This window comes from Ascaphus truei, chromosome 3 (genome assembly GCF_040206685.1).
Source record: "Ascaphus truei isolate aAscTru1 chromosome 3, aAscTru1.hap1, whole genome shotgun sequence".
Taxonomy (NCBI): Eukaryota; Metazoa; Chordata; class Amphibia; order Anura; family Ascaphidae; genus Ascaphus; species Ascaphus truei.
This window is the reverse complement of record NC_134485.1, coordinates 360983096-361055184: the sequence shown is the minus strand read 5'-3', so window position 1 is coordinate 361055184 and position 72089 is coordinate 360983096.

Genomic DNA, 72089 nt, shown 5'->3' with positions numbered 1-72089 from the left:
AGTTATAAGCAATTAAAATTATTTTTGTATTTTTATCCCTCCTGGTTTCTGCATTATATGTATGCTGGGACTAATTAATTCCCTTCTGCCCATGTTATTTAGGCTGTGTGCAAACTAGTGGGAGCCTTTTTGTAATCATTCTTGATCATTTGATAAACGAGATGAAATAAAACACAGGTTTTCTGACACACACACAAGTAAAAACAAGGTGAAGCACAGCAAATAAAGCAGATGCAGGGAAATAGTACTATAACAACGTGACCTGTTGACCTTGGTTAGTACTTCTAATCTTATAAAGGCTAAAGACAGTGGGTCAGTGTTTTGCCATAAGCCACCTTCAGTGCTGGAATACATTACAGCTAATTCAAATAAATGTAAGGTGTCTTCTCATGCCATATAGTGTCTCATGGCAGAAGACTACTTATTAGATATGGTTCTCTATCTCAGGTACTGTATGAGTGCGCGACCAATGAGAAGTAGCGCACAAAAGTATACTGTGATAGTATATAATAGGATATAAAGTAGGATATACTGCACCGACACACTTTATTCGAGCAAATACCCGGTATGTACCTGGCAGATACCTGGAATGCGCCGCTCCTCACCTCTGACAAGCCCCGTTGCATTTGCCTTCCCAGCCTGGGTTCATGCCTGGCTGATGGGCGGCTGATCTGTTAAATGATAATGATTAGGATTTAATAGGCTGCAATGCTTCGCGTGTCTACCAGATGGCATAAATTCATGAATTGTAATGCAGTATATATATATGTACTGTGCAGTATTGCAGCCAACGGGAATAAAATGCTTCAATCCCTGCCGGAAAATACCTCAATGCACTCGGGCAGAAAACAGTCACAAACCTCAATACACCCGGGTATAACCGAATTCGTGGGACTAGCCGAGCTCGAATAAAGTGTGTCGCCAGTGTATAGCTATAGAATGCTCCCTTACAGGATTAGCTAAAACAATAACAGTTAGACTGTGTCTTTTGCAGCATGTACGGCGGTGTCTCATGTATGCTCCTCTACTCAAATACAGAGCTCCTCCCTTCTCCTGCCTGGTGCGCGTGCGTGATAATGCCAGATGCGTAATTATTTTCCCAGCGCGTTCCGTTGCAAGACAACTTCATTAGGGGACTCTTGTCATAAGGTCAGTACATTCTTGTATTGCTGTGCGTTCCCATGGTGAACCTGAACAGGATATGTTGTACAAAGTTCAAAGGGGAACATACTTACCTTATGACATACTACATACATGACCTACTCATACCTCTTACCTGGCAAACAAAAACTTGCCCTTATAATAAATGTATGTTACTGCTACATAAACTATACATTTCTCTGACTCAGATCACATCATTTGAAAAAGAGGAATATTGTTTGTAAATCTTATTTTGCATGATTTTCCTGTTTGGACCCTGTGATTGTATGCAGTAATAAATATTTACCCCAGAAAATGTATTTGCATTAGGGCTTTCTCTTTACCAACTCCTATATTTATTACACTCATTATCTATGCATTCATTTATTTCTTAGGGGATCAGCATTTTAAAAATCTCACAACTGAATCAATAGTTTACTAACTAGTGTAGACTGAAATAGAAGGTGAAGTTAAAATAGATATTTAATGGGGCAACAAAGGGAATTTAGGCAGTCATTTTCTAGTGACGGTAATGACATTTTATAATGCTTAACCCTCCCCCAAAATATAAATAAAATAAATGCTAATGCACTTTTAAGAATCTTGTTAATCTGTGACAACGCGTCAATGCTTGTGTGGGTCTTTTAAGATTGTAGAATCATTTTAAGGCATTCAGTCATGTGAAATGTGTAATTTCATAACAAAACGAGACCAGACAAGTTGAAAGGCAGCCATCAAAGAAGAACCAACACGCGGATATTCATCTGCTAATGCCGGGCTGCTCAACTCCAGCCCTCAAGAACCCCCAACAGGTCAGGTTTTTAGGATATCCCTGCTTCAGCACATGGACAGTTGAAGACTGAGCCACTGATTGAGCCACCTTTGCTGAAGTTGGGATATCCTGGAAACCTAACCTGCTAGGAGGACTGGAGCTGAGAACCCCTGTGCTAATGGATTCTAGGACTATGCAACTGGTAGTCTGTAGTTGTCTTTCCCATGTCTCACTCCTCTCATAACAGTATTTTAACAGGATTTTAAACCAAATCCATGTTGAACATAAAAAGGAATTCCTCTTTAGAAACTATTCATATGTCCTGTTGAGACATACTGGGGGCGATTCACTAAGCAGTGATAACTGCTTTTAAGTATGATACATGGCTTTTAAGACTGATACTGATTGCTGCACGATTCACTAAGCAGTGATAACAGTGCTTTATCGGCCGTTAAAGGCATTTTTCAGCAAAAAATAAATAAAAAATAAAAATACATCCGATCAGGCAAAAAACGGCAAACTCACCGTTTTTTGCCAGTCAGCGCGATTCACTAAGCAGTGGTAAGTGGATCGCAGTTTAAAAGCATGCCAGATTTTTGCACCCGCTAAAGTTACTGGTATGAAGAAATTATGCTAACCTTATACCGTTCCATTGATTTGTAATGACACAGTCTCTGTCCACTAATCATTTTTCTAATCGTGTAATTCTACAGTATGTTTCAGCTCGAAAACAAGGAAAAGGAAAAACCTTATGGTACTTGTGAGTGGTGGCTCAGCACAACTCAGCTAGGAGCAGCAGCCTGGCCGTGCCCTGCAACACTTGCCTATAAATTCCTAGTTTAGAGCCATTGACCATGACAGCTTGTATATTTGGGGTCATTGTGCTATTTGGGTATTATGAGAAGTTGGGGGGTCAAACTCCAGATAACCTAGTTTAAGGGTGTTTAATCAAGCGTCACTTTTAGGTAACATGCTAATTAACTTTTCTTTCTAACATAGTCGACTAATCTTTTCCCACCATTTTCACATGCACTTCTCTTCACTGTTGGACACTGTGCTGGGAATGTGTTTCATCCATACAAGTTAATGTATAAAAAAAGGATGTGATTGGGAGGCTCAATGCCATTCTAAAGGCAGTTCAAGTAATGAACTTTTTAAGATACCCAAATAAGTTTGCATACATTTTGTAGCTGTATTTATTATAATAAACTCCATTCATAGTAATTATAGAAAATAAGCACAGGGTGAAACATACTATTTTCTGTGTGGTATTATTATGGCTAGTACTGACAATACTTTAATACTATTGAGGCTAGTGCTGATAATGCTTTAATAACAAAACTGTTTCTGACACTATTACTTTGGTAAATTATGTAACTGGACACACTGAAGGAGTTTAATGACATACCCCATCTTTTGATTGTGCTAGACAAATAGGGTTATGATCGTTTTTTCTAATAGGATATGCATAGTAAGAGTTTAGGAGTGAGCAGATGCAAAGCCTTATGGACAATAATATTCCATTTTTTGTTCAAGATATTCAGCAATTTCTAAAGTTTAAAGGTTTCCAGCAAAAACAAACAAAACATTTGCTGTCTGAAAACTTTAATTTATGTTTTTATAAGGATTTAAAAAAATATCAAAGATGTTTAAATAACTTAGACGAACGAGACTCCTGCCAAAAAGCAGAAATCTCGGCTTTTGGCTTGAGTCTCCCAGTACGATTAGCCAATGTTTATTTACAAGTGCTAAGAAATATTGAGAAAAAGCAGGTGTAGGTCAAACATTACATTTTTTTTTATAAAAAAAGCACACAGTTTGAAAGAAACGATATGTTTTAGTATAAAATAAATTAAATCCAAGTTCTGCGGAAATTTTTGCTACTCTTCATGTATTGCTGACAGCAAACCAAATTTTCTCTACTCCAGAGACTTTATTCAAAACATATTTTTCAGAAACTAGATATTCCAAATTTCAATGATTCTTTAGAAATTAGATGCTACAGTATGAACTAGTTGAGCCTATTTCCTAGTAAACTTTTAAAAACAGGGAAATTATGTGATTACAATGCAAAACACATAGAAACTAGGAATGTATATCTGACTCTGTTTTTTTGCCCAGCATGTTTGGTCAGTGTCCTTCTTTCTATTTCTGCGCCCCAAGTCTCCTCATCGATACCCTGTCTTCTACTCCTATTCATATCAGTGTGTCCTTTTCTTCTAGTTGTTACTCAGTTGCATTACTATGTGTTCCCGTGTGTCATATTAATGTTCTTCCAACCTATTCAACTACATTTTCCAATATACACCAATTATTTTGGAGGTCCATTGAAAGTTATTCAAAATATATGATTTTGCCAAGGATAATGTCTATAGGACCGAAATGTTTGTAGGAATAGATTGTAAGAAAGCCTCATGTTTATTGAAGTGTGGCTAATTCATTAACAACTGTAATGGATTTGGCACCACCACTCATATGAAGTGTCTGCTCTCATAATGTTTTTTGTTCATGTTTGTGGGAAGAGCCATTTATGGGTATATTTGTGTACAAGGGCTGAGATGTAAGAAGGGGGTTGAGAGGGGGGGGGGGTCTGTATTGTTGAGAGCTCTGTTAGTCTGAGCTAGGGTTTTAAATTTAATTCTAGAGGATATGCAAAGGCAGTGCAGGGATTTGCATAATGGAGCAGCAGAAGTGGAGCAGTGAGTGAGGTAGGTGAGTCTGGCGGCAGCAGCAGTTTTTATGGATTGAAGTTGGGACTTGTGGACGAGGGTAATGCCAACTAGGAGAAGGTTGCGGTAGTCATGGCCGGACAAGATAAGTGAGAGAATTAGGATTTTAGTTGCATCATGAGTGAGAAAAAGGGAATATCTTAGCAATATTTCACAGGTGGAGATGGCAGCACTTAGTGAGGGCTTGAATGTGAGGAATAAAGGAGAGAGCAGAGTCAAAGATAACCCCTAGGCAGCGAATGTATTGTGTTGTTGAGAATATTATTGACAGTGAGGGAGGGTTTGGGCGTAGGGGTGACATTGGGAGGGGGAAAGATTATTCATTCTGTTTTGGATATGTTAAGCTTCCTTAAATGAAGGAACCCACTTCTACAGGAGTTTCTCACAGATAAGGGAATTGTGCGGTTTATGACTATGTGGTTGTATCACATAAAACAGATCTTATGAGAGGTGTACTTTCATATCCCATTGAGGGACCCACTACAAGATTTTAGCTGTTAATGTTAAGGTTTTCTTTTTTACTCCTGTTTATTTGAAATATGTCTGATCCTATGTATTAAATGTCATTTTTTTAATCCTTTATTCTGTACTTCAATATATGCCTTTTGTATAAAAGATTGTAAGTAATGTCTTCAAAATCTATTCCCTTTGAGGAGATTGCTCTAATTTTCATACATATTTTTCTTAATTGGGTTTTTGTTGAATTGGTATAAATTCAAGTCACAAAGTGGGATCAGGAACCCTTAAATGAAATCTGGTGGTGGCTGCATATATGGGGTGTAGTGTGTTTTTTTGGGGGGTGAGTGCTCTGTTGGGAGGTGAGTGGCACAATTGGGAGACCAGTTGTTGACACATACACACACACACACACACACACACACACACACACACACACACACACACACACACACACACACACACACACACACACACACACACACACACACACACACACGTTATTTATACTACCTCTGATAGTTGATAAGCAGAATAAAATAAGGTGATATTATTGCTTATTTACGGATTAAAGACTATACATGAGAATCCTTTATTTTGACTAGCAGATGTTTTCCCGGGGGCAGAGAATTACAATGTACTGTATCATTTATACATTTCTTGGAATATATTCCACTTCTCTGGAACTGACCTATTATCTTCTCATTGCCTTCCAAGATTTTTTCCCATATTAAACGGAGGAAATCCTTCTGATTAGTTTTCTCTCTCTTCCCACCCCTTCTGACCCTAAATACTAAGCAAGAGGAGTTCTATATCAGGATAGCCTTCTAGGGACTGACAAGGAAGGGAACAACGTTCTGTACTAGCTTTTCAAGAAGAGTATTTTTATTCCCACGATTGGGATAGAACGACACGTGATACACTTTCTGTGTTTTCACAAAGCAAATAAAATGCAGACTTATGCTAATTAAAAAAATAAAGTCCATAAAGATGACAGCAGGGCAGCATTAACTATATTAAAAACTGCTTTTCAGCTGATCTCCAATTAAGTACTATTAATAATAATAAATATTATTTTGCTTAGTCTTCACAGCTGAAGGTGAAAGACAGGGACCACAGTTGAGTAAAATAAATATAAATGGAAAGGAGTTGGACCTAAGGCCAGTTACAGAGGAAAAAATCCTACTGGAACTTTCAAAACTGAAAGTGAATAAAGCAATGGGGCCAGATGAGATACATCCAAGTATATTGAAAAAGTGTACTGGTGTGTGGGCCGCACCATTAACAGATCTATTTACACCAGTCACTATTAACAGGTGTAGTTCCAGATAACTTGTGTAAAGCAAGCTCAGTCACACTTCACAAAAGTTGAAGAAATTAAGACAGATAACTACAGGCCAGTAAGCCTGATGTCAGTAAGGAGGAAATTAATTGACACATTGATGAAATATAGAATTTTTTACTATTTAAAGTCAAACAAACCAAATTGATTTTTTCGACCACTGAGGTAATAGTTTATATTTTAGTAAGGCCGTTGACACTGACCTGATAAACAAGTTTAAAGAAACTGTACATAATACCGTGCTCCTCCCTATAGAAGTTTGCTGCTGGTAAAAAGATAGGCCTTACATATAGAAAAACAAAAATAACTCCTTTAAAAAAATAACGCCTATCTTTTTACCAGCAGCAAATTTCTATAGGGAGGAGCGCGGTATTATGTACAGTTTCTCGCAAATATTAGGCAATCCTTTTCCTTGCTGTATACTCCCTAAGGACATTTTAAATATAGTATCTCTGAAAAGTCATAGGGGTAGGTTTATTGACTCATCTGCTTTACATAGCAGTTACAGAGCACCTACCAATTTTTCTATTAGTGCAGGTATAATACACCCAAGTGTCAGTATGGACATTACCCTCTATTGAAGAGTAGGTGAATGTATAAGGCTGATTGAAATATGTGTAAGTTTTATTATACTGTATTCACACCAGGGAATTTGTGCACCCACCATTTACCTCTACCGTAAAGTAACTATGATTCTGGCTATGGACAGATTTTAATTGCACTACTCACATAAGCTTATGCTTTATTTATCCCCTGTTTGTAAGACTTCTTGGTGAAGCCAGTTTCGTGAATGTTTGTGGTTCAATACTATATCAACACCGCTGATCGATGAGGAGTCTGTTCCTTCATCCGGGCATTCAGCAGATGCATTTCCACCAATCACAGCTTTCACACATTTTTTCACCAGTCCATGGGACAATATTACATATATTCAGTGTAGGTGCCTGCATACGGTTATGGCTTGTCGTGGCATGCAGGCTTATAAATGCTTTGGCCAAAGGGTTTAAACAAAATAACACTTTTCATGAGATTATAATTTGTTTTAGCCAAATTGGTAGGAGTGTAGGAATCGTTCTTTTTGTTAAAGTTTAAAGAAGACTGATAAACAAGTTGCAATGCTTGGGTTTGGACTCTAAGGTATTAGAACGGATAAGACATTGGTTGAAGGATAGGCGACATAGAGTTGTGGTAAAGGAATACATTCAGACGAGGGGAAGGTAGCCAGTGGAGTACCTCAGAGTTCTGTCCTGGGACTGGAGTTCTTTATTAGTGACATTACATATGGTTTGGAGGGGAAAGGATACATGTGTTATACTAAATCTAAAAAGATTGTAAGTAATGTCTTCAAGCTCTAATTGAAACTATTCCCTTTGAGGAGATTGCTCTGCGGCAGCCCAGCGGCACAGGGGGACGCCATCTTGGGTCTAGCCATGTCCCAGAGTCCTCCAGGCAGGGGAGATAGGTATTTGGTGCAAAGAGACAGCACGCTCAGTCGTGAGAGGGACAGAGAGGGAAAAGGTAATGTCTGGGTGCCAGTGGCTCCCGGACTAGGCCAGACATTCCCCACAGGTCCCAGTTAGGCCCCAGCCACAGTAGTGATGGTGATCATAGGGAAAGCCCCAGACAGGGATGCTTCCTTTAGTGCGACAATAGAGTGTTGCTGCGCCAGTGGATGGAGCCACGCGGTGATCTGCGGCCTGCGGTCTGGTACCAGACCAGACCAGACCGGGCGTCATCAGTAAGGAGAGAGGGATGTGGCAGACCCTGTGTCGTGGGATCACGTTGTTGTTCTGCTGATCCAGGATCTACCATATACCCTGGTCTGGCCAGAGACCAGGAAGGTACCACATGCACCAACGACTCTACACTGGAGTAGCGCTACTCCACACACACTCTTTGGGTGGGCCTTATCTGTGGACACCAGTGTGGTTAGGTGCACAGACACCCTCAGTACTTTGGGGGAACCCAACTGGTGGTTGGTCACTGCATTGTGAGGAGGTTGTGTTGTAGTTGTTATTATTATAAGCATGCTAGTAAACAGTTATATTATACCTGTATGTGTACTGTATGTGTTACTATCACTGTATTGGTTCCTGTGAGGGGTTATCCTGCCTACGTTGGGATCCCTCATCAGGTGGAGGCGCTGTACCGAGAAGGGCGAGAGCTCACCCCAGGCTCCCAGCGACGGAGGCTTAGGCCTTCTGTGAACCACTGGTAAAGTCAGCACAAGTAGTTCCCATTGTCATAGGGAAAGGGGGCTACATATATATAACAGCAGAGGTGCTGCGTTAGTAATTTTTAGTAGGCTTATAGAAACACTGTGTAGTTATGTGGTGGACCTGATTATTATGGTCACATGAGGTTTGTAGCCCTGTGTACTGTATGTATCCCTGTTTAGAGTTATAGATATAGAGCCTCATGCAGTAAAGTCCAATTGAAAAAATCACCACGATTTTTAATTCGCCATTTTTGACAGCGTTGGTATCACGGTATGCAGAAAGCCCCGAATACCAGTGATTGCAACATTTGCAAACATGGCTGGTAGCTTGCGACGAGATGATCGTCCTTCTGAAAAGGGCTCACCCGGTGAGTTGATTCTGCTGCAGAGAGAGAGAGATGCCTCTCTCTGCGCAAATCTCAGATGAAATAAAACATTTTTAATTTACATTTTATTATTAGTGTAGATGAGCAGGGGTCTCTACACGTAATAAAATTGAAATTAAAATATGTAGTAAGCACCAATACACAACCCACTCCGTGCCCCCACATAAAACCATTATTTATTTATTGAAAACACGATTGATAACATAGGCTGGCGGGGGACCCTGGGTTTCAATACGGGCGTCCGGGGGTCCTCGGGTTGTTCCCATGGGTCCAGGGCCATCTTAACAACATTAGGGGCCCCCGGGCAAAGCAGTGCATGGGGCCCTGCCTACACTGTCGCTCCCAGCCTCCCACACGCTTGTGACGCGAGCCGGGTGCCGGGCGGGCGGAGAGCGAGCGGGGCCGGGGTTCCACTTCCGGGCAGGCAAGAGCGAGCGGAGCCGGGGTGCCGGGCGGGGGGAGAGTGAGCCTGTGTGCCGGACGCCGCAGCGGGGGGAGAGTGAGCCCTCCTAGCTAGACTTAGAATGGAGATTTTTAGCACTGGTGGGCACGCATGGGCAGGTGCGTGGAGCCCCCTATGCTGTGGGGCCCCCGGGCAACTGCCCAGCGTGCCCATACATTAAGACGGCCCTGCGTGGGTCCCCGCTTGCCTGCGGTAGCATTCGTGTATAAAAAATATATATGTTTTTATGTGGGGGCAAAGGGGGTGGGTGGGTTGTGTATTGGTGTTTATTACATATTTTAATGGTTATTGGTGACCTAGGAGGTGGGTTGTAGGGCTGTTGTGTGTATTTTTGTTTATTGTGGGTAGTGGGGGTGGGTGAAAGGGGTAGTAGCCCCAAGGATGGGTGTTTAGGCCTAACGCCCCCCCCACAAGGCCTAAACACACACCAAGGACCAAATAACACCTTCAACCACCCCTGCTACCCACAATAAGCATGGCACTGCTGGTTAACCTCTTCATTGCCTTAGCGGTTAGCTACTAAGGTAATGATGTTGCCTGTTAATGCATTTTTCATGCATCGAATTGATGCTGGGGGTGTCCGGTGCTGGTATTAATGAGTTTCAGCTCTCGAGTTTCCCGGAATCAATTCTATGCAGGGAAAATGCATTTTGTTTTCTCAGTGCCGTCTTGCCTTTTATCGACAGCTTCTTGCCAACTTTTGCTGGCGAGGCGATTTGGAGAGGAATTCTCAAATCTAGAGCAGCGATCAGCCTCGATAAGCTGATCGGGCTACTAGAATTGAGCGAGTTTGAAAAATTGCTGATAAGTGGTGATAAGTTGCTTATCACAGCGCGTTTGGCGATTTCATTTTTTTCCGGCAATTTTTTTCCCCGAAAAGCTCTCTTATCGCCGACTTTTGAAGCTTACTGCATAGCAGTAGGCTTTTTTGGCAATAAGGTGGCTTATCGCTGCTTACTGCATAGGCCCCATAGAGTTATAAAGTTTGTTATAATTCATTACCAGTTTGTTGTGTCTAATTAGTCCTGCCTCGCACTCTGTGTACCACCCACTATAAGAGTTAAACACCAAGTTATAGGACTCAGGCCCCCACCTCAGTGAAAGGCTCTATAGTCTGAGGAAAAGTAAAGAGGGGTGACACATGCTTTGGATAGACATACAGCTATCCACAAAATAACAGGAAGCTAAGGATTAAATAGGGTCTGAGGTTTTACAGCAGATAAGAAACTGGGCAGACATTTGTGGCCAAGTAAGCAAAGAAGCGCATGCTACCATAGTGCGATCACATTTTATTGAGATACATCTCTAAGATCATGGTGCATAAAGAGCTCTCAAATGGTTAAAAGTGTATTAGGATTAAAACAATTAACATATCCAATGACATAAATGAATAGGTTTTGCCCTGTCGCTAGATGAACAGCATTGTGTAACGGTGTCTGTAGGCTTGTACCGGGAGGCATCTCACTGTTATTCCTCTGGTGTGATCCTGGAGCCTTCTCCTCTGGTGTAAAAGGGGCATGTCAGCGTCAACAGCGTAATGCATAAAGTCCATTATGATGCATTTCATTGGTTACCAACTTCATCAGGGGTTACTCGTCATCAGTGAAAATAAATAAATATTGTAAAATTAATAATGTGGTGTGACACGTGACACAAGTGACTCATTAAATAGTCTGATGTTCACATGGAAACAACAAACAAGTGTTAGAGTTTCCAGTTTCCATTATTTGTCTCCTTTCACAAACTAACAGAGCCAAGAGGGATCATATTCATACATCGTTAGATCGAAATATATACCAATTAAAAGGATAATACATAAAACAGTAATATTGCATGTACACAATATACACATAATGAAAAATAAAAAAATATTTTAAAGAATGAATGTATAGATATAAGATAATGAAGAGAATAGAGAAAAACAGAGGGACTGGAATAGAATACATAAGTAAAACGTGTAAATCTTAAAGATTTCTCTCAATTAAATTTGATTGCAGTATGGGAGCATGCGCTTCTATTCTTTGCTTACAGATTTGTATCATGGATGGTGTATCATCCAATGACCCAGTGAACACATTCAGTGATTTAGTGGGTCACTATGGACATCTGACCCCCTCAGGATTTAAGTCACTAATCGCTTTCGTAACTATATTGCATATTTTATATTTTTCATTGACTTTGGACAGATTATTTTATGTGGCCATAACATAGACTTTTTGATTTTTGGTGTATGTTGAACCTGTGGAGTGATAATTCCGCAGCTGACTCTTGTTGTTCAACCCTACTTTGATATTGTTGTTTGTAATTATTGGTCACGTATCTGTGTCACATAACATTATTACTTTTACTATATTTATTTATTTTTACCCTAATCATAAAGGTTCACACTATCTGAACCTTTTTCACATATCACATATTCCTTATGAAACGCAGATTGTTTTTTTTATGTTGGGCCAAGTGGTTCTTAATTTCTGTCAAATGTTATGTTTCTATGTATGTATGTTTCTTCAACTTAACACCACTGAGGACTCAGCAGCCTGGTTCCTTGGAGACTGAAATTAGAGAGGCCAATGAAAGCTTCTGCTGCTTACCCCTCTAATTAATTTGCAGTAACATCATGCTTATAGAGAGGAAAGCTAGTAAAGCATAGGGCCTCCACCTTGATGCTCTGTTCCCAAACACTTGTACACTCAACATAAAAACACTAGCCACCGTCCTGTGCCTACTACATCCTGTGTCCTGGCAGCACCTTCCCTACATTCTGCTTGCAGCTTAAACCCTGAAGCCCCATCTATATCTTGAGCATAGCTTACCGCATCCGGCACTATTTCCATCAGTAACACTACTGAGGCTGAGCCTGTTTTAAGAAGGAAACATGGGATGAGGTGCCTTATATCACATATTGAGGCATATGTAAGGGCTGTAGAGCACACAAAAAGAATCCAAAAGAAAGGATGACAAAAAGGAAACACCCATCATTATAGAAAAACATTCACAAACAATTAAGATCACATACAAAAAATAATGGTATGGGCACAACGACGCACTACGTATATCAGGAAAAAACAAACAGCGGAGGAAAATAATTTGAATAAATTTGCAAAGTCTCTCAAAGGAGCATAGCCAAATTCATTGCCAGCTACGGATTCTCCACATGTAAAACATCATAACATAAACTGAAATGCAATGCAGTTGTGGTGGATAAATATATGCTATAAATTTGTGTATATACAACCATTATCTACCAAAAGTCCAGCAAAAAGAAAAATAGAAAAAGCCACAGCCAGATACACATATGGTAATATTTGATGTTACCATTCTTCATGAATATCATCCATTTCTTAAAGAATCCTCTCCCATATCAGTAAATCATTTGGCAAACTGCATAACAATTCCCCTGTTTGGTCCGCTCAAATGAGAAGTACCCAACTGGAAACGCCCAATGTGCATTTTTCTAACTATGTCAGCTTCATCGTGGCTTCCAAAAGTCCAAAAGTATTTGAAGTAGTACATTTGTGATGTCATATTCCGGCAATGAAAAATATAAAATACAAAATATGAGTATATAAGCCAGAAAAATCATATAAAGTACATTCAATATACGTACAATAGTAGTCTCATGAGGTATAAAACTGTACATAAGAAATTCAAGAATCATAAAAAAACAGAGAATTGGACCTCTTCATTAAGGCCATAAGGAGTAAATGAATTGGCATTGAAGATGACCAGCTATCTCTCAGATGCAGTTGTCTCTCAATATCGCTATTTGTAGAAAATGTTAAGCCATCCCAGTAATAATTTTCCCTTGTGATAAATCATATTGTGCATTTTTTATGTTAGTTTACGTCTCAGTTCGTTAGATGTCAAGCCAATATAAATAAGTTGGCAGGGACACACCAACGCATAAATCACTCCTTTGATACTTCATTTTATAAAATCCTGAATTGCAAACATCCTATTACCAGAACTTTCCTGAAATAAGTTTTTTGTTTGCATAAAGACACATTTCTTATATGACCCACATGAGTAGGAACCCTGTGTCTTTGATTTCTCAATGTAAACTTTAGTGCTCAATGTAAAATGACTTCTCACTAGGCTGTCTCACATTTCCACTGCGCCTAACAATCATATTAACTTTTGGTCATACTGTACATCTTTGTTGGTCCGTATCACTAGACATTACTGTATATTATATGACAAACCTGACAGTTTGCTTTTTTTCAGTATTGACAGATATTTGTCCCATTGGATTACCTTTAAGTAGAGCCGGTGGATGGGAACTTGTAAATTTCAATAGATCGTTTGTGGCTGATCCCTTACGGAACAAATTAGTTTTAATCCGGCCTGTAGCAGACACACCAATGCAAAGGTCTAGGAATTTAACAGATTTGATGGATTTGTCCAAAAAAGACTCATATTAAATTAATTCAAGTTCAGACTCTCTATAAACTTCAAGTATTCATCCCTGGACCCGCTCCACAGAAAGAACACGTCATCTATGAAGCAAATGCAGAGAGGAATATAAATGATCACATCTTGGAGCATACTTTCTAATCCATCTCCAAAAATTATTTGACAGCGTTAAAACCTAAATGATGGTAAATATTAGAATACAATATTTAACATCATGTTACTAAATATGTATTGTTTTTCACTGATGCCATTAAGTTTCAACAAGACATCAGATGTTTCCCACATGCATGATGTAAGACATTCTACAGCAGGTTTTAAAAAAGGATACACAAAGGTGCAATACGTAGTGCGCTGTTGTGCCCATACCCTTATTTATATTGTTTTTATAATAATCGTAGTTAGTGAGTGTTTTTCTATTACTTTGAATGTTTCTTTTTGTGATTTAAGTGCCAATGTGTTTATATGTGGATGTTATGGATATATTTAATACATTTATATCTATATTTTTTTACATCCATAGTGTGCTTCTCATTCTATGGGGTTCCCCATGAGGGCATCACATACAGGTTGAACTATGGCACAGAGGAATCCAGGTGCATCTTATGCAAGAGCTCATAAGAGCTACCCCAAGAGGCGTATGAGAATTAGTAAAATAGTCTCATTCTCTCTTTTGATATAGGATTGGCCCCCATTAATGACAAGGAAGTCAAAGTTGCAAATCATTGAAACACTGTATGCCTCTTTGGCTCCCAAAGCCCCTCAGAGGGCCATTACCTCCACCCAACTGCTTACAGATGCCACTAAACATACCTCTGTGTCACCATACAACATACGATGGAGGCTCCCTAGAAATGCAGAAGATGGGCCATTTTAAGGCTAAGGAGGTAACTTCCTCAGGGAAAGGGTGAGAATTTTGAAATCCTCAGCTAAGAGGTGCCTTGTGATGGGGTGCTGAGTGAGGGGGATCCTCTTACACCTATACCTCATTATCACGGAAGACCAAGGAATTATATCTGGATTGCAAGCACCAGATAGGAGAAAAGAGTTCAATAAACAGGATTAGACCTGTGGGGGAAATGGGGAAGGGATTGTAACCCCTGCTCTACCTAGAATTATAGGTTTATATTAGTGGTACAGGGCTACATCCAGGATAGTTTATAACTATACAGACGAAATGAGAAAATAAATTCTCTTTAAGGTGAGCACTCAGGTACCTTGGTTCAGGAATATTTCACATGAATAGTAAATAAAACTTAGTATTTTATTAGAACACATTTAAATAGGATGTGTATAGATAAACATTAGACGGTGATGGGTGATTACACTGATGGTTAAAATGTTGCCAAAATCTAGGTGGTGTCAATTGAGTATAGACACCTTACTTGAAAGCTTAGCGCTGAGCCTCTGACTGCTATCCAGAATAGATAGAATTAAGTGTCTCTAAAGAAACATATGTAACATTTCTAAGTCTATATTAGACTAATTGCCTGCTGGAGTAGTATACATATATACATACTCTTCTCTGAATATTAAATCCAAAGGAATATTCTTATGGGAATTTCTTTAACCCTCACAGTGGCTAAAGAATTGCAATTCACAGATAAAGAGATCACATATAAACAAGCAATTTTAATCAGCCTGTCACATATATAGTGAGGTTTAAATACAAGTACGCATATCCCCATTATCAAGGGGTTACACCTGTGTAAACCAAACCCAACTGTACTATCACAAAGGGTCAATTTACACAGGCACCCTTCCAGGTTAAAACAAGAATCCTTATGTATCAGACAGGCCTTTGAATATATATTTCACTTCTCCATAAGCTTAGGAGAGATTATAAGAAGCTACTAACCCTGTGAACAACAAAAAAAATAAAAAAATATATAGTCTAATTAAAAGACTATTGTTTTGGTCCCCCATCTAACCAAACGGAAGCACTAAGCTTTCAAGTAAGGTGTCTATACTGAATTGACACCACCTAGACTTTGGCAACATTTTAAACATCAGCCTAATCACCTATCACCGTCTAGTGTTAAATTTGTTCTAATAAAATACTTTTATTTACTATTCATTCGACATATTACTGAACCAAGCTGAGAGCAGGAGCTAACAAGAGCAACACAATGCACAAAACATGCCTAAATTCATCAAATAGAGGGCTACAGGGGGAATCCTAGCTCACTAGGTGCTAGGCGCTGCCTACGTAGCTGTTTTAGCCAGAATGTATTCCATGATCCATTCGCCTTAGAGTATCCCATTTCAACCCATGGGGGCCGACCAATCAGCAAGAAGATTGGTCAGCAAAGACAATCTGAGAGGTGAGGGCTCATCTGTCAATCAGAGGTGACAACACTTTAGTACTGCCACAGAGGACACATTAAGGGGAGTGGGAAATTTATACTGACCAATGGAAATTGAGCCAGTGGGGCTAGGACAAAGGTCTCAGTTCCCAGTTTCAACCTGATATCATCACAGAGATTTGCACCTCAGAGTCTGGGATTAGCAATGTCTCCTCTTTTGAAGAATATCTTCCCTGACCTCCCCAACATACCCAGGGTTCCTAAGCACATCACCTATCCAAATTAGGTTACAGGCTCAGGCTTTATTTTGTACTTGCTGGCTATATAAAATAATAGCCCACCAGACAATAGAACCTTACAAAGAGCACAACAGCAAAATACACAGAGGGAAATAAACTGTCTTTACAGGGAAACAAAATATTCAGGCTGTCAGCCATTTTGGCTAAAAAGAGATGGTCACATGAGCCTACAACATAGGCAGTGATATTGAGGGGTGGGAGCAACCAGCAGGCTTTAACTTTTATATATAAACCAAAACTGGGGCGCTCCATATATCTAATATGAATCTAAATGACACAAATACTGTCAGTGATAAGTAAAATGTGGCGGACCAAAAAATGATAATATGCTGGCCCAAATAAGTGATGCTGCTCAACAGAAGAAAGATCTTCCCTTGATCCTCAATTGACACGTGGTAACAAGAAATCGTGGAGCGCAAAAAAGAAGAAATTAGAACAATCAATGTTGTGCTGATACCAATCTAATGTTCTGATCTTCACAGCACATCAATTTCTTGAGGTAACTTGCTTAATGGTCCCTCTTCTCATTCATTGGGTTAATACATACTCTTGTAATACCACAGTGGGATGACAAACAGCCAACAATTGGTATACCTGCAGTTTATTAAACAAAGTATGAATAATCATAGACTTACATTTTAAAACACACACTCCAGCTATCCGCAGCCTCCTTATATGCCACGCTGAAGTTGGTTCCCACACCCACGTCCGGTGAGTGGGACTGTGAAAAGGGCACTCTGGAAAACTACGGTGGCAGGTAGCAGACAAACATTCTCTCCATCCCACATTGAAATAATGCATTTTGCACATGGACGGTGCTTCGTCTGGTTCTTTACCTTTAATATGTTTGCCAGGCTGGAGGACACGCCCTCTGCATGTTTCCGCAGCATGCCAAGGAAGAAACTTTACTCTCTTGTGCTCTATACAGTGTACTCTCTCACCCTTATTGCCTGCTCAATATAATCTGGAGGTGGTACTGTCAACCAACAAGGACATGACTCTGGTGGAGGAACTCTGTTCAGAAATGACTCCCAGCCCCAACTGGGATTTGAGTTGGAGAATCCTCTTTGGTGCACTGAGCACGAGAGTACTTTGCTCACTTTAATGACTCCGCTGCTGATTTCTCCTTGTGTGTTTCATACAATATTTATTTTAGTTGCACCAGACTGCATCCACCGTGTGTGGCCAGTTCCTGCAGGTCCCCCCATTTTTTTATTTTCATGCGCCCAGTACCTTGGGGTAATGAGCCCAGGAACCTCTTCAACAACCTGCTCCTGGCATTGACAAATCTATTAGACCTGGAAGCAGTGTTTGTATTGGGAGGTCACAATGAACATCAAGCCATTGTTCTGGGCACTGGTGCTTTGCCATATCCAGGCAGAGTAAACCTACACCGAGTCGACTGTGATGCTTCCTTTCCTCTGCTACAGACTAGTTCCAAGACAAAGGAGAAGAGTGCAATGGTAAACTTTATATTACAGTAGCAGGACAAAATAGAATACCTACTAAAAATAAATTCTTTCCTAAACTAGTTGGATGTTTTGCCTGTGGGCGATGTAAAATTTGCAAATATGTTTTAAAGTCTACAGTATTTACTAATATAGATAACACAAGATCTTATAACATCTCTTTGTTCATTAACTGTAGGACAGAATTTGTAATTTATATGTTGATCTGTGGGTGTCAAAAGAAGTATATAGGTCTCACGACACGCATGTTTAAGTTAAGAATACTTGAACATATGCGACTTATTCTTCTAAAAGATCAGACACACCCTGTGTCTAAACATTTCAGTGTATGCCAGGATGGGTCTCTCAACAATTTTAAATGTATGGCTATTGAGCAGGTTCCTGTACACTACAGAGGCGGTGATAGAGTTAATACACTCTACCGCAGAGAGGCCCACTGGATTTTTACACTCGACACACTAATCGACACGTTAAATACAGAATGGGATCTGAAATATTTCCTTTGAATTAATTAACCCATTCATATCATATACTGAATTAATTTGTACTCTAGTGGTCTTCAGCTTCTACAATCTCTTGTTTTAAGGTAATTTTGTCATTAAGAGCCTTTTGAGTCCTTGTCATATACTGTTAAGATAAAATATCTGATAAATTGATCACTGTATATTGATGTCAGATGTTGTCTCATGTACATATAAGATTTGGATGCCCCTGGTTGTCATTTCTTATCATCTTTCCCTTATCATTTTTTCTTTAATTTTGTTGTGTCCCTTTTTAATATCTGCCAACATTTTATTAGAGTTTAGTCTTTAATGTATTTTTGCTGCATGTGTTTCATTTCTTTATTTAAGATATAAATGTAGCATTAATCATTTCATATTATATATTATGTTTTGTACATATTATTTGATATATCATTTAGACTATTGTTTCTATGATGCTGTGTATTAGGTGACTTAGTGTTAAGCCTTTTTCAATTAACGTAATCACTACTTGTGATTATTCATTCCAGCTGCTAGTTAAGTGTACAGGAGGGGCTATATATATGAGATTAAATCACAGTCCCCACTATCCCCCTTGAGAAAGGGCTCTTAGAGCCTGAAACGCATAGGAGGTGTTTGTTTTTGTATTTTGTTTGTCCCTATTCTCTTTTTTATGTAGTTTTATTAAACTTTTTTAAGCCTTCCATTTGGTGAGCTGACGGTGCCTTTTTTGGACTTAGCGGTCTATTTTCCAATCCATTCCTACCTCATCATGAGAAAGGCTGTATTTACCATTCCCACAATAGAGATTCTCTGCTGACCCAGGGAAAGAGACCACCTACTTTTCACTGGTGAGGCTGGTTGGCCAGTTTCTTAAAACCCCATTTAAAAATAACATGAATAGAGCCATGAAATTCATTTTAAAATTTTGAAAAGCTAGTGTAAAAGCAGAAGTCATGATAAAAAGGTGTCACAAACAGCACACTGATGGATGAATTCACCCAAATCTGTTTCCCGGATTTTCTCGCATTTTCCCGCCAAAATCCAGTTTGCTGTGTAAAATCCGCAAATGAAATTGGTACTGTATAATCCGCCCGGATTCATCCAAAACTGCCATTGTTTACAATTCATTAACGGATTTGTAGAATCCAATATTCAGGATTCAGAAACTCTTTGGCAGATTCTTAAAAATCTGTCAATGGATTGTTGAATCCGCAGAGTGTATTGGCAATAATAACAATACGCAATACGCAATACGCAATACGCATATCATCTTTTTTGAGATTGATCTTCTGAAATCTGCAGACCAAAGGAACCAGCTCAACCATACAGTACACAATACAAAAATAGCACAATGCTTAGATTACATAAAATGATTATTAGGAGAACATACAATACAATAAATGCACAGTTTCTTCAAATAAAAAAAGTAAAAGCAAGATTCATATACGCTACAACATAACATGTATCTAATCTTTTCCAGAGAGGTAATTGGAGCATGGAAGATGAGAATTCACGTCTTGTTGACATCAGACCCTCCTCTGTTAAACTCCCATTTTATATTCACAAATGGAAGGTTTTTATCCAAAAATCCTTCTGCCTTGCAAACAGGATAAGTCCACCTTTCTGAGTATGTCCTTAGCCACATCTCATCAATCTCTAATGAAACTTTTGCATCTTAAGGAAAACACTTTAAAAAGCTGCCTGGATATTTAAAATTTCCCATATCTTTATTCCTATAATACTTGGAACAACGTAATTGATATCAATATGTTCATGTGAATTTGCGGCACATAACAAGATTATTTTACAATACCGGTTTACTCCTAATCCTGTCCTTTGCAACGTCATAATCATGAAGTGTTTGGCTTTATTTAATCTGTGTAATTGGAACTATTACAAAGATGAATCTGTAATTCTCGTGAATTGCTGTCATACACATGATATCCTCATATTTAGTAAATCCACAGAACTCTGGAATACTTTCTTAGCCACACCCCCTGGTACTTGCATATCACCCCTTCAGGAATCTCTTTCAAGATTCATTAGAAGGTTTCCGTTTATTTCTGTTGTCAGAGAAGAATTGTGATGCCAGATTTCACAAAACCCAAATTTGGACCTGAGATATGCTCAGTCCTTAAAACACATACAACTAGGTCTGATCACTGGTTTGACTTGCCATAAAAACAATTAATGTATTTATTTTTTTCAACTTTCAATTTTTATTGGAAAGTACAATTACAACCAATATTCCACAGCCCGTTGTTACATTTCCATTTTTGTCAAACCACATATAGTGACAACAATTAGACGTGACTACTTGACACAGGACAAACAAGACCAGACAGACTTGACAGGGAGACAGGGATAGAGGGTAGGAGGGGGGAGGGGGTGGGGGGGAGGTGGTATGTTTCCAGGCTCTGGAGAGGGTGTGAAGATTTGTCGTGTTCGAGATTTCTCGGCCTTCGCTACGAATTTTAACTTTGGCGGGCTCTACAAAGATTCTATTACCCTTCGTACCATTATTCTCCTCTTGTTTATGGCTACCGGGAGATCTGATAGCTGTCCGTCACTATGTCGTTTTGTCTTATCTGCCCATAAAGGAGAACGTACTTGATTTAATTAATGCAAGATTGAGGCGGCATCCACTCCTGGGGTTTCTTCCTGGGTCAACCATGGATCCCAAACTTTTAGAAAATTTGTGCCGGAGTCATTAACTAAACTCGTTAATTGTTCCATCCGGCAAACATGCCAAATTCTGTTTCTGATCTTAGGGATAATTGGTAACTCCTGCTGTTTCCATAACGCTGCAATCTCGCATCTCGTGGCAGTAGCAAAGTGCGCGATTAATTTATGCGACGCATTTGACAGACCCTGGATCCGCCTGCCCATTAGGAACAGCCACGGGTCCAGGGGGATCTCCAAATCGAGAATCCGCTGAATCCAATCTCTGATTTTTTCCCAAATAGGGGCCACTTTAGTGCAAGACCACAGCATATGTCGGAGATCTGCTGCCTCCCCGCACTTTTTAGGGCAGAGAGGAGAATAGCCTTTTACAAATTTCGCTAAGCGCGTCGGAGTGTAATACCACCTCATTAGGACTTTATATGCGTTCTCCTTTAATGTGGTGCAGATTGAGCTTTTTGCCGCCGCCTGAATAATTCTGTCCCATTCGTCGTCCTCTAAAGTCTCTCCTAGGTCAGATTCCCACTGTCTCATGTAACTCAGTCTATTGTCATTGGGCGACTTCTGGCAGATCACTTCCCTGTACATTCTAGACGTGAGTCCCCTTGTGTCCGTATCTCTGGAACACAGCTGCTCAAAATTTGTTCGTGCCGGTCGTATTGGTGTTTTGTTGTAGAAATCCCTGATCTGGAGGTACCTAAAAAATTCGCTGTTTGGGATATTCTTAGAGGATTTAATTTGTTCAAATGATTGTATGGTCCTTTTGCCCTCCAGATCTTTTAGGTGGGAGAATCCCTTCTGAGTCCAAATTAAGAAATTTTTTCTATTCAGGCCCGGAGCGAAATCTGGGTTGCCCACTATTGGTGTCATTACTGACGCTTTGGTTGTCAGGTTACATTTAAACTTCGTGGCCTCCCAGACTTTTAACAAATTGACCATGGTCTGTAGCGGGTTGTTCTCTGGGTAGCCAGATTAAATTTCGGATTTCAATTGGTGCACAACATCTCTTTTCCAACTCGACCCATCTCCGAAGGCTTGGGTCTGTGTGCCATTGGAAAATCTGCCCTAATTGGGCTGCTTTGTAGTAGGCCTGCAAGCAAGGCACCGCTAACCCTCCACGTAGTGTGGGACGTTTTAAAATCCCTTTATTAATTCGTGGGTTTTTCCCATTCCAAATAAATTTCTTAATTTTTGACTGGAGGGAGAGGATGTCCGCCTGTACCAATGGGATAGGGAGACTCTGGAAAAGATATAGCATCTTTGGGAGGAGGTTCATTTTCACGCTATGTATCCTCCCAATCCATGAGATATTCCCCTTCATCCAGGTTCGGAGATCCTCCCCCAGTGTCTTTATGATCTTGGGGAAATTTGCTTTATATAAAGTTTTGTATTCTTTTGTGAGATACACCCCTAAATATTTGATCGCAGAGGGTTGCCATTTAAACTGAAAATTGAGGTCAATCAGTTTTTCGATTTCTTTTGGTAAATTAATATTGAGGGCTTCTGATTTTGACTGATTGATCTTAAATCCCGAAATTTGGTTAAATTTGCCCAGTACGTTGAATATATTTGGGAGAGATGTGAGAGGTTTGGTTATTGTGAGAATGACATCGTCCGCATAAAGCGCGGCTTTGTGCATTTGGTCTCCCACTGGGATAAAAGAGATATCTGGATTAAGTCTGATGTGTGCCGCCAAAGGCTCTATACATAGGGCGAACAGCAACGGCGACAGCGGGCATCCTTGACGTGTTCCGCTTTTGATTTCAAACTGTTCTGAGAGGAAGCCTTGATATCTCACTCTTGCTGATGGATTTTTATACAGCTCCAGGATGGCCTGCAGGAGGCGTCCCTCAAAGCCAAATGCTCTCAATGTTTCCGAAAGGTAGGACAAGTCTATTCTATCAAAGGCTTTCTCAGCGTCCAGACAACACCATGGATTGTATTTTTTCTTTTTGGGCCAGATCAATCAAATCTATAATTCTCCTGGTGTTATCTGCCGCTTGTCTACCTCCGATAAACCCTACTTGATCCGTGTGTATCAACCCGGGAAGGACACTACCCACCCTGTTGGCTATGAGTTTAGAGTATATTTTAAGGTCCGAGTTAATCAGTGAAATGGGCCGGTAGCTCTTGCAGTCTGCCGGGTCCTTTCCGGGTTTATGGATCACCGAAATTGAGGCTTGGAGCATTTGTGCTGGGAATGAGGCCCCTGCTAAAATTTCGTTGAATAATTTCAACATGTGGGGGGCTAGAATTTTTAAATATTTCTTGTAATATAAGTTTGAGAAGCCATCTGGGCCTGGGGCTTTAGCTGGTTTTAATGCTTTGATGACCCCAGAGAGTTCCTCCATCGTGAAGTCCGACTGGAGTGCCTCCCTTTCGCATCTCTTCAAAATGGGTAATTGCGCCTCTTTTAAGAAGGTCCGTAACTCTTCTTTTGTTTTTGGGGTGTGGGTTACCTTATCTCCGTTGTATAATATTTCATAATACTTTTTGAATTCCCCTGCTATGTTCGCTGGGATGGAGGTAAGGTCCCCGCCCTGGTTTCGAATTGCGTGAATGTGATAATTTGGAAGCTTGTTTTTTAGCTTATTGGCAAGTAGTGTGTCCGGCTTGTTAGCTTTTTCATAGAATTTCCGTTTGGACCAGGTCAATTCCTTCTCAGCCTGAGCGGAGAGGAGAAGATTAAGGCTATTTTTAGTGGCTAGTATTTGAGTTAATGTGTGGGCATTTTTATTGTTCTTATGTAGGGAGGAAAGCTCCGCTAGCTGTTCTTCTAGTTTCAAAATTTTACTTTCCCACTCTCTTTTCCTCTTAGCAGCCAGATTTATAATGACCCCCCTGAGGGTAGCCTTATGGGCCTCCCACAGAGTGGAATGGGTAGTCACACTCCCCTCATTCTCCTCGAAGTATTGAGTGATCCTTTCCCCTATTTCCAATTGTAGGGCTGGGATTTTCAACAAGAGTTCATTTAGCTTCCAGTTCGCTCTAGGTCTGTCTAGTGGGATAAGTGTGCACCGCAGCTCTATGGATGCATGGTCGGACCATGAAATATCATGAATCTCGGTGTGAGAGACCCCAGGGACCATTATATTGGATACAAGGAAGTAATCTATCCTACTATATGAGTCATGTGGGTGTGAGTAAAAGGTATATTCTCGCCGTCTCTGATGTTGTTCCCTCCATATGTCAAGTAATTGGCAGTCACGTAGCCCTTTTTTAATTGTTAGTATGTCAGATCTGTGTGTAATATTAGTGGATGAGCATCTGTCAAGGTCCTTCCGTAGTGCCCTGTTTAGGTCCCCGGCGACAATAATGTTGCCTCTGGCCACCTTGTTAAGTTTCCCAAAGAAGGTAGAAAAAAAACCTGGGGCCGTCTCGTTGGGGGCATAGATTGTTGCTAGGGTGATTGGAAACCCTTGGATTGCACCTCTGACTATAAGGAATCTTCCTTCTTTATCTTTGAAAGTCTTATCGGGTACGAACGGTATCCTCTTATATGTATTAGTATGGCCACCCCTTTCTTTTTTACCTTTGCGGAAGACAGAAAATGTGTTGGGAAATCCCTATCCAGGAATTTGGGGTAGTTGTCTTGAGAGAAGTGTGTTTCTTGCAGAAACAGAATTTCTGCCCCCTTACGCTTATAATCTCGGAAGGCTATTCTTCGCTTAGCCGGGCTGTTAAACCCTTTAGTATTATGTGATACTAGCCTGAGTTCCTTACTCATTTAAGAGCGTAAGATGGTCTTGCTGACGGTGTCTGGTTCTGCGAACTACCTTTGGGCCATGTTCTCGGACGCATCTTCTTCTCGAACTGCGATACCTCTCTTCGCCACCTATAGAAAAACACAACGGGGAGCACACAGAAGGGAACACCTGGGGGGACACAACACACAATAAACAAGACATAAGACAATAGAGTTCTCGTCGTCTCTGCAACGCCGCCTCCACGACGAGATCACCGCCTTTGGGTGACTGGCCTCCTCTCCAACCGTCCAGAGGGAACGTGGGATGAAGATCTCTCACCCCTCGCAACCAGTCCCAAAGGGCTTCACTAAGGCCCAGGAGATCTCCCTTCCTCCCCCTTAGTGTGTGGCCCATACGGATTTCTGAAGCAGGTCACTCCCTCCCTCTCCCGCCTCGCTGTTTCTGAGCTTGAATTAATAAAACCTAACGTGAAATGAACTTAACCTGACTCTGTCCCTTACTTTCCCCCCCCCCCCACCGCCATAGGGTACCCAGCTCGACCTGTGGTGTCGTAGCCTCATCCGCCTGTGTTTATTAGCTTTCCCTCTTTTTCTCTTCTCTCTTTCTTTAGCTTTCCCCTTATCCCCTCTATCTCTTCTGTGTCTCTTGCTTTTGCGTTTCCCCGCTCCTTAGTTCCCTGCTCCGCTCTCACTCATCTTGACTCTGCCCCCCTGCTAACATGCCCCCTCTTCCTTTGTACTTATCCAATCCTACCTCACATCCCCCTACCTTCTACTTCCAGTCACCACTCTAACCATCTTACTTGCACAATTCCAAAACTTTCTATTTTTCTACCTTCTCCTGCTCTCTAAACCTTGTGTATCCCTGCTCCTTATTTCCCTTCTCCTCTCCCATTCAACCTGTCTTCCCTAACCTACTAATCCTTCTCTTCCTCCTTTAATACCTAACCTTCCAATTCCTACTTCACGTCCCCCTACACTCTACTTCCAGTCACCACTCCCACTATCTAGCTTGCGCAATTCTATAGCTTTCTGGTTTCCGTACTTTTCCATATTTATTCTTTTTTCATTCTAGTTCCCTACTTACTCTCCTCCCTGCTCTCTCTTCTACCACTTCCTTCCTACTTGCTACGTCCCTACCCCACTTTAAATTCAAGCCTATTTCCTTTTTCCTTCTCTTAACCTTGTCTCCTTAAATATCTCCAATCTTGCTTGTTCCCTCTCATCTACTTGCTTTTATCCTCTTACTACCTCCCGTGCTATCACTCACCTTACCCTTGTTCCTTTAATGGTTCTGCCGCGCTTACGCTATACTATTTCCCTTCCCGTATGTTTTCTATTCTTTCTGTATTTCGAAATTCAAAAAAACCCGCGTCAGGTCGGTTAGGTGACTAATCTAGGCCTGCGCAGGCCGACTGGCGCCCTCTGGACGCCTTGATGGGCTTACGGCTGTCCTCAGTCTTTCTGGTGACGTCATCTGGCCGCGCCGGTGGGATCTAGCCCCGTGCCACCTCCAAGATGGCGCCGCTCCTTCTGGGGCCCAGCTGTGACGCGTATCCGGGAGGCAGCCATTTTGGATGACGACTCTCACCAGTGCGGAGGTGCGTGCGACTGCTCCAGTTTTCCCGCTCACCGCTCCCTTCCTGCTCCTGCGGCTCAGCGTGGATTTCCGCCTTCTTCAGCTGCATCGCCATTTTGTGTCGGGGGCCGCCATTCTCTGCAAGGTAGGCCGTAAAATTTCTCCACAGGGATGCTGGGTCCGTTCAAGTTGTTTTGGCCCTGGACTACTGTAGGTAGGGTGTCAGGGCTCAATCCTCTTTCACTCGGGGGTGGGTCTGTATGTCTGGTGGCCACTTCAACGCAGCCGGGGAGCAGAGTTCAGGTAACTTTATTAACTTTAGTAACGGAACTATAGTAACTTCTCGCATTGAGCTTTTATTCTTTTTGTTAAATGAAAATGTTCATCAGAGTCCATCAGTTTGCTGTTGCGCCCCTTTGCTCTCTGGGGGATCTAGCCCTCTGTTCCCTTTGTTCCCAGACAGGTTCTGGGGGGGCTATAGCTGGATCCTCCGCTACCGGGGCCTCACCTAAGCCCAGCTTATGGAGGAAAGTTGGCCCTTCTTCTGGGCTTCTGATGGTGGTAGATTTGCCTCCCTTTGTAACTTGCAGGCCGAAGGGGAAGGTCCACCTGTACCTTACCCCTTTATCTCTCAGGATCCTGGTGAACGGAAATAGGGCCCTTCGCCGAGCCAATGTTTCTGGGGACAGGTCTTGGTATATGGCCATTCGCACTCCCTCATATTCAACAAATGGAAGGGGCCTCGTTTTATGTACACTGGCGACACACTTTATTCGAGCTCGGCTAGTCCCACGAATTCGGGTATACCCGGGTGTATTGAGGTTTGTGACTGTTTTCTGCCCGAGTGCATTGAGGTATTTTCCAAGCAGGGATTGAAGCATTTTATTCCCGCTGGCTGCAATACTGCACAGTATATATAAATATACTGCATTACAATTCATGAATTTATGCCATCTGGTAGACACGCGAAGCATTGCAGCCTATTAAATCCTAATCATTATCATTTAACAGATCAGCCGCCCGTCAGCCAGGCATGAACCCAGGCTGGGAAGGCAAACGCAACGGGGCTTGTCAGAGGTGAGGAGCGGCGCATTCCAGGTATCTGCCAGGTACATACTGGGTATTTGCTCGAATAAAGTGTGTCGGTGCAGTAGCACTGCTTCTTTGGAGCGATAGTAGTGCATTCTGAGCACAATATCTCGCGGTTGCTCATGCAGTAGGGGTTTGGAGCGCAAGGCTCTGTGGCACCTGTCCAGGGCTAGATATTCTTTAGGGGTGTCAGGGAGCAGGGACTCCAGCCATTTCTGGATGAAATCCTCGCTGTCCAGCACAGTTTCGGGGACCTCTCTAATCCGGAGGTTGTTACGCCTGTCCCTGTTTTCTGTGTCTTCTTGGCGGTTTCTCAGTTCATTTATTTGGTCCTGGAGGCTGGTGTGTTTGCGGTCTTGCCTCTTAATGGCCCTGATTGACTGGTCAACTTTATTTTCTAGGACGTTCGTCCTCTCCCCCAGTCCTGTAAACTCTCTCTTTATATCTTTAAGTTCGGCCTGCAACAGTACCTTCAGATTGTCATACAGTTTATCAAGGTCGCATTGTCTTACAGGGCGCCTTGTCGGGTTGTCGCGCTCCTCACCTTCCCCTTCCGGCTCAGTCTCCGATCCGGCATTCGAATATGGCGCCATTTCTCCCCCTGCACCGCTCGCTCCAGCTCGGCCGAAATACTCAGGTAGCACCTTCTTTTTGGATGTTTTGGGGGTTTTCTTCGACATTGCGGGATATTGTGGAGTTTTATTAGTGAAATGCTCCGTTTAATGGGCAGTTTTGTTAGGTTTTTGCTGTCAATATGTTCTAGCGAGGCACGGAGCACTTATCCTATGCGACCATGCTCCTTGCCGTCGCGCATGCGCCCTCTCCAATTAATGTATTTTTAAGGCAACTTGCAATAAAAATTAACCTCTGGTGTATCAGGTTTATTAAAATACTGAATATGTTCCTTACAAAAGTATATAAGGTTTCTTCATAAACACTCACTAAGTTTAGCATACTCAATAAACAGATTCTCTTCATCAAGTATGACTTATGGTATACATGAAAAGCCCCATTTCAATATGGTATGACGTCTCCTAACTTGATTAAGTGAATAGGCTTATTGAGTGTGCTAAGCCTAGTTCAAGTTGTGAACATGTCTTATTTTCTTTCATCAGCTCTTCTGCTTTTACATTAAATATCTGATTTTTTTTTAATGGATAGCTCTTCTCTTAGAAAGAACAGGGCAGTGTAAGTAATTATTTCACCCTTGTCCCCAGTCTCAGACTAAAGATACTTTAATTGTATCTGAGAGAAGGAAAACCACCTGCTCAACATAAATAACCAACTGGGCATAAATAAAAAAACTTACACTGCGTGCCTGGTCAGGATTTCATTATTCATGCATTCACAGGCATGCCAATTCTCCCAAGGGGGTTGTTAGACGATATATGAAATATGCAGTGTTAAGAACAACAATCTGTAAAATTCACTAAAGGTGGTTAAAACACAATAAATATGGTCACTTGAATACGAAAAGATGAGCAAAAGACATTACAAAATGAGGTGTATATTTCTAGCCTTATATCAGGCAGCAGGTGTTTCATGTTTCTTTCAATCTGTTTTAGGGAATATTCACTTTTGGGTAACAAAAAAACACGTCAACATGTACAAATTGTGAACATTCTAAAAATGTAATCATGCTAAAAGTAAACATTTGGGCGCTATGTTTTCTCTTAGAAATAAGAAAAATGTCATTTGGACAGGGATTCTGGAAAGAGTGCATGTCAGTGAAGTGATTGCTCTACATTTTGCCTACTTTGTGGGGACTATGTAAACTTTTCTTTAATGCACATTATAGAAAATGGAGTAGCAACAGGAAATAAAATGTCTTAGCTTACCATTTTTACAAACTAACTTTGATTGGAGGATTGGAGCAGCTTAGATGATGGATACAAATTAGATTGTGGGAATAGACTTTGGCCTGGGGTATGTACAAATTCGGTGCAAATAGAAGGCGCACGCTGGATGAAATGTTTGTAGAATGGAGGAGGGAAGGAGAATGCTTGCAAGTGCCCAGGTAGAGGGTTTATTGGGAGATGGACCAATGGCTGCCACACATTCAAAGGCCACGGCCTTATAAACATAATCCCTAACAGTATAGTACTTGCAGTGATTAGAATGCAGAACAGACTGTTAAGATTGTGGTGTTATGGAAAATAATGGATAAGTGTGATGGCATACAGTAGTTAGTCGCTATGGCCAATAGGAAGTGAAGTTTGAGATTGCAACAATGTTAATATTCTTTATTGTTCTAGTAACACTGGAGACTGCCAGAAAAGTTGAGGTTGTTGGAATTTTATGGAACCCTCTGGGAGAAGACTACACAAATGTATGTGATTAAGTGGGTAAAATTAGTACCTGTGGCGGAAATGGACAAGACTGTCAGTTTCATGTGGTTAGCCTAAAAAATTTGAAACTAGCAAAATGTACATTTCATATGGTTATTTTGATCTTTGCCACTTTTTGCTATATGAAAGACGAATTTCTGTAGATGGGCTTCTGTCGCATCTTTGGCTTCCTATTATATAATGTATCTTTATGATGTGGGGTGTTCTCAATGCCTTTTTGGTTGAAGCACTTGTTGCAGGTTAACATTTCACACTGGAGGTAGGTTCTATACCTTGTCTGGAAATAGTGCACACTTTTACTGGTCCTTGTTGAATGTTCATACAGTATGAGGTACAAATACTGCAGTTTGTAAGAGTGCACACATATCCTAGTTGTCTCTGCACTGGAAGTATGTTTATTATAGTGTACAGATGGCATATGACCATTCTAATCCTGTAACGAGTTCTCACCACAAACAGGACGGGACCGCAGGGCTGAGGTGGGGATGTTTGAATACACCGACAAAAACCATGCAACCGCGTCCAGATTGCAGAATCGTAGTTGTGTAGCTGGGTCAGGGTAGGAGAGGACAAAATAGTCGTGATACTCGCAGTGGTCTAGGATGTGAGAAGTTGGATGGTCGTTGTGCGTAGCCGGGGTCCAGGATTAAAGAGGTAAGCACTAGAAACATAAACAGTAGTTTATGCTCAGCCAATTTGCCTAAGGGCTGGCTGAGCATATAAAGAGCACAGAGCCAATGGGAAGGCAGCAGGCAATGAGTCATCACACATACAGTAGACTGTGTACTGATAGGCATGGGCGGAGTGTATCGCAGCAGTGGAGTAATTAATTTTGTTAGCATTACCCCCGAGTGTTTCTGGTCATCCGACGTGTAGTGGAGACAGGAGCGTCCTCTATTGCATCACAGAACGTGGCATGGGGGCGCAGCTTAGGTCTGGTGCCGGCAGGGGTACTGCAGCACTTGCACGCAGTGAAAGCGTGAGGGGCATCACCCAATGGGTCACGCGGCGGGCCGAAGTCCAATCCTCACAAATCCTAGATATATTTTGCATTAACAAGCATTTAAAAGTCTTGAATAGTGTGGGTCATGGGGCACCAGTACTTTTAACACCAAAAACTTTTCGGGATCACGATCACCAAGCACAGGACAAATTAATTGAATAAACTGAGTTTATTCTGGCAGAACCAGCAAATACACAAAATACACAGAAATGAAATACACTCACTAACTGGGGAACTGGGGGAATAAATTAGCTTCACTAGGTGCAGAGCACCTGTGATGGTGAGGGGGTAACAGGTTATCAATAAAGGTATTAAGCCTGTCTGGTTACCTTTGATTTATATTTGGGGTTTTAGAGTGTCAGCTCTTGAACCTGTTTATTGTATCTGCCATGTATGTAATTATGCGACAATAAATAATTTTCTGCGTTTTACCTTTCCAGATGTGCCAGCAAGCAGAGATTGCTAGGCTTTGAGTTTCAAGGGGGGTTTTACAGAGAAAGTCTTGTCAGAATGTGTCTACAGATAGTGGGGTTCCGGAGTTGCTGGATACCCCAAAAATGTACCTGGGAATCAGGTCGAATTCTTGGATACATTGCAAAACATTGCTCCAGCAAAATCTCCCCTTGAAAACGCGTGCACAACTCACCGCTAGTATTCCCTGAACAGACCATAAAGGTAAATGGGGCATAGGGATGTGTGGTATCCCTGAAATGGTAATAGGGTCTCTAGTATAAGGGGGATGCCCAGTTAATGCCCTGATCACCCAGAACCTGGTATAAGGGTTCTGGGGTTACTCCAACCGCAATAAGATTGCAAGGGTTTTTAAAAGTCTAAGTCCGGTTTTCAGTGTGTGGGGATAAGGCTGGTGAAAATGAACCTGCACACTTTTTCATTCTATTCCCCATAACCAAAATGACTTAGAAAAAATATGTGAAAGTACATTTTAATAAAGTGGATAAAAGTATATATGCTTGTGCATGGAATATGACCTGGGAACTTCATGGTCCACGGTTCCGAGAGACCATCAAGTCTGCTTGGTTCCCGGAAATGAAAGCCTCAGAGGTTGCCAAGGTGTAAAGCCATTTGGGCAGCGGAGCTAGCCTCATGTTTTCACGTCCTGGGATGAATGGAAGTCATTGGACAACCATTTGTTCAGCCCAGAGTTTGAGGAGCCTAACTCCATGGGTGGCTTCAGACTGACAAGTGGCAGAGATGCCAGGTTGGCGCATGCCCTTGTCAGATTCGGAATCTGAGCTTGTCCAGCTTAGATAGACTGGCAGAGGTCTGATAGGCTGGTAAGATTTTTCCCACGCTCGGATTGGCTGGAGTATTTCATGAATGAACTCTGAAATACTATAAGAAACCCTCAGCCAATCTAGACTGGAGATTCTAAGTGCCAAAACAGCAGCGGCAAATTTGAAATCACCAAAAGATGCTCTTGGAAAAATAGCAGTGAGCTGGCTTCAGAAATTTCAAGGCGAGAAATGTTCTAAATCCCACTTTTCGGGGCTAAGTTTTGAGAAAAGAACGTAGCAGTCGTGGCTGGTATTGCAAGCCAAAAAAAAGAGTACTAGGACGTTTGGTGCTATCTCCTGGTCAAGGGATTCCGACATCTCCGGAGTGTATACAGCAGTGGCGTCAGGAACTTTATGCCGATTTGAGTTCCAGCACATTTCGGGACATGTCCCGGTCAACTTAAAGACTTTTTTTATGTGCCATTTCACATAGGAAAGTCCAGTTTTGTAGCCCAGACCCAGAGTAAGTGTGTTTTCTTCTGCATTTTGTAATCCACTGTATGTACGTCTCTTTCTATGGAACAAATGACAATTTGTTTTACTATCTTGTTTTGCTCAGTGAATGATCCTGGTAAAAAGGTGTAAATACCTGGTCTCCCGTGACAGCGCCTGCTTCAGTAGGCTTACCCTGTCCACTACTTCTCCAGGTATCAGAAAGTGCTGGACACACAGCAGACACTTTGTAAATTCCTCCAGTTGAATCGCCGTCAAACTCCACACTCTGTCAAACTCTAAAGATGTTCTCAATCAAACTTCAAAGATGTTCTCTATGAAACTCCAAAGAAGTTCTGGTGCTCTAATCAGCAGCGCTCCTTACATAGCCCTCTGTGGATATCTTTACTATGGAGAGGGAGCCGCCGACCTATCAGTGCATGGATTGAGATGGTGGAGTCAATCCTAGCCGGGGGCTTGGGGCGGCTGCACTGGTCTGAGGAGGGGGTGTGCTAAGGCAATCAAGACCTCCCACAGAGTCTGCAAGGAACCAATATCTCCTTGCTGAGAGCTCCTCCCCAGAACTGATTGTCCGCCCTTCCCCACTCACCAATGTCTTGACATCGATGTCTCAATCCTGCATTCCTATGGAAGAGCTTAGGCTAACTTAATTGCTCAGTCTGCTTGCATAGAATTGATTACATACAATTCACATTTACAGGGATGACACAAATCACATTACAGTACAGTGATTAAACAAAGATATCAAATCACTTCACATTGCATTGCTGGCTCACTAGACTGGGAAATTGCATTAACAGGGAATAAAGGTCTTTACTGACAATATATTTACATATAAATGATTTCACATTCCCATCCCAGACATTAAATACATTTGGTTGAATGAAACATTACTGAGACAGAAAGGTTTTTAGGGATAGCTAGCTGGGCTTCACCATTATTTTGTGATGTCAGCCACCCCTACCATCACAGTGTGATAATCAGGAAGTACATAATTTACATTTAAAACTGAAGTCGTAACACTGTGACTGTGAATGGGTTGCATGTTCTAATCTATCAAGGAATTAAATTAAAATCTCACATCCACTCAGAGCACACAGGACTACAAACTTGTAAACATAACAATACATTTGCTGGACCTGTAAATATTAGGTACAGCTTTGTGTACATGTGCTATATTGTATAATAATAGTGAAGAGCATTGAGTACAATTAGGAGAAAAGCACAATATGAAATAAAGTTATTATTATTTCATGTCCCAAAATGTTCTATAGTTTTTTTTGTGAATCAGTAATGCATCTAGGAAAAAAACTTTAAAAAGTGCTTTTTTTCACAGTTTGACAAGAGGGGTCAGTTTGCGAGGTTTGCTAACCTACAGTAGGTGAAAAGTTCACACATCTCTAACTGGGACGTACTGTATGACAAGATATCTGAACACTACTGTTCCACATATATTTGATTATTAATTGAATAAACTGTCTGTCTGTTGTTTATGTGTGTAGGTGTGTGTTGTTTATCCTTCAATCAGGTTTTTAATCCAAGTGCAAATATTTTTGCAATATTTATTTTTACTTATTTCCTCTATTTTGTACACTAACCTCATGTGACATTGTATAAAAAGCATTTTCAAAATCAAAGTAAACCACATCAACTATATTTTCCTGGTCTAAATTCTTACTTACTGTACCTTCTAAAAAAAAAAACGAATAAGGTTAGCAGGCCCGACCTATCTTATACTATATTAGTGAAAGCACTGTATGCCTGTCTGCATCTTCTTGTGTCCCTAGGGGAAATCTCATTGGTCCCTTGGCCCGCCCGCCCCCGCACACCTCTCATTGGCCTGAGGCGGAGTGACGGGGACACACACACACACACCACACACACACACACACACACACCTCTCTCTCTGTCCTCTCCCCCCCATCACACTCACCTCCCCCCCTCCCCGGTGCTCCACTCACCTCCCCGCCTCCACTCCAATCTCCACTCCACTTGCCTCCCTCCCGCTCCACTCACCTCCCTCCACTCACCTCCCTCCCGCTCCACTCACCTCCCTCCACCTCCCTCCCGCCCACTCACCTCCCTCCCACTCCCTCCCGCTCCACTCACCTCCCTCCCGCTCCACTCACCTCCCTCCCACTCACGTCCCTCCCCACTCACCTCCCTCCCGCTCCACTCCCTCCTGCTCCACTCCCTCCCGCTCCACTCTCTCCCGCTCCACTCACCTCCCTCCCGCTTCACTCCCTCCCGCTCCACTCACCTCCCTCCCGCTCCTTCCCGCTCCTTCCTGCTCCACTCACCTCCCTCCCGCTCCACTCACCTCCCTCCCGCTCCACTCACCTCCCTCCCGCTCCACTCACCTCCCTCCCCGGTGCGGGAACAGGCAGTGGCCAGGCAGCCTGAGCTGCCATGCGTCGCCTAAGATGGCGGCGGCCGGAAGGACCCCCTTCCTTCCTCGCGGAGTAACAAAGATGGCGGCGGACGGAAGGAGAGGTGACGTATGTATGTGTGTGTGTGTGTGTGTCTCACTGTGTGTGTCACTGTGTGTTACACTGTGTGTGTGTGTGTGTGTGTTACAATGTGTGTGTGTGTGTGTGTGTGTTACACTGTGTGTGTGTGTGTGGGACACACTGTGTGTGTGTGTGTGTGTGTGTGTGTGTGTGTGTGTGTGTGTGTGTGTGTGTGTGTGTGTGTGTGTGTGTGTGTGACACAGTGTGTGTGTATGTGGGACACAGTGTGTGTGTATGTGGGACACTGTGTGTGTGTCAGACACTCTAGGGTGGGGACCGGAGCTACGCATGGGGGGGGCGGGGGGCAGGAGCGGAGAGAGAGGGGGGAGTGGAGAAACATACAGGGGGAGTGGAGAGGAGGGACCTGTTAATTTTAAGAAACCCACCCCCCCCTGTCCACTGTCCCCCCCCTCCTGTCCACTGTCCCACCCCTCCTGTCCACTGTCCCCCCCTCCTGTCCACTGTCCCCCCCTCCTGTCCACTTCCCCCCCCCTCCTGTCCACTTTCCCCCCCTCCTGTCCACTCTCACCCCCCTCCTGTCCACTCTCACCCCCCTCCTGTCCACTCTCACCCCCCTCCTGTCCACTCTCACCCCCCTCCTGTCCACTCTCACCCCCCTCCTGTCCACTCTCACCCCCCTCCTGTCCACTCTACCCCCTCCTGTCCACTCTACCCCCCCTCCTGTCCACTCTCCCCCCCTGTCCATTCTCCCCCCGTCCACTCTTCCCCCCCTGTCCACTCTCCCCCCCCCTGTCCACTCTCCCCCCCTGTCCACTCTCCCCCCCTGTCCACTCTCCCCCCCTGTCCACTCTCCCCCCCTCCTGTCCACTCTCCCCCCCCTGTCCACTCTCCCCCCCTCCTGTCCACTGTCACCCCCCTCCTGTCCACTGTCACCCCCCTCCTGTCCACTGTCACCCCCCTCCTGTCCACTCTCCTCCCCCTCCTGTCCACTCTCCTCCCCCTGTCCACTCTCCCCCCTCCTGTCCACTGTCACCCCCTCCTGTCCACTGTCACCCCCCTCCTGTCCACTGTCACCCCCCTCCTGTCCACTCTCCTCCCCCTCCTGTTCACTCTCCTCCCCCTCCTGTCCACTCTCCACCCCTCCTGTCCACTCTCCTCCCCCTCCTGTCCACTCTCCTCCCCCTCCTGTCCACTGTCCCCCCCTCCTGTCCACTGTCCCCCCCTCCTGTCCACTGTCACCCCCTCCTGTCCACTGTCCCCCCCCTCCTGTCCACTGTCCCCCCCTCCTGTCCACTGTCCCCCCCCTCCTGTCCACTGTCCCCCCTCCTGTCCACTGTCCCTGTTCCTCCTGTCCACTGTCCCTGTCCCCTCCTGTCCACTGTCCCCGTCCCCTCCTGTCCACTGTCCCCGTCCCCTCCTGTCCACTGTCCCCGGCCCCTCCTGTCCACTGTCCACTGTCCCCGTCCCTCCCTTCCTCCTGTCCACTGTCCCTGCCCCCTCCCCATCTCCTGTCCACTGTCCCTCCCCCCACCTTTTCCTAGCGGGAAATTTAACTCACAGGCAACGCCGGGTCTCTCAGCTAGTCCTTTATAAATCTATGGTGACTAGAACTAATAATGTTGTTATCCATTGGTTTTCCTAAATATTCTCCCGAACTAAACCTTCAAGTACTGTAGCTTCCCAGCTATTGATGACAAGATTACAGGTCTGTAATTCACTGGAAATTATCTATCTCACTTTTTAAATATAGGCATCAGGTCTGCTTTACGCAAATCTTCTGGTTCTAAGACTGTATAAATGGAAACTTGGAATATTAAATGTTATGGTTTGGCTATTACTGTAGTTAGATCCTTAAGAACCCTGTGGTACATGCCATTGTGGTCTCATGATTTATTTACTTTACTTTTATCACGCTGTTGATGAACTTCTTCCTCGGTTAACCCAATGTTTGTTAATACAGAGGTTGTGGCTTCTTCCTGTTTTGACTCCTCCCTGGTAAGTACAGAGGCAAATCATTTATTTAATACGTCTGCTTTTTTGTTGTTAAGGTACTTAAATCACTTTTTAGGTTTGATTGTACTTTCTATTACAATCCGTTTTTCATTTTCAATTTTTGCTAATCTTATTGCCCTTTTGCAACTTTTGTTATATTCCATATAATTCTGAAACAGTATGATGCCTCTGTCCCTTCTGACATTATGAATCTAAATGTCTGCCTCTTCCTTTCCATTTATTCCCCTACCAGTTTATTTAGCCACATTGGTTTATATATTGTTTTTATATTTATTACCCAAGGATAATTGATAAGTGTAATTATCTAACAATGTTTTAAAGACTGACCATTTTTTCCTGCACAAATGTCATCCCAATGTATTCCTTATAGATTATTCCTCAATTTAATTAAAATCTGCTTTTTACAAATGCAAAGTCTTTGTTGAACCTACAGTATATAATATGTTTTTTGGTGATTTATTTCAAATTAGACCACTGTTTCCTAAATGTTCCCTAACTTGAATATTTGTTCTTACTTCTACATTGTTTGATATTACAATATCTCGTAATGCCCCTCTCCTGGTTGGTTCCTTGTTCATTTGGGTCATGAAATTGTCTTTCAGCACCCCCCCCCCCAAAACCTGTTACCTTTAGTTATAATGTTAATTTCATTGCTCCAGTCAATGTCTGGAAAATTAAAATCAACCATTATGTAACATGACCTTGTTTTGCTGACTTCTCCATTTGCAAAAGTATTTTTCCTTCCTAAATCTCACAGATACATTATTTGGTGGTTTATAGCATGCCCCTACACACATTATCTTTGTACCTTTACCTCCACTGATAATTTCCATCCATAAAGTCTCTACATTTTCATCTTCCCCTATAATAGGTTATAAACCAACTTTAACATACTGTATAAATATACTTCACCACCTCTTCTATTTGCTCGATCACTCCACAAAAGGGAAGTAGTACAAAACTTCATAAAATGGGCATTGTGTGCATATTAAACATACCTGTAGCACGTTGTTGGATTTTTTTTGGATGTATTGCATTGAGTTCAATAACCGATTGATGCAATTTAAATTAAGACAGAACTATGTGTATTTTTTTATTTATAACTTGTGTTTGTAAATATAAATAATATTACACTAATAATTTTAAATAGCTATACTGTGAAAGTAATGATTTTTTTTAACCTTTATAATAAAACATATGTGCTACATCAAATCAATTTTAGTTGATTCATAGCAGCTCAATTCTGCTCTATCAATATCATCAGACCATTTATGGTTTACACCCAGAAAATGATTGATGATTCACTTTCTCCTTTTTATGGGCACACATGAACATTCTTTTTTAGTATATAATTGCTCTTTTTAACCGCTCTTGCAAATATACAGTAATAAACCCTGGTATTACATTTTACTCTAGAGTTATTGCTGGTTTAAAATTTGATTTATCACTGCATCATTTAATTGTTAAACCTTTCATAAATACATTGGTATAAAGAAACTTATTTTTGGACAATTGATACTGAAGCTTAGTCAATCTAGGCCTAAATCAGGCAGGGCCTGGGATTAGCAGCTCCAATGACATCCTAAAAGTTATCGTTGGTGGTGGTGTTAGCAAATTAGGAAGGAATGTGAGTTATATTTTTCACTATAGTGCTGCTGCAGAAATATAAAAGGAGGGACCTGGTTTCATTGTTAATACCCTACACACCCTTCCACAATAACTTAAAGCATTCAGTGCAACTGGTGCTTACCAGTCAACGTGTGATCATGACAAATAGTATGAAACAGATCTTCAAATTGTCATGATCAGGGAGCAGCTGTCTCTTTTTGCTGTTGTGGATGTGGATATAGCAGCTTTTAAGATTATGAAAAAGAGAGTATACTGTATGTCTATGCAGGTTTCCCCTCATAAATAATGTAATAAACATACCAACTCACTGGGACAGTTAATCACATAATACCACGGTGTGATACAATCACTATTTCACTCAACTCTCAATAACCCCAATAAATTCTCAAAAAATCCATCTACCGCCAACAGTCTGCCTGCTGCTCTCCCTTCCTCGCGTTCTCCTCCTCCGCGTGGCAAAAAGTCCTGACATGTGTTTATAGTCCTCGTAAGGTGAGGATATTTCGCAATGAATATGAGTTCCTAAACAAAAGAAAAACATCATAAGACGTTTATAATTATTACTGAAATGTCCAATACTATTTCAGTAGAAGAACAGAATGTGATCACTTCTTTCAAAGCTAGCAATGTGTACATATTGTTAGCTATAATTTGACATCAACAGATATATGAACAAAGTAAACTGAAACACTTGACAAGTTTGCAAATACCCTGCTCATTGAAAAGGTTCCAATAGCCAGCAAACCAGCACAATGAAAATATGTCTACATTATTTTTGACAAACATTACTTCTGACAAGCATTTGTGGAAAATAGAATAATTTATTGAAACCAGCATGTATTTTCTACTTAATGGATCATGCCTCATTTTAGCATCGCATAACCAACAATATTTCATTCATTTCCCCAAATGCAGTTATAAGTGGCCCATATTTTTTGTAGCTCTCGCTTTCAATATATCTCAGGTTTCCAATGCTCAATTTTTACAGAGAGCTGGGGTCATAGAAGAAAACAATACATGCTGTAGGGTGAAATATAGATATTGTATGTCACATGGTACTGGAATGCGGGAATTATGTGTTCCAGGTGTATTTATCTTTCTACCCAGGTGTATGTTTAACATTCCTAACTAGTTCACCAGCATTTTTCTTTATCGAAGGGTTACACTGTGAAGGGGGCTCCGTTGAATAAAACTATTTTATAATAACATTAAAAACATTTAAAAAATGAAGGATATACCTTGCTTAATAGGTTGGTGGAGTTAAATAAAAAGCCTAATTTATAGAATGTAATACAACAGAAGTACTGTACACTTAGACAATTTTAAAATAGATATGTCTTATTTTTACTTTTTAATGGGCTTTTGTGCCTTTCCCAATGATCACTACATTTCATTTTAGGCTTTAACACTTCTGAGATATATCCTTATAATGTTTAGTTTGAAAAGAAATTTTCTGATCCTAATAAGAGGCAGTCTTGCAGTGTTTAAAAAAAGTTTGTTTTGGGAAATCCAATTTTCAAGTCGCAAATAGTCAGATTGAATTACGTGTTCAAGGTCGGAGAGTCTAGGGCTGTGTGCATATAAGATTGTGTCATCTGCATACATGTGTATTGAAGCTCCCTTACAAGCTGTAGGAAGATCATTGATGAACACTGAGAAGAGTAGGGCCCCAAGAACAGAGCCTTGCGGGACACCGCATGTGATATCTAAGGGGTTAGAGCCTGAGATGAACACATGTTGGGATCTACCTGATAGGTAGGACTGAAACCAGTTAAAAGCATGCTTCCCTATTCCAGAGCACTGGAGTTTGTTTAGCAGGATAACACGATCAACTGTATCAAAAGCCTTTGCAAAATCTAGGAATATTGCATCAGTAAGTTGTCCCAGTTCCATTCCACTGGATCTCCTTGCAAACTTTTAGGAGGGTAGTTACCATGGAGTGTTTGGGGCGAAAGCCAGATTTGAATTGGCTAGGGAAATTTGTCTTTGTATAGTAGTCACTTAATTGGGAGTGAATACATTTTCCATGACTTTGGATAGTATTGGGAGAAGAGAGATTGGCCTGTAGTTTGAGACAGTGTTTTTGTCCACACTTTTGAAGATTGGGACAACTCTGACAGTTTTCCAGGTCTTAGGGATATGGCCTGCAGACAAAATAGAGTTGACTATGGAACCAATTTGTTTGACAATGGCTGAGGCACCAAGTCTTAGGAACTTAGATTGCAGCAAGTAAGTTTCACATTGGCTGCTTCATTTTAGTTTGAGGAGCACTTTTTTAATCTAATCTTCAGATACTGGGAAAAATTGAAAATTGTGGGCAGTGTTGGGAGAGGGTGGGGCTGTAGGGGTACACTCAGAATGAGGTTCATGTTTGTGGTTTGTAGTTTTATCAAACATCTTATCTGCACTCAAAAAATCCACCATCATATTTCATTATTAGATTTGGAGAGAGAGGTAAAAACCTAATTTAGACTAGTCCGATGTACTTTATACAGTATATTGCCTGAAACTTCTCTTCAAACAACAAGTTGAGAGATACCTGTGCTGAAAAAAGAGCACACCTTGGAGATATGCTGATTGGATATGCAAAGTGTATTTAAGTGACTTCTTTCTCTCTCACTCCCTGCTTCTCTTTGCTATAACTGAGACCTGGCTCACTCAGTCTGACTCTGCTCTGGAAGCTGCCCTCTCCTACGGTGGCCTTTCCTTCTCCCACACTCCACGCCCTGATGGCAGGGGTGGAGGTGTGGGGCTCCTGCTCTCCTCTCTCTGCCGTTACCGAACTCTTCCTATTCCCCCCTCTCTTGCCTTTCCCTCCTTTGAGGTTCACACTGTCCAGATCTTCTCTCCTCTCCCTGTTCATGTGGCGGTCATCTATCGCCCACCTACCTCTACTCACCCCCCTTCTGCCTTTCTCTCTCACTTTGAATCCTGGCTCTCTTTCTTCCTCTCCTCAGACTCCCCTGTTCTTCTCCTTGGGGACTTCAATTGCCACATTGATGACCCCTCTCTCCCTTGGGCTTCCCGCTTTCTTTCTCTAACCTCTTCTTTTGGCCTTCAACAGTGGACTGCAGCCAGCACCCACAAGGATGGCCACTACTTAGACCTGGTTTTCACTAAGAACTTCTCTCTCTCCGATTTCTCCATTTCCCCTTTTCCTCTCTCTGACCATCATCTCATCTCATTCTCTCTATCTCGCTTCTCCCCTTCTCCACCTCCATCTACCCCCCGGTTCTGCAGAAACCTGCGCTCTATTCACTTACCTGACTTTGAGTCCACGTTACACTCCTCCCTCTCCTCTCTAAGCTCTGCTACAGACCCTGACAAACTGGTCAGGAACTACAACTCTGCCTTGTCCTCCTCTCTTGATCTACATGCCCCGCTTTCTCTCTGCCGCACTCGCCCTTTTAACCCTAGACCCTGGTCTCATACTCTCGCAGACTTCCTTCACTACAAATTTATGCTATCCTGTTTCAACTCTGCCCTCTCGCAAGCTAAACAAGCCTACTTTTCGTCACTAATCAACATGCACAAGTCTAACCCACGCCGACTGTTCTCTGTCTTTGATACTCTACTCAAACCACCCTCAGCTGCCTCTCCTTCCTCCATCTCCGCTCAGGACTTTGCTGACTATTTTAAGGAAAAGGTGGAATCCATACGTCAGAACATCCCCTCTGTTTCTTCCTCCCATCCTACACCTCTTCCTAACTCTCCTCCTGCCTTCCTTGACTCTTTTTCCACTGTCTCAGAGGAGGATGTGTCGCTGTTGATCGCCTCTTCTCCCTCTACCACTTGCCCTCTTGACCCCATTCCCTCCCATCTCCTAAAACCTCTTGCTCCTACTATAATCCCTACACTCACGCACATTTTTAACTCCTCCCTCTGCTCTGGAACCTTTCCATCCTCCTTCAAACATGCAACAGTCATACCATTACTCAAAAACAGCAAGCTTGACCCTACCTGTCTTTCTAACTATCGGCCTGTCTCCCTCCTGCCTTTTGCCTCTAAACTCCTTGAACGTCTTGTATTCGCTCGCTTGCTCCATTTTCTCAACACCTATTCTCTCCTAGACCCTCTACAATCTGGCTTCCGCACTGCTCACTCCACGGAAACAGCCCTCACTAAAATAACTGACGACCTCCATGCTGCCAAAGACAGAGGTCATTACACTCTGCTCATATTACTCGACCTCTCTGCAGCATTTGACACCGTGGACCACCCTCTTCTCCTTCACATTCTCCATACTCTTGGCATTCGGAACAAAGCTCTATCCTGGATCTCATCCTACCTCTCCCATCGTACTTTCAATGTCTCTTCTGCTAATACCTCCTCCTCCTCTATTGATCTCTCTGTGGGGGTACCCCAGGGCTCTGTCCTGGGACCTCTTCTCTTTTCTCTGTATACACTCTCTCTAGGTGACCTAATAACATCTTTTGGGTTTAATTATCACCTCTATGCTGATGACACACAAATATATTTCTCAACACCCGACCTTACACCTTCTGTACAAACCAAAGTTTCTGAATGTCTCTCTGCTATATCATCCTGGATGGCCCTCCGTCGCCTTAAACTCAACATGGCTAAAACAGAGCTCCTCATACTTCCTCCCAAACCTGGCCCTACTACCTCCTTCCACATTACTGTTGGAACTACGATCATTCACCCAGTAGCCCAAGCACGCTGCCTTGGGGTCACACTCGACTCCTCTCTCACATTTGCCCCTCACATTCAAAACATTTCTAAAACCTGTCGCTTTTTCCTCAGCAATATAACAAAGATACGCCCTTTCCTCTGTTGCTCGACTGCTAAAACTCTGACTCAGGCCCTCATTCTCTCCCGTCTTGATTACTGTAACCTCCTGCTGTCCGGCCTTCCTGCCTCTCACCTGTCTCCCCTACAATCTATCCTTAACGCTGCTGCCAGAATCATTGTACTCTTTCCTAGATCTGTCTCAGCATCTCCCCTCATGAAAGCCCTCTCCTGGCTTCCGATCAAATCCCGCATCTCACACTCCATTCTTCTCCTCACTTTTAAAGCTTTACACTCTTCTGCCCCTCCTTACATCTCAGCCCTAATTTCTCGTTATGCACCATCCAGACTCTTGCGTTCTTCTCAAGGATGTCTTCTTTCTACCCCCTTTGTATCTAAAGCGCTCTCCCGCCTTAAACCTTTTTCATTGACTGCCCCTCACCTCTGGAATGCCCTTCCCCTCAGTACCCGACTAGCACCCTCTCTATCCACCTTTAAGACCCACCTTAAGACACACTTGCTAAAAGAAGCATATGAATAGCACTGTGGCTATTCTGAACACATGGCACATAAAGCTTGGCCCCCTGCAGATGCACTTACCAGAATTCCCTCCTACTGTCTCTGTACGTTCTCCCTACCTACCAATTAGACTGTAAGCTCCTCGGAGCAGGGACTCCTCTTCCTTAATGTCTAAAGCACTTATTCCCATGATCTGTTATTTATATTATCTGTTATTTATTGGATTACCACATGTATTACTGCTGTGAAGCGCTATGTACATTAACTGCGCTATATAAATAAAGACATACAATACAATACAAGTGACTCATACCCCACACCTCCTAAAAGATTTACACAAGACCTATCCTGACAAGCCAAGTCCTAAGCATCTTGTGAGGAATGGTTGGGCTTGGGCCCAACTGGATCAAGCCCCCAACCTTTGCTTTTCAAAGCAACAGTTTTAGTAGGGAGTTAAACCAGCTCCACCATCGCAGCATACTTTTGAGCTCTATTTCTCACTATTCACACCTGTAGAACCTTCCACCTAGCTTCCTTTAAAGGCAGACAATTTCAACCTTCCTGGTTGCTATTTCAATGTGCACTGTGCACAAAGAGAAGCCCACCAGACAGACCAGTAAGATATGCTAATAGGATAGGTAAAGTATAGGAAGGAAATCAGGGGGAGGGTCCACCACAAGAATCATTAGCTACAGATGTAAGCAGTGAGCAGTAGAGCTCAAAAGTATGCTCTGACAGTTGAGCTATCCAGCAGCTGGTTTAGCTCATGATAGAACTGCTGCCCTCAATAGCAAAGGCTGTGGGTTCTGATCCTGTTGAGCTGGACAAAACCCCCTTCTGCACAAGGTGGCTTAGGACCGGACATGTCAGGATATTTGTGGAAATCTTTTATACAGTGAAGTGTGTGTGTCATTTAACTACAAAAGAGGTAATAGAGAGAGAGAAAAGAGAAATGTCCCTTCTATGACCTGCACTCATTATCCTTAAAATACTATATCATAAAGCTTACCTTGTAATTATAATAATAAAATTAATTGTAGTACCACACAATTAAAAACTGTGTTGACCTTTGGCAACAAATTATGTTTAAAATAAAATAAAATTAAAAATCTATCTCTAAACGACTCAGTGAGTAAGTAATAGCTCTAAATGGCTTTGAATGTCTTTTAGATACAGGATAACATACTGTATTAAAGAAGCCTCTTGTTAAGGCATCAATCCATTCACTATGCTGACATTGCTTTAATATAGTGTTGATTGAACTCTAAACACTCTAAGTTGAAGCAATAGAAAAACAAAGAAATCATGTGAACAAAACAGTACACTACCAACAATATCTGTATGCTGGCATCTGTATTATCCTCTATTAGCATTTATCTGGATAAGAGCTCGCTGTTGTCCTCTCCAGCTATTGATAATTTCATTAAGTTCCTGTGTTAGTAGAAAGAAATCCAATGAAGAAAAAACATGACTGGATGCACGCTTTGCAGGACAGCAACACCAGAACTGTGAGTAATTCATGTGATCATACATGCTCTAGGGGATTTGCCCATTCCAAAAGGATATGTTGAGCCATAGTAGTTTTTATATATGACGGCTCTGGGTCTTCAAATATTCTAAGAAGCAACCTTCACCCCATTAATGAGTTCTTCAATCAAGCTGTTTCACTAACTCACTGGTTGTTATCATGTCTGTCCCTACTTCAATCAAATGCTGATCATTTATATCATTATGGTAGTTCCTGAACTTTGATGCACTGATACTTGAGATTAATTTCTCTAACTGTTGACAAGTTCCTGTGTTAGCTGCCGATTATTATTTGGCCCCTATATAGACCTTAGATTTGCAATCTTACTGGTACATATGCTGTGGATCGAATTTCTTTACAATAATTGGGTCTTGGTTTGATTGTTTTAACTCTAATTTTTCTAATATAACCATAGAAGTTATGTCTAAGTCCTATTATCATTACCTCATCATTAGTATTGAGTGCATTCAAGTAAGGGCTTTCTCTTTCTCTCTTTGCTATTGGTTTATCAGTCATTCCCTTAGTTAACATTACTACTACCTCTATATACCCTAGGTTGAGCAAGCACTCCTTTCTGTGATAACAAAAATAGCAACATTGTGTAAAAACAATAAAGTGCTAAGTAATGTGAAAAATCTGCCCGTGCCCCTCAATACTGTGATTAGCTAGGATTAGTGTATAAAATGAATGCCCTCCATCTAAGTAATAAGCACATGACTAATATAATCTAAATGGAAAGCAACACACAGGGTTGCGTATCTGTGCTGCAAATATGTAAAGGGAACATAATATCAACTTCCAATCAATCCATCAATACAAGATTATAATCACTTCTATAAAATTTACTAATACATTTTTGTTGAATTAATATAGGGTTCATATCCACTGTGGGTCATCTTTTCCTTTCCATGAGGTAAACAAGCTCATATTGTATCTGTCAGTATTATAGAAACTCCTCCAAGTCCAGGATGTCCGTAATCACCACAAATGGTGGCAACCCTGGAACATCAAAGGAGATTACTATGCTCTAGAGCAAAATTGTAAATGTGACACAATGTCTTCATAAGCTACCTAATGTTGTTTAAGAGAGTTCCAATACTCACGACCCTTCATTCAGGTACGGTATTAATTGTGTGCTTCCTGCCAATTGTCAATATGGCAAAGTGGATTCAACGAGATGGAAAAAAGGTTGTGCACAGCACAAAAAAATAAAATTGTCTAGAGTTTAAAAAAATAAAACCAATTTATTTGGCACAATGATTTTTTTTAAATTGAAATTTATTTTATATATTTATTTAATTTATATAATATAAAACCTTTTAGAAAGTAATACAATGACTAAACTATCTTCATTACAACTGCAATCCCCCACTGCACTAATAACCCTAAGCTGCAACTATTATCCAATCACTAACATATTAACTGTTTGAGGACAGTAAATATCTAGTTAGTGGTAGTGGCTGTTAAAGACATAGGGGCTTATTCTACTAGCCTCGATAACCGACTTATCGAGGATTTTGAGCAGCAATCACACAAAAACATATCGTAGCTATTCAGAAAGTCTCAATAAGTGGGTTAAATGGCACAGCGAATTTTTTTTTGCCATTTCTGGCTCATGGACATACAGTACACGCCGTGCGGTGTGCAGTGATAAGTCCAAATTCGCAATTTTTAGAAAATTGTGCAATTCTAGTAGCATCGATAATCTCATTGGGGCTTTAGAATTGCGATTTTAGACAAGATTCTTCTCAGCAGAAAAAGTTGCCGTGAAGGGCTGTGAGAGAGGGACTTAGAAACAAAAATGCATTTTTCCTGCATAGGATTGAAGCCGGGAGCCTGGGGAGCCAATACCCATTAATACAAGCACTGGAGACCCCAGTCCAATGCAATAAAAATGCATTTACAGGCAACTTCATTAGGCAATTTACAGGCAATGAAGGGGTTATCTACCAGTGCCAGGTTTATTGTAGGTAGCGGGGGTACGTGAAGGTGGTATTTGGCTCATGGTGGGTGTTTAGGTGTTGCGGGGGGGGGGGGCTGCAGTAGGAGTTAACCCTTTCATTACCATAGCAGTTAATACCATTAAGGTAATGAAGGGGTTAACCCCTCCCGCTACCCACCAGGTAGGTATAAACACCCACCAAGGACCAAATTCCACCTTCACCCATCCTTGCTACAAACAATAAACATTCAAAAACTCAACAACCATAATACCCACCTCCTCTACCAAGCCCCCCCCCCAACACATACAGTACAGTAATGGGCAAACATTAATATCCAGATATGGATAATAGCTCATTTGCCCATTCTAAATAAAACATTATCCAGCCAGCATAAATAAAGTAAATAAAACTTGCACTTACCCCTGCAGAATGAAGGGCGTCCTCATCATCATCCTCCAGGTTCATGCCCTCCGTTGGCAGGAACAGAACAATAAAAAATAGAATCTAATAACCCCTAACCCCTTAATAACCGGTAAAGTACTTAAGAGGTTAACCTCCCTCCCCCGCTACCCACGCGGGAGGCCTAACCACCCATGTCACTACCCCCTCCCTCTACCCATTGATCGGCACAGTGGTACATCATACCCATATAATATGGGCATGATATGCCACTATAGCAGTCAATGGGCAACCTAAAAAAAATCAACAAGCCCAAAATTACACAACAATAAAAGAAATACACAAGCACCTGAATACCACAAGAATAAAAGAACTAAAAAGCCTAAACTGCACATCAATAAAATTAATCTTACACCAAAACAGTAAAAGAATAACAATTATGTTATCCCAAAACATAATAATACACTTAAATAAACACCCAACCAAGAGAACAATACAAGAAATCAAACTGCTAACACACAAAACAATCAAATAAATTCAATAGCTAACCAACAAAATAATTAAATAAATTAAACAGCTAACCAACAAAACAAATAAATAATAAAAAACCCTAGCCAATCCTAAAATGTAATAAAAACAAGCCCTACAAATACATAACAATTTAGTCAAAATAATAAACATAAATATAAAAAATAACAATCAATTCAACACAAGCATTTGCCAAAAATGCATTGTCTGTCCCTGTATTTATCTGTAAAAGGGCACAGATAAATACATTGGGAGTCAATGGGCAAGCAAAAATATAAAAAGAAAAAATTCAATAAAAATCCTGAAAAAAAAGAATTACCCCTCCGGGAGATCTTGCTAAAGCCACTGGTGTCATGGTGCTAAATACCTGTTAGGATCCAGGAGATGCTGAGTGTCCGCGTTGGTATGGGGAAACAGGACAGGCTTTTGGTGATCCTTCAGGCTCTTCTCAGAGTGGTGTCAGCGCCTCCAGTCATAGCAGGCTCCAGGTGTACTGACTACCATGACAGACTTCTCTCATACCTCTACCCAATAGACTGTAACTTAGGCAGAGGTATATAAAACAGGATCCTTTATTGAGGCAGCCACTGCAGTTGTTATAACAGCGAATGCATAGATTCTTTAGGATAGGTCCCTCTGGATGGTACAGGCCTTCTTGCAGTCTTGAGGCCTTGTGCTCTGCACAGATCTTGGCTGCAGTCAGCCCCAGGAGAGGGAGAGAGCTGAACTGCATGTCTCTACCCCAAGAGGGGAAGAGCTCAACTGCACGTCTCTACCCCAGGAAGGGGAGAGCGGAACTGCTATAATTTAGAACACTTCCTCCCTAAGGCACAGAGGGGGAGGGCACAAGGTCTGCACAATGATTGGCTGTACACAGTCACAGTTCACCTCCACCTCTGTCACTCAGAGACAGAGCATGACGGGGGGGGGGGGTGTAAACCCCACAGGATAGCCTGCCACTGCCTGTAGCTACTAAGACTTACGTGGCAGGATGCAGAAAGTATAGCCTGGACCAGCCATGGCTACATTACTAACATACTAACTAATTATCTAGATTACACCCTGGACTTTGCCCAGCCAAGAGAACAAACAGTGGATGTAAAAAAATGGACCACTTCCAATTTCTACAAGAAGTGATTAACCAAAGGTCTGAATCTGAACTGTGGGAAAGTTCTTTTTGTCAAAGATGACAAAAAAGGACGTTATTCTGTATTCATTCAGCAGTGACTGCAGATTATATATATATATAGCAAATAGTATGTTAGTAATGTAGCCATGGCTGGAGCTCACGTGGCTCCTGGAGACCCCCCTCCCCTTGAGCAGCTCGGTCGCGGGTGCCGACAGACCCGACGGCTGCTTCCAAGGGTGGGGGCTGGAGCAGGGAGCAGCGCGGCTTTCCCCGCCTGCGGCCGGTTGCCGGGGACGCGATCGGGCCGTTGCTAAGGCCGCGATCGCGTCTCTAAGGTCCCGGCGGCCGGTGAAGCAGGGCACCGCCATTGCGCTGCGGGTTGCGCATGCACAGGGACATGATAGCATGGAAGGCCCCCAGAGAAGTCGCGCGAGAGTAGGGAGAGCTCAGGGAAGATCGAGGCAGCCCAGGACAGCTTGCGCAGGCGCAAGAGAGGTAGGGAAAAGGCCGCGAAGCCCTAGCCTACCAGGGAAGGCTCTGAGCTGGGACTACATATCCCAAGAGCTTTTGCGTGCCCCACGTGACACCAGGGAGCCAATAGGGCTTAGGGAGCCCCTGCAGAAGAGATACATTTGGCGGGCTTGGAGCACGTTAGGGAGCAGTCAGAGACCAGAGCAGCCCAAGGAAGGAGGTAGGATACAGGAGTCCAGGACTCGCTGTACTAGGCCAGCACCCCCAGGGTCTGAGGTAGTTAGTTACTCTGAGAGAGAGAGTGTTGCCAGGGACTGCTCTAGAGAGAGGGACCCTGTCACTCAGGTTAATCGTTGGAGCAAGGGAGCTGTGAGGGAAGGAAGGGCGCGGGGAGCGATTGCAGCTCCTGCGGCCCTGTAGGTACCCACACCCCAGTTAGGCCCCAACCCCCCACTAGGGTAGTGGGTAATTGCTGAGGGAGGCCCAAGATAGGGACGCTGCCCTTAGTTTAGAGTGCAGCCTTGTCAGAGTCACAGCGGTCAGTGCTGTGAGGTCTGACAGGCAGGAACCTTGTTGCACAGCACGTTGGCTGGCAACATCCCGTGGGTCACAGCTTGTTGCTGCAGGCGCTGGGATTAGCGAGGCTAGGGGACTTGGTTAGTTAGGGGAGTAGGACAGGTCATTACCCCTGTAGGCCCCTAGGAGTTTCCCCAAAGCCACTACAGTTGCTGTACTATAGGGACGGCCTATAGTGTAGCACATGCCACCTAGATAGTTAGGGACTCAGCGGATGCTGCGGTTCCAGTGACGGAGTTTGGACCCACGTTGGGGTCCACAGAGAATATCGCCAGGATAGGATCAGACGGAGTCATCGCACGTCTGACCCTTTGTGAAGCGTTGCTGATCCGAGCACCGGAGTGCTCGGCAGATATCTACAGTTCTAAGTGCACCACCGGGCCCTTAGCTTAATTAGTGACTGCGCAGTCACCCATTGACTCTCTGCAAGAGTGCGGGATATTGGGTGGGGTTCTTTGGACACTGGGTGGGATCACCTAGTGTTGGGGAAGCGTCCTGCGAGACGTCACGGTTAGTGTCTCCTCGTGAAAGGGACACAGGTTATGATTGATGTGATGATATTCTCTATACATGTTAGTAAAGGTATTAGTTAATATAATCACTGTGTATGTGTTTATTGAGTTTGTCCTGCGAGGAACCACTCCCCCTTTGGTGGGAGCCATCGCAGGTGGATGCGCAGCACCGATTGTAAGTGGTTGTCCATAGAATAATTGCCCCAGGTTCCCCGTGGTGGAAGCTCAGCCCTCCTGTGAGCCAACAGGTATAGCACCAGATACCGCGTAACATTATATGTTTCCTGCACCCACACAGTATAATCTGCGATTGGGGGGGGGGAAACCCGTTACATTTGGAGGCGCTACTGAGATAGACCTGGGGTGCCCTGTGTTTTTTTTTCAAATTGTCCACCATGCCTGTAATATCCCGACACGAGGTCCTCGCCTGGGCCTTGAGGATGGACCAAAATCCCCGCCGTGTGGTGGCTGTAGAAGGTTTTCCCCGCACTGTTCCACTGCGCTAGCTCTATGAGCATATGTATAAAGTCCCCGGGTGGCATAACGCCTTTACGATGGATATAGGTCTAGGCTCCCCGTCCACGTGGGGAGCGCTGCTTATTACAGTGTCATTCGACGAAGATATATGCCTGGCAGAGGCACCATCCACATTGTTTGTGCCTGGCTGCCCCCCTGAGGGCTGCCCTTTAGTCTATGCTGACCCCGCGCCCTGGCAACTTTCCCCAAGTTGGCTGAAGGCACGTGGTGCCGCGCGCGAGGCACAGAATGATTTTGCAGAGAACTGTCCGGGACTGGCGGGAAAACCTAAGCCCCGCCCCTGCAATGCAAGTGAGTCAGTGCAGAGCCAGACCCACTCCCTTGTAGAAAGTGCCCCTCCTTTAGATTCCACCAGGGGGAGCAAGCACTGTGATTTTCAACCAAACGTGGATGAGACAGACTGTAAGGGGATACACCCCAATGTGTATGTGGCTTGGTATGTGCCAGGAGTGAAAGCCCTTACACTAATGTGCACTTGCCTGCAAAAGGCTTATGTCCAAGGAGCCGACCTGTTTCAGCTACCGCTGGAGTGCAAGACCGGCACAGTGGACGGAGAGCTGAGCATACAGTATTTTAGCCCTACATGTGACTGTTCTAGAGAGGCGTTGACATGGGGGTCCCAGTGTGACTGTTGCGGTCTCACGGTTATTGAAGACTATTGTGCCCCAGTTTGCAGAACCAGCAGAAGACGAGGTTGAAGTCCCATCGGTGGCGATGCGCCTACCGGTGAACCACCCCAGCGATGATACAGAGGAATCACAGGGTAAGGTGTCTATACCCCCACCTTCTTTTAGTGAATCCAGTGACCCAGCACTTGTGGTGATGCGCCTGCCGGCGGACCACTTTAGTGAAATCACCGGACACACTATCTCGGCGGATGCAGAGCCTGCTGTTGGCCCGTGTGCCCTAGAGGAAGTGTATCCCGATGTTGCGGACCATGCTGTGGGCCCGTGTGCCCTACAATGGCCTGTCCGGCGTATTCCTTTGGTACCATCGGTCCTAGAATGGGGACCCGTACCGATCAACGACATGGGTGAGTTGACTGCCCCAGGGGTGTTGGGGGTGAGCCTCCAGGTGACTGCGGAGCACGATGGCTCCTTAAGTCTGGTCACCTGGGCGAAGGGCTCCCCTCTGCATCGCGTCCTGGCGGAGGTGTCCTCCTTAGAAGGTAGCTGTCCAGTGGTGCGAGTGGACCAGGGCCCACCGCCTACCGTGCCAGAAGAAGAGAAACCCATCGCAAGCCAGCCGAGTGGTAAGGAACCCCGTTGCTCCCCACAGGCTCCGATGGAGGTGGCCGTGAAGAAGGCCAGAGTTACGGCTCCTGAGCGAAGTGTGAGCCCGTACGCTCCGACCCAAATGGTCCCAGGACTGGGATCCAACGCTCCCGAGTTCCAAGTCAGTGAGTGGACTGTCCCAGAAGAGTTGTGGACAGGTCCCGATACAGCCAAGGTGGGAACTGACAGCGTCCCCGAGGACCTGTTGGCCCCCGGGAATCACCGCAGTGGTAAGGTATCAACCCTTTACCCCCTGCCGGCTGAACCCGAGACTTTGAGGAAGGGGACATTGTTCAGTTTTCGCTTCCTAGTGGAAGCCTCACAGGTCCGTAGGAGCAAGGACTGTGTAGTGAAAATTTTCTCCTTGGAGCCCAACGAGGAACGCTCCATTCACCACGTAGTGGACCGCGGGAAAGGTCCTGGCCTCCTGGTCTACCGCATCCAAGCCGCGGATGACCGGGTAAAGGCCTGCTTAAAAGACATTGTGCTATTCCGTCCACCAGGGGGAGGAAGTAGCGAAGAACCAGTGACTGTGTGCTCTCCAAGAAATTTTTCTGGGGGAGGCTCACGGACGCAAAAGTGAGGTACCCCCACATGTTCAGTTAGGGGCACCCCACAAATGGTCTCAGCCAGTCTCGGGTATGGTATGTGAACTGTATTGTAACCTGATGTTTAAAGTCACCAGTGATAAGTTGTACATCTGCACTGCATTTTCATTGTATAACTGTGTACCAGGTTATGTCTGCCATCCAAGCGAGGACGTTGGAATTTCACCAGGGGGAGAGTGTAGCCTGGAGCTCCCGTGGCTCCTGGAGACCCCCCTCCCCTTGAGCAGCTCGGTCGCGGGTGCCGACAGACCCGACGGCTGCTTCCAAGGGTGGGGGCTGGAGCAGGGAGTAGCGAGGCTTTCCCCGCCTGCGGCCGGTTGCCGGGGACGCGATCAGGCCGTTGCTAAGGCCGCGATCGCGTCTCTATGGTCCCGGTGGCCGGTGAAGCAGGGCGCCGCCATTGCGCTGCGGGTTGCGCATGCGCAGGGACATGATAGCGCGGAAGGCCCCCAGAGAAGTCGTGCGAGAGTAGGGAGAGCTCAGGAAAGATCGAGGCAGCCCAGGACAGCTTGCGCAGGCGCAGGAGAGGTAGGGGAAAGCCCGCGAAGCCCTAGCCTACCAGGGAAGGCTCTGAGCTGGGACTACATATCCCAAGAGCCTTTGCATGCCCCACGTGACACCAGGGAGCCAATAGGGCTTAGGGAGCCCCTGCAGAAGAGATACATTTGGCGGGCTTGGAGCACGTCAGAGACCGGAGCAGCCCAAGGAAGGAAGTAGGGTACAGGAGTCCAGGACTCGCTGTACTAGGCCAGCACCCCCAGGGTCTGAGGTAGTTAGTTACTCTGAGAGAGAGAGTGTTGCCAGGGACTGCTCTAGAGAGAGGGACCCTGTCACTGAGGTTAATCCGTTGGAGCAGGGGAGCTGTGAGGGAAGGAAGGGCGCGGGGAGCGATTGCAGCTCCTGCGGCCCTGTAGGTACCCACACCCCAGTTAGGCCCCAACCCCCCTTTAGGGTAGTGGGTAATTGCTGAGGGAGGCCCAAGATAGGGACGCTGCCCTTAGTTTAGAGTGCTGCCTTGTCAGAGTCACAGCGGTCAGTGCTGTGAGGTCTGACAGGCAGGAACCTTGTTGCGCAGCACGTTGGCTGGCAACATCCAGTGGGTCACAGCTTTTTGCTGCAGGCACTGGGATTAGAGAGGCTAGGGGACTTGGTTAGTTAGGGGAGTGGGACAGGTCATTACCCCTGTAGGCCCCTAGGAGTTTCCCCAAAGCCACTACAGGTTGCTGTACTATAGGGACGGCCTATAGTGTAGCACATGCCACCTGGATAGTTAGGGACTCAGCGGATGCTGCGGTTCCAGTGACGGAGTTTGGACCCACGTTGGGGTCCACAGAGAATATCGCCAGGATAGGATCAGACGGAGTCATCGCACGTCTGACCCTTTGTGAAGCGTTGCTGATCCGAGCACCGGAGTGCTCGGCAGGTATCTACAGTTCTAAGTGCACCGCCGGGCCCTTAGCTTAATTAGTGACTGCGCAGTCACCCATTGACTCTCTGCAAGTGTGCGGGACATTGGGTGGGGTTCTTTGGACACTGGGTGGGATCACCTAGTGTTGGGGAAGCGTCCTGCGAGACGTCACGGTTAGTGTCTCCTCATGAGAGGGACACAGGTTATGATTGATGTGATGATATTCTCTATGCATGTTAGTAAAGGTATTAGTTAATATAATCACTGTGTATGTGTTTATTGAGTTTGTCCTGCGAGGAACCACTCCCCCTTTGGTGGGAGCCATCGCAGGTGGAGGCGCTGCACCGATTGTAAATGGTTGTCCATAGTATAATTGCCCCAGGTTCCCCGTGGTGGAAGCTCAGCCCTCCTGTGAGCCAACAGGTATAGCACCAGATACCGCGTAACATTATATGTTTCCTGCACCCACACAGTATAATCTGCGATTGGGGGGGGGGGGAAACCCGTTACATATATATATATATATAATCTGCAGTCACTGCATATATATATATAGATGGATACATACAGTAAACAGTTACACATAGAAACTAATACATTGGCAATGTCACTGCAGGTGTCCAAGGATCTCCGTGTTATCTTTCCTGACAAGTCTCTGAATCTTCCTGTGCCTCAGGCATCAATATTAAATTGTAAGCTATATGGGGCAGGGGCTCTGTGTACCTGCCAAATTCTATATACGAAAACTAAAAATGGACAATATAATATTAAATTTCTGTAGTGTGTCAGGAAACCCAAATCCGTAGCTATGAATGAATCAAGCAGACCTATGAATTTCCTAACTCCCCAAGTTATTCTTTCTTGTATATTAAGGAAAAATCTGTTTGTTTTCTCTAGTATATCCAATATTTTTTGTCATTTGACAGCTATTTCTTCCTTTTGAGTTTCGTCAGTGCATATAGAATGTCCCCTTTACAGTTTATATTTTTGCACCATAAAATTATTTAATTATAGTGTCACTTTATTTCCAAAATAAACGTTAAATTCAACTGGCTTTACAGTACTTTTGCACTGAGTGAAATAGTAACATGATCATGAATATAGGGTGGGGATATACTTTGTATTGGTGACCTGTATTGTCTCAAGGTCTCCTTTTTATGTATGCTCAAACCCAAGAACTAATCATGTCAATTATATCAAGTTTATAAGTTATATTCAGATGTACAGTAGCAACCTTCATTGTTCCCTTGTTGTGGGTTATATTGTGATATTCTACACAAACACTGCTATTGAATCCTAAGTAATATTCTGCATTACAACAGGATTTGTTATCTGGGAGAACAATTAAGCCTGCTACATCTGTATATGTTGGGTAAGCTTGCTAAAACAGTCATTGACCCCTTGATTAATTGGAGTAAGTAATGATCTGTCATTTGCTACCTTCTTCAGTGTTGTTGCTACTATCCATACTCTCCAAAGCTTCAACAGATATATACATAGGATAAGAGAGGAGATGTAGAACAAAGCACCACGACAAATGAGGTAACAGAAAAAAACTGCAAGCTTCAAAGCTTGTGCTAACAGACGGATTATGTTAACCGGATCTTAAAAAGTAAAGTAATGTAAAAAGTTTCAAGCTAAGTTCAAAATTACTACTGCCAATGTTGTGGCAATGATGCTCTTAAAAGCTTATCAAATAAGCCACAAATTGGCCGACCACATTGCGATCATTCAAAATCTCTATTCAAGTCTACAGGAGTGTTCAACCGATCATGGTGCAATCTGCTGCTTTAGAACTTATTAAATAAGCACCGTAATCCTTATATTTCCTGCAGTGATATGCATGTTATTGTTAGCTCCACGGATCATGCCTTATTGGGCTTTGGCTTCTTAAACAATAATTGTATTTGGCTAAGTGAAATACAGTTGTTATCACCAACATGCTCAATTTGTCTGATATTGTTGTTGAAAAATAAAATTTTCTTTTACAAAATTGTGAGTGTATTTTAATTAACAAATGTAAACTAAAGTTGTTTGTGTTATAAATAGTGTATGAACTTTAAAAGTCATTAGCATGCTCTAAAAGCAGAGCTTACATGGATTTCAGTTGTGAGGTTTCCCTTTTGTAGTTACAAGAACACAGAGAGCCAGCAGAATGGAAAACTGATTTTAATTGCATTACCTCATATTAGCAGCAATGCCAGTAAAACCTGGCAGGAAACCAAAGTCATCACCTTCCATGCAACAAGTTTAGACAGGGTGCAAATGTCAGGCTAGTACAATTTAAAACTCTCCACGAACAACTTAAATGTAACCCCTCCAGTGAAAGAAGCATCTGCAACATATTGCTTTGTAAATAGATGTAAATGTTTCAATCTCGGAATGTTAATTACTACTTATTTTCAGTGAGCTGTTTTGTGTCTCTCCGTTTGTTCACGGATGATTTCTACCTATTTTAAGACATAGGAAATGTCATCCAACGAGTGACTCTGTAAAAACCTTTCATTCTCCTCCACTTTATCTATTGAAAACATACTTACTGCTGGCAATACTTCCATCTGCTCTCTTTTAAATCTGTTAACTCCTGAATACTGTAGATTCTCTATGGGCAAATACTATATTTCTGCAGGGATAGGCCAATAAAAACATCATTAATTTAACTTGTTTACTCATTTATTGCTCTATTGGGGCTTTGTATGAAGATTAAAGCACATTAAACTGTCCATTAGACTGGATTATCAATCATAATCTGAGGAAAATATTCCTGTACTGTGTCATTGATCTCTATTCCAAAAATGTTAGTCAAACCAGAGGTACTGTATCTGATTAGAATAGATGAAGTCACATTTGTGGTTTAAATAACATCTTTCAAAGCTAGCTCTAACAATCTGTCCATGTGCAATTATGTTGATGAAATCCATTGTCTGCAGACTATGTAATGAATTCATTTTCAAATTCGTGGTTTATGTAGATGTCGAAGGAAATTCAAACCAAAATAATATTTAAGCCTATATGCCCCCAACACAGATCAAGAAAGCTATATTAATGAGGCTTTCGAGATGATAAGCCAATATAAGAAGGGTTACTTAATAATTGGAGGGGATCTTAACACAGTTATAGACTGCAATAAAGATCAGGCGAAGCTCAAGGACAAAGAGCAATACTGGAGACGGAAAAGCTCAACCGCTCTAAAACAAAGCATAAGACTGGGTGGGCTGGTCGACGCATGGAGGCTAATGAACCCCATAACCAAAGGGTTTACTTTCTATTCCCCTCCGCATAAACAATACACTCGCATTGATTATATACTTGTATCTAGAGAACTGGCGGAGAGGATAATAAAGGCAGAAATAGACAATATAACATGGTCAGACCACGCCCCGGTTTCACTAATCATAAGAGACCTACACCATAGGCCGACGGGCACACAATGGCGAATGAACGACCTACTGCTCAGGTTACCAGACACTAAAAAAGCTATAGGAAAGGCTATACAGGACTACTTCGCAATAAATGACAATGGGCAAGTCAGCGACTGTACACTATGGGCGGTGCATAAAGCTACGCTCAGAGGCAAGATAATCAGTATTGCCTCCCATAGGAAAAAAGAGAAAAACAAAAGGATAAATAAACTAAACAATAGTATCAGAGAAAACGAGGAGGCCTACCAACAAGGCCCAACGGACATAGTTAGAGCAGCGATAGATAAGGATAGATTGGAACTTAAAAACATACTGATTGAAGATACTGAAAAAGCAATGAGATGGACAAACCAGATCTTTTACGAAAAAAGCAATAAGGCAGACAGAAAATTGGCGGCAAAACTCCGCAATAAAACAGCAAACCTCAATATATACAGCATAAAAACAAACAAGATAGCCTAACACTCAATCCGGTTGAAATTAATAAAGAGTTTGTCCAGTATTACAGTAATTTATACAACTTGACAAACCCCGATAAAGCTAACAAGAGATTCGATGCAAAGCTAGATGAAAATATAAAAAACACAAAACTATCCAAACTAGACGAATCAGAATCAGCCCAACTAGGAACCCCGATAACAGCAGAGGAGGTCTCATCAGCCATTAAATCCCTCAAGAATTCCAAAGCCCCGGGCCCAGACGGGTTCACTAATTTCTATTACAAGAAATTCGAACACACGTTGAAGCCATATCTGATCCGCTGGTTCAATAAGATCCTAGACGGAGAAGCACCACCAAAAGAGTCCCTAAAGGCCTCTATTATTGTAATACCAAAGGAAGGAAAAGACCTGACGTTATGCTCCAGTTATAGGCCCATCTCTCTGATAAATACAGACATAAAACTATTCGCCAAAATTTTAGCAACCAGGTTGAACAGAGTATTAAATTCCTTGGTACACCCCGACCAAGTGGGGTTCACCCCAGAACGGCAGGCCTCTGATAACATCAGGAGAGTAATCAACATTATCCACAACAGTAACAAAAACCAACTTCCTACCCTGATTCTAGGGTTAGACGCTGAGAAAGCTTTTGACCGAGTGGCCTGGCCCTTTATGTTCCGGGTATTCAGAGAGATGGGCCTACATGTAAACTTTATTAAAGGCATTAAGGCGCTATATTCCAACCCAATAGCCACAGTTCGCACCTCAGGTTACACATCAGAACCAGTTTCTAACGGTACCAGGCAAGGGTGTCCACTCTCCCCAATGCTATTCGCTTTGTGCATAGAGGTATTAGCCTCAAGAATACGAGAGAACCAAGGGATAGAGGGTGTCCCTATAGGAAACAACATATATAAAGTGTCGCTATTTGCGGACGACACTTTACTCTCCCTGACTAACTTAGATAACTCATTAAAAAACCTATTTGACATGCTAGACGAATTTGGCACACTCTCAAACTTTAAAGTGAACAACACAAAATCAGAGGCTATAGGCCTACACATACCACAAGAACTAGAAAGCGCACTAAAGAAAAAATTCCCAATAAAATGGATGTCAGACAAGATGAGATATCTAGGAATATACATTACGAGAATATACGATGATTTGTACAGAGCAAACTACCCGAATCTTATTAAAAACCTGAAAAAAGACCTGGAATCCTGGTCAAGATACAGATATCTTGGACGGGTAAAATAATATCAGTGAAAATGAACCTATTACCTAGAATACTTTATCTATTCCAAGTGCTCCCAGTAACGGTTCCAACCTATGTAATTAGAGATTTGGGAAAAGAGATAACTAAATTTATATGGAACGGTAGAAAACCTAGGATAAAGAAGAAACTGATGGCTCTCTCCCAGGCAAGAGGTGGCCTGGGCCAACCAGACTTTGCAAAGTACTATGAAGTGGCTAGACTAAGTCCACTAATCTATTGGTCCGCAGCCCCAGGGAAAAAGCCGTGGGTGGATATAGAGAGAGCGGAAGCAGGGACAAAGGAGTTAGCGTCTCTTCTATGGGTAAAAAAGGGGAACAGACAAACAGCCTATAGAGCCCATCCAGTCTTACTGCATTCCCTAAACATCTGGGATAAAAACTGCAAACACAGGCAAATCTCCTCCATCCCCTCACCCCTAACACCCATTGGATCCAACCCCGAATTCACACCAGCTCACAACTCAAATATCTTTAAGCAATGGGACGAGAAAGGGCTCTCTAAGTTAGGAGACATGCAGCAAGGAGGAAAAGTTAAATCATTCATGGGAATAAGAGAGGAATTTAACATCCCAACCACACAAATATTCCAATACATACAACTGGCCCACTATGTTTCCTCAATTCAACCAAGTGACACTTGGAATAGGCCACTCACCAACTTATAGAGCCTATTCCAAAGAGGTCAATACAATAAAGGGACGATTGCCCAACTCTATCAGGTACTTTTAAAACAATATGATGACCAAACAAGCAAAAATATTCTAGACTGGGAACACGACATAGGAAACCCCCTAGAGGAAGAGGACTGGGCAGAAATCCACGAAAGGATAGCTAAAGCCTCCCAATGTTCCCTGATCAGGGAAACAAACCTGAAAGTCCTGCACAGATGGTATTACACACCAGCCCGCCTCCATTCCTTTTTCCCGCTAACCTCCCCAATGTGCAGGCGCAATTGCGGTCAAATAGGCACATTTAAACATATATGGTGGTCCAGCCCCAAAATCATCCTATTCTGTGGAAGAATTAGACGCCTAATAGAAGGGACAACAGGGGTAGAGCTAACATGGGACATAGAAACAGTGCTCCTACTAAAACCGACCGACGGACTTGAGAGAAAAATAGACTCTGATAACGCAGATCCTCTCCGCAGCCAAAACTCTAATTGCAAGACATTGGAAACAGAACGCCCCCCCCCCGATCAATGAGGTATTGCACAAGATAAACTATATAATGACGATGGAGAGACTTACAAGCCTAATACACGACAGATACAACACCTTCCTGACAACATGGGACCCCTGGGAGACTTACATATGGAAGACCCCAATAGGAACCATAAAATAGAAAGGAAACTAGAAACAACTACTAAAGGTTAGGTAGATCTAGACCTAGCATAGGATGTGACAAGTATCATGGAATGTTTGCTTCCTGCATGAAGCCAGTGATGGATGTTACCCCACTGCCCTATCCCCCCACCACATAACCCTTTTATTTTCTGTACCCTCCTTCCCCCCATTCCCTTCCCCCCTTTATATGTTACCATGTTTCCTGAAAAATAAAAAATATATACGTTAAAAACAAAAACAAATATTTAATCAAATAATCAAAAAGGGATGAACACTAGATATTTTGGGGTAAATTGCAAGATAGTGGTAGATTTGAATTTATAAAAGTATTGCAATAATGCATTGTTAATGGCAATGAAAGGCCTCAAAGTCATAAAGAATTTGATAGAAATTGGTATAAAACCATCTGATCAGGTTGGAAACACTGTAATATTATTCTAAATACGCTTGTTAATTATTTAATGATAAAACGTATTAAATTAATTTGAATGCGAATTCAATTAAAAAAAGTCAGCTGAAACACTTTTTAAGTGAGACGTTAAGAAACAATTTAATTTTCAGGCAACAGTGTATTTTTCTTTAATAGCTTCAATATACAGTTCCTGCGTTATATTATCTGCCTAAATACATGTGTTTAGAATTTCCACTGTTAAACCAATCTTAGAAAATATGTAGTTACTTTACCATAATTTTTCTGTGATATCACAGATGTATTGACATGTATTCATAATTTGATCTTTTAGGCGGATATTAATTGGGTGACTATTTGTTTTAATTAAAATAATCCAATATTTGTTATAAGAAAAGATGGGCAAATAAATGTTGCTGATTTGGATCCACCTCGGATTGAACGATTCCTTTGGTCTCTGGAGTCCGTGGATCAGTCTCAAAAAGGGTGGTTCGTCTTTTTCAGATTTTGTTTTTCACTGATAATCCGTCGTCGGATTTTTAACAATCTGACAACGGCTTGTTAAATCCGTGGATTAGATTCGTAAGTATCCGACCGGATTGTATCCAATGGCGGATTTGGATTTATCCATGTGGATTTTAACAATCTATCAACGGATTCTACACCGCGCAACTGATTTTGCTGGGAAATTCCAGGAAACAGATTTTGATAGTTATTTATTTATTTATAAAATATTTTACCAGGAAGTAATACATTGAGAGTTACCTCTCGTTTTCAAGTATGTCCTGTGCCCATCCCTAGTCAAACAGCCTGGATTAATTCTGTTAAGTGGTTTCTGTAATGCAGTGATGTATCCATTAATTGGGTCTACTTTATAACTGAAGTGTTACATTTTATACTTCAACATAATTCTTTTCATTGTATTTGTAATTGGTTTAATCAAGTGAAAGGAAACGCCATGGGGATAGAAGTGGCACCCACTTGTGCAACTTTAGTTCTTAGATAGTGGGAAATAAAGTCTATATTCAATGTACTGTAAATAATTGATTTGTTAAAAATCTGTTTTCGGGGGATGATTTATTGATGACATTTTAGTTATATGGAAGGGTACTAAAAATAAATTTGATCCAATTGCTGAATGGTTTATGTTATACAATCAATATATCTTCCACTACATAATTTGGTGACAAATAAACTGTTCTTTTAGATTAGTATACAGTATAAGTGTAGATTGTGATGGTAATATATATATGTATTTCCCAGAATTCCTTACTGCAGTGGGAGCACTGTATGCTAGGTGGTAATGGTAGAAAGACAGGGTTGCAGACCTGTCTAAGACATGTGAATATGCTCACAAGTGATTTTCTTTATTGGCTATATGCTAACGGTGGAGGTTTTTTGTCGCCTTTTTCACCCACCATAACTTAAAATGTGTAAGGTAAACCTACCCAGCTTGAAAATTGTAATGCTAGTACAACCAACCTCACACTGATGAGACCCATCAAGGTTGAAACATGTCTGTGAGTAGTTTGACTAGATTTGCGAGCATATCCCATGCTGTGCTTAAAAGCTGTGTGAACAGCTTTGCATTTGCTTATATGGGTTCCATGTGAATGGATATTTCAGGCAAACGGTGACACATTTTGTGCTCATTTGCATGTCATTTTCCAGAATCCCTTGCAGAGCCCTGAGGAAGGTCCCACTGTAAGGAAGAAACGTTGGCTGCCCTGTGTTCACAATACATCTTTTTGAATTATACCTGCGGTGTGCTGTCTTTTTTGTCATCAGGATCCCCCTGGTTACAGTGTGCCTATACTTCATCTATGGGACAAGCATCAGCTTTCTTTGGAAACCGTGAGTGCAAACTACAATACCATTGACTACAGGTTAGCAGGCGTATCATTATTTGATCAAATTATGTAACCAACAGTCTCCTTTGTTTTACAGATTTAGTTTTCACTGTGAATATTTATTTTCCCATTTGTTGGTGGCTCGGTGGCGAAGCGCTGGAATTCACTGTCTGTTTTACACAAATGTAAGGCCAATGTTATCACTATCTGCATGCTCCCTACACGGAGAAGCGCTGTGAATATATATATAGCACTGCACAGCTGATCCTCTTAGATCCTCTCTCCCTCTGCTGCAGACAGAGGGAGAGACGACCTGAGAGGATCAGCTGTGCAGTGCAATCCTCTCACACAGACTCACACACAGGCAAGGAGAGGCAGTTATGTCATCAGACTCCGCCTCAGACAGATAACGACCCACCAAGTAAAATAGAGAGAAGCCAGCACCGGATGGTGAGTGACCCTTAACACACTACAGAGGAATGCCGCAGGAGCAGACCACTACCAGGCAGGACTTCCACCATTACAAGTGGAGGCTTGGAATTCCTTAAACACACCAGCCTGTGGAGGACTTAAAGAGCACAGGGAGTTTCACTGCTGACTGAACTATTCATTGTAACTCTCTCTATGTAAGTGCATTTACCATTGCTTTTTAAGCTAGTTAAGTGTTTTTATCTGTTATTAAAGTTTTACTATTTTCTGATGCTGCTGTTCTCCTATGCACTTCTATCATAATAAACAGGTACTTATTTGAGGAGACTCAGGGGTTCCCTCCATCAAGAAGCAGCAAGCAGATTGCAAGAGTCACTATACTTTCTCACTTTTGGACTGCATCTTTATATATAATTAATTCTATAACCACTGGAGCGCATTGCAAATATCATAACAGCCGATACCAGCGCAGCCAGTATTGAAGTGCACATGTAACCCTGTTTCCCCCCATCTCTGGGAAACTACCCTGGTTACTGCTTCTTGTGTGGTGCTGATGCCTACCTGTGATATCAGGAGAAGCTGAGCTGCGCGATGGTATGGGCAATGGGACAGGCTTTAGGGACATTTCTTAGTTACTCACACTCATGGTACAGCGCCTCCAGCCATGATAGGATCCCAAGAATAGGATATCAGCTCCTGTCATTGCAGTCCACCTACCACCTGCGAAGTAGCTGACACCCAGGCAGAGGAAAGGTGCACAAGCAACTTTATTTTCTTTCTCTCCTTCTCCTTCCTTAGTGCAGCATAGTCTTCTGCAGTACAGGAGTTCTGGATGGTGATTGCCCATTCTTTTGGGGCATTCTGGTCTGGATGGTCTCTAGGCTGGCCGACCTAGAATGGCATGCTTGCCCTGAAATGAGGAATACTCATAGCCCTCTTACTCCCTTTCAGGATCAGAGCCAGACCTCCTCTCCTTCCACACTTACTCCTGCAGAGATATTTATTCACAGATCTATCTCTGCAGTGGTGCCAGCTGGCGACCAGTTTTTGATGCCAGCTGGGCGATAAGGGATATGACTGCCAACTCTTTATAATCAAGCCCAAGGGGTTAGGGAGAGACCTCTTGCTGCCTGCATACAGTACTACCAGGACCTACTAAAGACCTGGAGCCTGGTCTCGGTGACCAGGAAAGGAAAGACAGTAGTAGGGGTTGATTTCCTTGCTGAGCACCTGCTATTTAATCTGGCACTGGAGGTTTGAGATGTTTGGGCCACCCTATATCCGCTGCTGACTAATCCTGGTGAGAATGACTAGAGTCTGGGATCTCCTGCACAACTAAGTGAAGGGACTGGGGAAAAGCCCCAAATACCACTCATAGCAACATTTGCAAAAATGGTGAGTAGCCGGCGACAAGATGATCACCCCTTTGACAAGGAGACCACGGGAATGAGAGGGTGATCAGAGGACACATTTAGCCCTCACCTTGAGAATGGCAGTATTGTACTGCCGAACCGTCGTTTTTTTAGGCATTAAATTCACTGCATGTGCCTGCTTCTTCTGTTAGTAAATCCCCCCCCCCCCCCAATCAGCAGGTTATCGCTGTCTCTGCCCCTGGCATAGTTTAGTTGGGGAGCTGTATTTAATATAAAACACCATTTGATGCATTTCCGCTATATAAACAGGTTCCCATGTTTACCTTTTGTACCTTTTTAATGTGCATTAATAGGCTTACTACTTATTTCGAGGAGTCAAATACTATTCTGCATATACCCTATTATATATTTAAACACTGTTCATAAATTAGTGCAAATCTTGAGCCGAATAAAGAATTAGCATCAGCGTTTTTGTTCTTGTTTTCTACCTCTCCACTCTCCCCGGACTGTCACATCTGGTTGCTATAAACTAAATCATTTAATCATTCTCTATCCCATTACACATTACCTCAAGCATAATAATGTTTACTTTGAACTTCTTTACATTGCATGCACTTCCTTTTTACACACATGTTACTCTTCATTAATATTTCTTCTATTAGGCAATGCAATATGACACAAGGAAAGCCCTTTGCAGTATTTTGTAAATGACGTGCGAGTTTGTGATTTATCTATCTCATAAGGAAAAAAGAGAAAACGTTTACTTGGAAAATGCTGTGAAACAGCCATTCAATGTAGAGACACAACAAACACAAGAAATATTAAATGGATACGTAAACAGTAACAAGGTTGCTGAACAAAGTAGTAGATAGTCAGCCCTCTACAGTCCTGCTGAAATCAGCTGTGGCTGTCTCTGATGTCGTCTGCTTGAAACACAAAATATTGAAACAGGTAGAGAGAAGAAAAAGAAACCAATGGTGTAGATGGTTTTCAAAAGTTCATAGGTGAAGAAAAGCAATAGTGAGGGCACTTACACTCTCCAAAGTCTTTACAGCATTTGTGGTAGAACAACGCCAGATCATATATGTGGAGGCAGACAAATCTTCCGCTCAGCCGAGATAGATGCCAACGCCATCTGTTGATCATCCACGTCCACGCTGTCCTCCATTCTTGCAATGTTTCAAATCAAATGAGTTATCTTTCCTCCTCACCAGCTGCTGTGAAGCGACTTCAAACAACAGACTCCATGCATTTCGCACTACCTGCTTTCATCAGGAGTCTATTGCACACCTATTTATTCTGGATCTCAAAATCTCCATTTCGTTAAACTACTGAATGTAGTTTAATTACTACAGGCTCAATGTCCTGTAGTAAAATGTTAATACTTTACTGAACTAATTTTTTACTTTTGATAATGTCTTAATCTTAGTCTTTTTTTGAAGTCATTATTAATCAGCTGGTGAGGAGGAAAGATCACTCACCTGGTTTGAAACATCGCGAGAATAGAGGATAGCGCAGACGTGGGTGGTCCTACGGACTGTGTCGGTAACTCCCTCGGCTAGGCGGAAGATTTGTCTGCCTACAAATACAATATCTGGCGTTGTTCTCCCACAAATGCTTTAAAATGTAAGTATCCATTACATTTTTCTTGTGTTAATTGTGTCTCTATATCGAGTGGTTGTTTCACAGCGTTCCCCTATATCAATACTACACCATAGACAGCTCCTTTTATTTTTCATAAGGACCATTACCATTTAGTTGGGTATCATCATATCCACCTACAGATTAATCAAGTTTCCGAAGTTATTCCCAGTTCCAATCAGAGAGAGAGAGAGAGAGTGTGAGAGAGAGTGTGAGAGAGAGTGTGAGAGAGTGTGAGAGAGAGAGTGTGAGAGAGAGAGAGTGTGTGTGAGAGAGAGAGTGAGTGTGTGAGAGTGTGTGAGAGTGTGTGAGAGTGTGTGAGAGTGTGTGAGAGTGTGTGAGAGTGTGAGTGAGTGTGAGAGAGTGAGTGTGAGAGAGTGAGTGAGAGAGTGAGAGAGTCTCTGATATGACTTATTGAGTTGGGGAAATGTGAGTTCCCATTTCCCTCTATCAGTTTACATATCACCATTTCAGTCTTTACATATTGCACTATGTGTATCTTATCTCTTTTTTTTTACAATCTTTTCCTATCTTTTTTTTACAATCTTTTTTTGGGTTCAACAAAGACTTTAAACTTTAGAAAGGCCGATTTTAATAAACTGAGGTCTAATCTAGTAGTAATACAATGGGATGATGTTTTTGCAGGGAAAAATGTAGAAGATACAGTAAATGGGCAGTTTTTAAAACATTGTTAGAAAAGCACACTTATCAGTGTATACCCTTGGGTAATAAGTATAAAAGAAATAAGTCAAAACCAATGTGGCTAAATAAACAGGTAGGGGAGGAAATGGACAAGAAGAGGAAGGCGTTCAGATTCTTTAAGTCAGAAGGGACAGAGACATCGTATCAGAATTATAAGGAATGTAACAAAAATTTCAAAAGGGCAATTAAATTAGCAAAAATGGATAATGAAAAAAGGATTGCAATAGAAAGTAAGGTCAACCCTAAAAAGTTCTTTAAGTACCTTAATAACAAAAAAATGAGAAAAGAAAATATAGGACCCTTTCAGTGTGAGATGGGTAGGCAGATTATTGGAGATAAGGAAAAAGCAGAGGTATTAAACAAATTCTTTGCCTCTGTGTTTACCAGGGAAGAATCTAGTTCAATAGTAGCGCCACAGGAGGAAGCTACAACCTCCATATTAATGACCAATTGGTTAACTGAGGAAGAAGTTCATAAGCTACTTGAAAAAATTAAAGTAAATAAGGCACCTGGCCCCGAGGGCGTACATCCAAGAGTTCTCAAGGAGTTAAGCTCAGTAATAGCAAACCATTATATTTAAGATTCAAGGACTCCATTTCCACAGACTCAGTACCACAAGATTGGCGTAAAGCAGATGTGGTGCCTATATTTAAAAAGGGAGCTAGATCACTCCCAGGGAATTACAGACCTGTACGCCTGACTTCAATAGTAGGGAAACTACTTGAGGGTTTAATACGGGATAATATTCAGAAAATACCTAATGGAAAACAAAATTATTAGTAATAGTCAGCATGGATTTATGAAGGATAGATCTTGCCAAACTAACCTTATTTGTTTCTTTGAGGAGGTAAGTAGGAATTTAGACCAGGGTAATGCAGTTGATGTGGTCTACTTAGATTTTGCAAAGGCTTTTGATACGGTTTCACACAAGAGGTTGGTGTACAAAATAAAGAAAATTGGACTCAGTAATAATATATGCACCTGGATTGAAAACTGGTTAAAGGACAGACAACAGAGGGTTGTCATAAATGGAACTTTTTCAGGTTGGGCTAAAGTTGTGAGTGGAGTACCTCAGGGATCGGTACTGGGACCCCTGCTTTTTAACTTGTTTATTATTGACCTTGAGGTTGGGATCGAGAGCAAAGTCTCCATATTTGCTGATGATACTAAATTGTGTAAGATAATAGAATCAGAGCAGGATGTAATTTCTCTTCAGAAGGACTTGGAGAGACTGGAAACGTGGGCAGGTTAATGGCAAATGAGGTTAAATACAGATAAATGTAAGTTTATGCATTTGGGATGCAAGAATAAAAAGGCGACTTACAAATTAAATGGAGATATATTGGGGGAATCCTTGATGGAGAAGGATTTAGGAGTGCTTGTAGACAGCAGGCTTAGCAATAGTGCCCAATGTCATGCAGTAGCAGCAAAGGCAAACAAGATCTTATCTTGCATCAAATGGGCAATGGATGGAAAGGAAGTAAACATAACTATGCCCCTTTACAAAGCATTAGTAAGACCACACCTTGAATATGGAGTACAATTTTGGGCACCAATCCTAAGAAAAGACATTATGAAACTAGAGAGAGTGCAGAGAAGAGCCACCAAATTAATAAAGGGGTGGACATTCTAACTTATGAGGAGAGGCTTGCTAAATTAGATTTATTTACATTAGAAAAGAGGCGTCTAAGAGGGGATATGATAACTATATACAAATATATTCAGGGATAATACAAGGAGCTTTCAAAAGAACTATTCATCCCACGGGCAGTACAAAGGACTCGGGCCATCCCTTATGGTTGGAGGAAAGGAAATTTCACCAGCAACAAAGGAAAGGGTTCTTTACAGTAAGGGCAGTTAAAATGTGGAATTCATTACCCATGGAGACTGTGATGGCAGATACAATAGATTTGTTCAAAAAAAGGTTGGACATCTTTTTAGATGGGAAAGGTATACAGGGATATACCAAATACGTATACATGGCAAGGATGTTGATCCAGGGATTAATCCGATTACCAATTCTTGGAGTCAGGAAGGAATAATTTTTTCCCCTTAATGGGGTTTTTTGTTTTACTTCCTCTGGATCAATAAGTAAGTATAGATATAGAATAAAGTATCTGTTGTCTAAATTTAGCATTGGTTGAACTTGATGGACGTACATCTTTTTTCAACCTCATCTACTATGTAACTATGTATATTGGAAACAAACAGAGAACATATACAGGTACATTGCATTCGTAAGCACATAACAAGTAGAGTACGGTCATTGAATCCAAAAAGGCTTTTTTGTTGGGGGGGGGGGGGTGGGAGGGACAGGGGCGGGGTAGGGGTAGTGTGGTCGACAAACAGAGGGGGGAGGGAAATGTCTGGGGTCAGGGGAGAGGAGTCAGGGGGGGGGTGGTGAGACCGACTAATTTTTAACCTTATCTTACCTGTTTCCAAGCAGCTGCGATAGAGCACCTCGCAGCAGTTAGGATGGCTGAGATAAGTTTAATTAGGGGAGCGAGAAGGCCATCAACTTGTTTTCCCAACAGAAAGGTCGGAGGTTCCAGGGGAATTTCCAGCCCCGATGTTTCAAAGAGTAGTTTCTGGATCTTTGACCAGAACCCCTGGATCTCTGTGCATGACCACTGTAAATGTGCATATAAGGGGGGACTCCATTTTGATTGCTGGATAACCATTTTTCTATAACTATTCTGTACTAACGTTTAAGTCTCAGGAACTAATCACATGCCATATGCCATATGTAATTGTGCTGTGCAGGCAGGTCTGAGAATGTGACTTGACCTGTCACCTACTTATCTTTAGCTGAACTGTGTTTGTTCAGACTCATTCAGACTTATTTTGCCCTGTAGAAAACAGGAACTTGTCTTCAGCCGTACTGGGCATAAGTTACACAACAATGCATTTCACAACATACTGCCATTTCCTTAACGGCCTCCTAACTAGGAAATGTGCCCCTTTCTCAGACCATAAACTGTCTAACTGTCATTTTGCTGAGATAGACAGATTGTGAAGTAAAAGGGGAAGTATGTTCTCATATCTGTGTTTTTCTATGCCCAAGTTTGCTATATAAACTGGCTGTAACCCTTCAATAAATGAGAGAGAACAGTTTTCTGACAAAGCTTCCTTGGTGGTTGTCTGACTCAATTACTGCTTTCTCCCGAGCTCGTCCACCATTTTGTTTTCCCAGGTCATCAGCGCTATAAGAGTGGGGTTAAATCCTCCGGAGGTGGAGTCGTCCTTGAGTTGGCAGACGGTGTATTTTCACGCTAAGACGTTGGAGAATACAAAGGGCACTTATTTTCATGGTGTCGGAAGTTGGGAAAGAAGCCACATTCGGGGTAAGCGTACAAGATATATATTTTATCTGTATATTATCCGTCTGTGTCTTCTTGCCCAAAGAGCCCATAAGGTTTTAAGGTTTAGAAGTTTTTAGAGTTACCGCTGCACCGGATGATCCAAGGTTAAGGAAAACCATAGAAACACTTGAGTAAAGGCTCGAAGTGAAGTCAGGATTATATGAATCCTTGACAGAAGTATATACACAGGGTTATAGTCCCTGTTGAGAGATAGGAACAAGCGATATAGTTGGGTATCTGCTTGAAAAACTCTTATAGTGTCTGTGGGAAAAGTGTATTTTTTTTTTAAGGGGGGAGGAGGATTGTAAGGGATTTTTAAGGGATTTTTTTCTTTTTTCTGTATTATTGTGCATGGGCATGTCGTCATATATATAAGATAAGATATATAAGACATATAAATTGCTAAGTATATAAGTGCTAAGTGTATAAGTGCTAAGTATATAAGTGCTAAGTGTATAAGTGCTAAGTATATAAGTGCTAAGTGTATAAGTGCTAAGTATATAAGTGCATGATATTACGCTGTGTTGCCCATACCTTTTTACAGTGAAAACCGAGCTTGATTTTTTGTTTTGTAAATCAAGTACGATTTGCATTGCCTGAATGATGGGAATTTCCAACTCCAAACGTGGCCCTAGGGGAAACAATGATTGTAATAATAGCAATGTATCTGTTGACATAGCTTGCACAACTCCCAGCAGGAAGCCGACTGTTACACTTATCATTAACAGAGAATATAACCCTGACATAGAAACTCCTAAAGATTTTGTCAGTGCATGTACGTCAGATTTTTACACTGTTCCTTTTGTGGATAATATGGCTGGGTGGTCTGAAAGAATGCAGTCTTCCAACCCTTTCCCGAGGGAAGGTAGTTTTGCCGCATATCATATGACAATGATAAAAGGATTATGTTTGG